At 36.3% G+C, this 67,375-nt stretch overlaps 11 protein-coding genes and 1 pseudogene across 21 annotated transcripts in view; 8 read left to right on the top strand and 4 right to left on the bottom strand.

The window, feature by feature from the left end:
• Positions 1-947, top strand: part of LOC104699905 (E3 ubiquitin-protein ligase RDUF1) — a 1,589-nt gene extending 642 nt beyond the window's left edge. Inside the window, exon 1 of the mRNA XM_010415303.3 lies at positions 1-947. This exon is cut by the window's left edge and continues 642 nt beyond it. Coding sequence (XP_010413605.2) covers positions 1-658 — 658 coding nt within the window. The 3' untranslated portion in view covers positions 659-947.
• A 3,211-nt stretch (positions 948-4,158) lies between these two features.
• Positions 4,159-5,176, top strand: LOC104699904 (VQ motif-containing protein 18). Its single transcript, XM_010415302.2, has one exon. The coding sequence runs from the start codon at positions 4,220-4,222 to the stop codon at positions 4,691-4,693; it is 474 nt and encodes a 157-aa protein (XP_010413604.2). The 5' UTR covers positions 4,159-4,219; the 3' UTR covers positions 4,694-5,176.
• Positions 5,177-6,464: 1,288 nt separating this feature from the next.
• Positions 6,465-14,777, top strand: LOC104699903 (citrate synthase 5, mitochondrial-like). 2 transcript variants are annotated; one of them, XM_087459173.1, is made up of 19 exons: positions 6,465-6,526; positions 6,607-6,672; positions 6,753-6,794; positions 6,949-7,014; positions 7,112-7,177; positions 7,284-7,397; positions 12,425-12,488; positions 12,655-12,722; positions 12,817-12,869; positions 12,950-13,027; positions 13,115-13,243; positions 13,348-13,390; positions 13,528-13,614; positions 13,796-13,897; positions 14,050-14,157; positions 14,233-14,283; positions 14,359-14,432; positions 14,531-14,582; positions 14,685-14,777. In XM_087459173.1, the coding sequence occupies exons 1-19, from the start codon at positions 6,476-6,478 to the stop codon at positions 14,775-14,777; spliced, it is 1,407 nt and encodes a 468-aa protein (XP_087315299.1). In that variant the 5' UTR covers positions 6,465-6,475. The 2 variants fall into 2 exon arrangements, with proteins under 2 accessions (XP_087315299.1, XP_019082508.1); XM_019226963.2 differs by having other exon boundaries at positions 12,640-12,722.
• A 1,195-nt stretch (positions 14,778-15,972) lies between these two features.
• LOC104699902 (uncharacterized) lies at positions 15,973-19,900 on the top strand. The gene is made up of 3 exons (XM_010415300.3): positions 15,973-16,819; positions 16,930-17,443; positions 18,659-19,900. The coding sequence occupies exons 1-3, from the start codon at positions 16,386-16,388 to the stop codon at positions 19,610-19,612; spliced, it is 1,902 nt and encodes a 633-aa protein (XP_010413602.2). The 5' UTR covers positions 15,973-16,385; the 3' UTR covers positions 19,613-19,900.
• Positions 19,901-22,685: 2,785 nt separating this feature from the next.
• Positions 22,686-25,982, top strand: LOC104699901 (beta-glucosidase 27-like). Its single transcript, XM_010415299.3, has 12 exons — positions 22,686-22,868; positions 22,969-23,026; positions 23,109-23,269; positions 23,350-23,481; positions 23,608-23,685; positions 23,788-23,875; positions 23,984-24,239; positions 24,333-24,448; positions 24,557-24,774; positions 24,896-25,033; positions 25,106-25,214; positions 25,355-25,982. Exons 2-12 carry the CDS (start codon positions 23,019-23,021, stop codon positions 25,707-25,709), a joined length of 1,659 nt encoding a protein of 552 aa, XP_010413601.2. The 5' UTR covers positions 22,686-22,868; positions 22,969-23,018; the 3' UTR covers positions 25,710-25,982.
• Positions 25,983-26,550: 568 nt separating this feature from the next.
• LOC104699900 (beta-glucosidase 16) lies at positions 26,551-30,453 on the top strand. 3 transcript variants are annotated; one of them, XM_087456558.1, is made up of 13 exons: positions 26,551-26,731; positions 26,891-27,039; positions 27,112-27,181; positions 27,387-27,445; positions 27,540-27,615; positions 27,707-27,784; positions 27,921-28,008; positions 28,125-28,380; positions 28,627-28,960; positions 29,076-29,107; positions 29,270-29,372; positions 29,483-29,579; positions 30,114-30,453. In XM_087456558.1, exons 1-13 carry the CDS (start codon positions 26,638-26,640, stop codon positions 30,316-30,318), a joined length of 1,641 nt encoding a protein of 546 aa, XP_087312684.1. In that variant the 5' UTR covers positions 26,551-26,637; the 3' UTR covers positions 30,319-30,453. The 3 variants fall into 3 exon arrangements, with proteins under 3 accessions (XP_087312684.1, XP_087312685.1, XP_087312686.1); XM_087456559.1 differs by lacking the exon at positions 26,551-26,731 and having other exon boundaries at positions 26,734-27,039; XM_087456560.1 differs by lacking the exons at positions 26,551-26,731; positions 27,387-27,445 and having other exon boundaries at positions 26,850-27,039.
• A 2,805-nt stretch (positions 30,454-33,258) lies between these two features.
• On the top strand, positions 33,259-37,185 carry LOC104699898 (beta-glucosidase 30-like; annotated as a pseudogene). Its single transcript, XR_015560800.1, has 12 exons — positions 33,259-33,476; positions 34,331-34,400; positions 34,538-34,593; positions 34,935-35,010; positions 35,119-35,196; positions 35,295-35,382; positions 35,488-35,639; positions 35,725-35,943; positions 36,036-36,070; positions 36,174-36,276; positions 36,474-36,582; positions 36,669-37,185. The product of XR_015560800.1 is annotated as a beta-glucosidase 30-like (transcript).
• Positions 37,186-38,731: 1,546 nt separating this feature from the next.
• Positions 38,732-39,930, top strand: LOC104699897 (uncharacterized). Its single transcript, XM_010415297.3, has 5 exons — positions 38,732-38,913; positions 39,027-39,143; positions 39,236-39,270; positions 39,468-39,568; positions 39,671-39,930. The coding sequence occupies exons 1-5, from the start codon at positions 38,774-38,776 to the stop codon at positions 39,755-39,757; spliced, it is 480 nt and encodes a 159-aa protein (XP_010413599.1). The 5' UTR covers positions 38,732-38,773; the 3' UTR covers positions 39,758-39,930.
• Positions 39,931-39,947: 17 nt separating this feature from the next.
• On the bottom strand, positions 39,948-45,914 carry LOC104704192 (ABC transporter C family member 9). 2 transcript variants are annotated; one of them, XM_087456555.1, is made up of 11 exons: positions 45,685-45,914; positions 43,185-45,541; positions 43,005-43,091; positions 42,286-42,921; positions 42,028-42,192; positions 41,664-41,958; positions 41,367-41,581; positions 40,955-41,260; positions 40,812-40,875; positions 40,484-40,723; positions 39,948-40,405 (listed from the first exon to the last, which is right to left on the bottom strand). In XM_087456555.1, exons 1-11 carry the CDS (start codon positions 45,707-45,709, stop codon positions 40,278-40,280), a joined length of 4,518 nt encoding a protein of 1,505 aa, XP_087312681.1. In that variant the 5' UTR covers positions 45,710-45,914; the 3' UTR covers positions 39,948-40,277. The 2 variants fall into 2 exon arrangements, with proteins under 2 accessions (XP_087312681.1, XP_087312682.1); XM_087456556.1 differs by having other exon boundaries at positions 43,185-45,538; positions 45,685-45,894.
• Positions 45,915-52,125: 6,211 nt separating this feature from the next.
• LOC104699896 (putative RING-H2 finger protein ATL36) lies at positions 52,126-52,737 on the bottom strand. Its single transcript, XM_010415296.2, has one exon. The coding sequence runs from the start codon at positions 52,647-52,649 to the stop codon at positions 52,218-52,220; it is 432 nt and encodes a 143-aa protein (XP_010413598.1). The 5' UTR covers positions 52,650-52,737; the 3' UTR covers positions 52,126-52,217.
• Positions 52,738-52,955: 218 nt separating this feature from the next.
• LOC104699894 (putative UMP-CMP kinase 1) lies at positions 52,956-54,712 on the bottom strand. Of its 6 annotated transcripts, none has more exons than XR_015560799.1 (8): positions 54,499-54,712; positions 54,352-54,403; positions 54,120-54,237; positions 53,886-53,974; positions 53,603-53,683; positions 53,423-53,530; positions 53,262-53,334; positions 52,956-53,148 (listed from the first exon to the last, which is right to left on the bottom strand). XR_015560799.1 is itself a non-coding variant. In XM_087456550.1 (8 exons), exons 1-7 carry the CDS (start codon positions 54,526-54,528, stop codon positions 53,272-53,274), a joined length of 633 nt encoding a protein of 210 aa, XP_087312676.1. In that variant the 5' UTR covers positions 54,529-54,712; the 3' UTR covers positions 52,956-53,148; positions 53,262-53,271. The 6 variants fall into 6 exon arrangements, 5 of the variants coding, with proteins under 5 accessions (XP_087312676.1, XP_010413597.1, XP_087312677.1 ...); XM_087456550.1 differs by having other exon boundaries at positions 53,818-53,974; positions 54,328-54,403; XM_010415295.3 differs by having other exon boundaries at positions 53,818-53,974.
• An 84-nt stretch (positions 54,713-54,796) lies between these two features.
• Positions 54,797-58,770, bottom strand: LOC104699893 (phragmoplastin DRP1E). The gene is made up of 15 exons (XM_010415294.3): positions 58,238-58,770; positions 58,063-58,126; positions 57,863-57,970; positions 57,637-57,738; positions 57,472-57,522; positions 57,321-57,382; positions 57,079-57,169; positions 56,929-56,993; positions 56,547-56,741; positions 56,338-56,457; positions 56,184-56,254; positions 55,865-56,090; positions 55,728-55,778; positions 55,241-55,633; positions 54,797-55,145 (listed from the first exon to the last, which is right to left on the bottom strand). The coding sequence occupies exons 1-15, from the start codon at positions 58,382-58,384 to the stop codon at positions 55,017-55,019; spliced, it is 1,875 nt and encodes a 624-aa protein (XP_010413596.2). The 5' UTR covers positions 58,385-58,770; the 3' UTR covers positions 54,797-55,016.
• Positions 58,771-67,375: the final 8,605 nt, after the last annotated feature.

Below are 67,375 nucleotides of genomic sequence, written 5' to 3'. Positions count from 1 at the left end.
CGTCGATCCAACTGTTAACTCCGATGACAATTTCCTCCTCGATAGTCCTTACCTTCACCGTCTCCTCCGTCACCTCGCTTCCGATAACTCCGGATCATCATCCTCCTCATCCTCATCTTCTTCTACCTCTTCGTTGCTGAGATCTTCAGATATCGATTCGATTCCTACGATTCAGATCTCGTCTTCTATGCTCTGTTCCACCGACGGTTCAGATCCCGATCCTGATTCCGGTTTACTCTGCGCCGTCTGCAAGGATGATTTCGTCGTCGGTGAATCTGCTCGGAGGTTGCCGTGTAGCCATATTTATCACTCTGGCTGCATCGTTCCTTGGCTCTCGGATCATAACTCGTGCCCGCTTTGCCGGTTCGAGCTTCCTACGGCTACCAAGGTTGGTTCAGAGAGGATCAGGTTGTCGGATCTGGCTACGATTACAGCTGATGGTGATGATGTGGAAGACGATTGGCTTGGGATTAGAAACGCGTTGAGGAGACTGGCTCGTCGTCATGAGCAGATGAGATTGGGAGTAGGGGAGATGGAGAGGAATCTGGCTCGGACTGTTTCAGGTCTTGGGATTGGTATGAGAAGAGAAGAGATTCTCCAACTCCAAGGTGGTGATGAGAGAAGCAACTCCACCACGACGACGACGACGCCATTGTAAGAACAGAACCTACTTTTGCAAAAAGGTTTCAGACATCAAAAATAAAACGAATTGTGTTTTTTTTTTTTTTTTTTAATTCTCAGCTCTTTGTTTATTTTACTAACAGTTACAGATTCGGCTTTTTAAAATCGATTCTTGATTTATATCACAGAAACAAGAGTTGTTGCTTCTTTTTTTTATTTTTAATGTTTGATGCTTTTAGTCAAATCGTACATCTTTTTGTTTTGATCTTAGATGAATCATCATCTACTTGGATGCAATAATAAATTGATGAAACGTTACACTGTAATGATTGTTCAACGTTTTCATTTCTCGAATGGAATATTATTTAACCGCCGAGGTTATGACTAATTTCAGATTAAACAAGAGCAGAAAAAACAAATTTGGGAACTGTCAATAAAATCCTTGTATCAGTGGAGAACATCTAATTGTACGAATTACGAAATGAATAACATAAGTAAATTATAAGCAATTTTCTGATCTTTTAATTTAGGCTTATGATCAAATGATATTATGATTTGATCTTCATCTTAATAATTAGGTAGCCACAACAATCACACCAACTTACACAGCGAAAAGGATTCGTACTGAAAGTTAAGGATTCGAGTGAGACTCAAATGCATCCAAAGAATTTGGATCAACGGTTGTACGTTGTAGTGTATGTGATTCATTATATGTACTATTGTATTATAGGACTTTTTTTTTTTTTTTTTTTGGACAAACCCAAACTTACATTTACTCAAATAGAAACATTACAGGACCGAAACAAATCCCAAAGGTTTAAAAGGTTACAAACAAAGACTTTCCCAAAAGCCATAAACAAAGAAACAGATAAAATCAAGCACAATTCCGAGAGAGCTATGAAGCAAACGCTAAGAAGCAGTTTGAGCCATGTAAGGTCACGGTTGATAGATTGGTCAACATCGAAGGATTCGACAGAAGACAAGGTGGTCACAGTCTTAAGGCATTGTGAAGTTTGTAGAGGAATCAAAGCCAAGGGTCTCACCGGAGCAAGGAGCATTAGCAGGAGCAATGCAATGGCAGGGATTCGGTAGGCTGAAGCCCGGATGATGGTGATGGTGCTGAGAGTGGTTTGCTGAAGATTGTCGGATGTCAACATTGAGGTACAAGGCACTGGACCATAGAGCAGCAGAACTTCACAAGAAGCACAAACAAGGGAGGTAAAGACCAGAACAAGCCATAAGGATATGTCAAAACGAAGCAATACAGGTGGGTTCTCTCTCATATGGCGCCCTTTGCCAAAGAGATCAAGAAGTCCACACAAAGTATGCAAGCGGTTTGACAATGATAAAAGTGAATGAGGTTTGGTCTGTTGGGTGGATGTTAGCACCAAACTGGTGCGGTTGGTGGGATGATGTTGAGAACTAGAAACGTTAGTTAGCATAGGGGTACAAGGGATTTGGTTCTTCCAGTTAACAAACAAATTCAACACATGAGCAAGTACCAGGTATCGACCATACACTTTATTACTACCAAACATCTTAGGTAAGTGGATTCTCAGATGCAGTCTTCGGACACCGAGTTCAACCAACAAACAAGAGAATTGTTTACTAGATAACATAAGGATAGATAGAATAGACCTGGGGTTTCAGAGGTTTGGCGAGACCAATTGGGATGATAGCAAACCAATTTCAAGTCCTGAGCTCATCCACAAAGATCCAATAGACTTTGGGGATGGCCAGGGGAGTTGACATGGGTCTGTCGAGCTCACAGTGTGACAGATCTTAGGGACGGGAGTCCATAAACAGAGACGGTTCGCAACATTGAAAGATTTCTCGCCACATAACGATACATGTACCGTTGAGGCAGAGGAGGCTTCAATGGCGAAACCCAATCCGGATTGGGGAAAAGAGAAGCACAGAGACTTTGGTACTGTCGACGTAAGGTTGGGCGAGAAAAGATGAGGATGGGGTTTGCCGGACTCCAGATCCTTCTATAGAATCACACAAACAGGCCTTCGTCTAGCTTTAGGATGGGTGGCGAAATTTGGTTGGGAAACAAAAGGGAACAACAAAAGAAGAAAAAAGCTTAAAATATGAAACTAAGAGAATAGACTAAGCAGTAAAGAAGCGGAAAGATCGAGAGATCCCGACGTCGGCGAGCCGGAACTCTACCGGCGTCGGAGGAATATGATGATAGCGGTGTTTCGATTATCGTGTTTGAGAAAGAATTAGGGCGAATTCCCTTCTTTCGTTTTTGCTTTTCCTATTGTACTATAGGACTATAGCGAGATTTGTTTCTCTGGTATAAGAAGATATAAGTCAACAATCCCGCGTATCAACTTTAATTTAATGGCTGAAACAATATGACTTTTGTTTTTACAAAATAAGTATCTTTACAGCTAACACGCTTACAAATGTCACAACCGTTTAAACTTTTTATATAATAATCGAAACACGAGAATGTCAATCTATGTTCTATTTTTAGGAATTAAAATAGTTACATTTGACCTTTAAATCGGTTGATGCAACATTCAAGTAGTGAACAAACAAACTAAAAAAACTCGAATTGATGTAGGTATAATAATTCTTTTACTATAGTTTGGATAACCAAACTGTTTGACCTCTCCGTATGATTAGTGGCCACTGTTTCGGATAATTAAATCTAATCAGTAATTAAAACAGACAAAAAAGCCTTCCACGTGCGCTGTTGTATCACATATCACGTGCGACGAGTTTCTGTCGTGTCTGTTAAGTTTACTAGTAGGTCACATAGAATTTAATTCTTTTTTTTTCTTGGTTGTATTGTATGATTTGTATCTAATCTCTATGTAAACTTCTAATATCAACCAAAGACTGTTATATATAATTAATAATAAACGATGTTTTTTTTTTAAGGTAAATAAACGATGTTTTAGTGTAGACAAGAAACAATTACATATTTACCTTAACCAAGAAGAATGTTTTTATTTATTTAACATCTTCTATGTATAAAACTAGAAGAAACCCAATTTTCAGAAGCCATGTAAAGATTAAATATGCCGACAATTTAACAAATTTGTAAATAAACACAAAGTCAAATTCGCATCCAAAGGTTAAGTCGACGAGCTAAAGTCAACCCCACATAGTCATTAAATAAAACATTGCTCATGCCAGCTGCTCGTATGTATTTTTTTTACTTTTTTTTTATATATATAGCTAAATGATTTTATATATATCAGTTGGAAAATTAGAAAGAAAAAAAAACATTTCATTCCGATAGCGTAAAAGAAACAGATCATTCTCTTGGAAATTTACAGTTTATTTAAATCAAGTTGTTTGTTATGTGTGTAATGGAGGGCAGGTACAAAGCTATTTCGTCCTATATTTCTTATTATTTTCGTATTCAGTTTGTCCTTGAACAAATGCTTTTTTACTAATATTTTTGACCAACCAACAATAATATTGTATTTAATTACATACTTTATTATTTTATTTTATTTTGTCTATATATAGAGACATATAATCCACAACATACGCATATTATTTCTTGAAACAAAGCAAGAAACCTCAATCCAAAAACAACAACAAAAAACTAAATCTTCTTTCCTTTTTCGATTAAATGGTGAGAAATTCAATGAAGCCTGAGTACGATCTCGACCATCTTCCCCATCAAAGCTTTTACGGAGATTATTCAAAAACTTTGGTTCCCATGAACAAGAATTCCCAAATAATAACCAAGATCAAGCCTAAGATCCGTATCATCCATATATTTGCACCAGAGATCATCAACACCGATGTCAAGAACTTCCGTACACTCGTCCAAAGTCTGACCGGCAAACCGGAGATTACCAAAACCCGTTCTAAGAAAAAGATAAGCAAACCAAATTTCCAACCACCACCGCCCCTGCCTCAAGAATCCGACCAACAACATACGGTGGAGCTGGTCAACAGAATAATAGGGAGCAACGTAGTGAAGGAAGAATGGGGATCAAGTTCGAACGCCAATACTTACTTTGATTTAGATGGTCTGATCGATCTTGATGAAGACGACAACATATTCTCAAGTCGATGGTTTGATCTTCAACAACAATAAATAGCTCGGTCACACCTTACCCTAATATGTAAGGCTTCTATAAATCGTGAGTCCTATATGGGTTTTGATGATCTGATTATTTCTTCCATATGGGACATAACAAGGCAACATGGTTGACGAGGCATATATACATGGTTGAGACGACGATCGTCAATTCATCATATAGGTAGGAACATACGCATAACTTGTACATATACACATGTTTGGTTTTTTTCTTTGGAGCCCTTTGATTTAATTTGGTAGACTGACTTAATTTGCCAAAAAAAAAAGAGTGTAGTGATGAGTTTAACTTGGTAGACTGATTTTGCCAAGAGAAAGTAGGTTTGAGTTTTGATCTACGATCATGTAATAGCTCTACTCAAAATTGGTGTAACACGTTGTACTCACGCGTGCGTGTATTAATAATTCTTTGATGTATTTGTGATCGACTCTGGCGCTGCGCAAGTTTATATATAAAAACGCGAGAATGATAATTATCATTTTCTTTTGTTTGTTTGTTCATAAGTCATAATTTATAGATGAATAAACGAAATAGTAAAAAGATAAGTGATTCTTACATGACTCTAAAAGAGTATAGATTCTAATATACAAAATGAATTAAAGTTTTAATTACTTTAGAGATTAGTTCAAGGTTTCACACAAAACTTCGAGTACCAAAAATATGTATTTATATATACAACGTACGCTATTACGTTAAGAAAGGTAAAGCATCTCAATGAAAAAAAAAGGGTAAGCATCTATAAACCCATTTATCCTTCAGCATTTATATTAAAATTTGGAGGGAAATGTTAATCTTTTCCTTAAGCTTTTAATACGTTATGGTAACACGATTATAATGAGTTGTAGCGTTGCCAAAAAATAATTTTGGATGTCATATTTTACCATAACGTATTAAAAGCTTGGAGGGAAATGTTAATCTTTTCCTTAAGCTACATCCAAAAATTGTCATACGTAGCGTTGCCAAAAAATAATTTTGGATGTCATATTTTTCCAATCTTAATCATTGATATATTAGTTTATATTTGGATGACATAATGATAAATAGTGTCATATAATATGTAATGTTTTAGTAAGAACTATAGTAGTTACATTTATTATTGTTAACAGTTGTATTACATCATTCAACAGTATTTTCAAAGAATGGAAAAGGTTACTAATGAAGAATATCGAACCGCCCATTCGATCGACCAAAATATTATAATAACGAAGTTTATTTTTCTTGAATAATTTTATCCGATTGACAATTTTTAACATCGTTCAAAAAAATAAAATTATGTAAACCAAAAATATACGTATTATACAACCAATAATACTTTCATTTTTTTTTTTATTGAAGCAACAGACATATAATTTTTTTACCATGACCTTGTTTTTAGGCTTTAGAATCGTTACGGCTGCTTCGAATCTTGCGAGCCACGGACTTAACCGTATATAACCCGATCGGTTTTTGTGCACTGTAATCAATTGGTTTACTATTACGGTTTAGTAGAAAAAATGGGTGTTTTGGTTTACTTAAGTAGTATTTTGTAGTCTCTCTGATGAACACAGTCAGAGTCAGAGACGCTTGTTCATCACGTTGCAGTTGCAGATATATCTCAACATCTCTAAATATTTCGCTGAACGTTGAAAATTTCGAATCTCTGGTAAATTTATCTCCGCGCTCTTTCTCGTTCCTGTGTATCTCCTCTCTAATTTGGCCAATCTCGATCGCTTGGATATAGACCTAATTAACGAATCAATGTTTATGTGAAAAAACTGGTGACAGGTGTGAGTTTTAAAAGGATGGTGTTTTATCGCGGCGTATCAGCCATTTCAAGGCTTCGGTCACGAGCCGTGAGTAGATTTAGCTTCACCCTTTTTGTTTATGTTTTGTTTGATGTGAATCGATTGGTGATCAGATCTAGTATAAACAGGTGCAACAATCTTCACTTATTAGCAACTCCGTCAGATGGCTCCAGATGCAGAGCTCTTCTGAATTGGTTAGTTTTTAGGTTTTCACGTTCTCGTGTGTAGCATTTCAATATTTGGTGTTGATGTTGTTTAAATGATGGCAATGCAGGACTTGAAGTCGCAGATGCGAGAGCTAATTCCAGAACAACAGGTTAGCTTCTACATCATTGTCTTTAAAATTGAACTTGTATACTTCTGGTTCTAGTGAATGACATTGTTTCTAAGTTTAGGACATATTAAAGGCAGTGAAGTTCTTCTCTCTGTTCTAGTTATTGTCCTTTCTAATAAACAACTTGCAATTTCAGGACCGTTTGAAGAAACTGAAATCAGAACATGGAAAGGTTCAACTGGGGAACATCACTGTTGATAAGGTATGGATACTAATGTTTTTTATCCGCTCTGTTTGATTGTAAAGGCTTTCTCTTATAAAATATTTTGTACTCCCTTTTTCTTGTGGTATTTGTGAAGGTGCTTGGTGGAATGAGAGGGATGACTGGATTACTCTGGGAAACCTCATTGCTTGATGCTGATGAGGTATGGATATACTTTTTTTTGTTCATAAAGCTAACTGTTTGGTCAGTATCTTAACTAATGCTCTTCATGTTAAGAGTAATTGGAATGATCTTATCTTTTTTCACAGGGAATACGCTTTAGGGGCATGTCGATTCCTGAATGCCAGAAAGTATTACCTTCAGCTCAATCTGGAGAAGAGCCTTTGCCTGAGGGTCTTCTGTGGCTTCTGTTAACTGGAAAGGTTGAATCATCTCAACATTTTAGTATGGTTTACGGTTATGTACCATATGATTAAGTTTCTCTTTATGCATGAATGATCCTGAAATATAAATTTTCCTTCTTTTCGATATAGGTGCTGATGTGTCTGCATTTTATAGGGTTTTAACTATATTTTTTAGGATTGTTTTGAGTCTTTTCCTAGGTCCAAGTGTGCTTTTAGAGTCCTTTTAGTCTTTTGTGAGTCTTTACAGGTCCTAGGTGACTTTGGAAGGAATCTGAGCGTTTTGGGGATGAAAATATGCATCTGGAGCTTAATTGGTTGAAGACTGATCGAGCTAGAAGGCAGATGGAGTAAGAGCAGAAATACATTCCGGATCGACTGATCCTCGCGAGATCGACCAATCCCGTCCCCGACGCAATCTTTCCTTTTCTGATTTAAACCGACTTTTTAGGGATTTATTCTACTATTTAACCACGGGGCTCGACCCCTAGAAAGACAACTTTTACTCTACGCCGTTTTTGAGCACTTGTAAGTTTGGGAGAAGATCTCTTACCCTTTCTAACCTTTTGGAGAAGAATTCTGAACCCTTTTTACTTCTTTTGCAATTCAAACATGTTCTCTTCATATTTGATTTGTGATTGTTTCTGTTCGATGTCTGAGTAGTCTCTCTGTTGGGTTTCGGGTTTCAAAAGGGGGTTTTATGATTTATTGATTTAGGTTGTTAGATTTGGGATTGATCTCTTGTGTTCTTCATCTATTGTTGTTTTTATTGCTTAAACTAGATTAGCTACCTAGTTTATGATCTTAGGTTTAATTCATCTAGGCATCAAAAGTGTTGTTGAATTACTTGAAAGAACATAGGTGAGCAAGGTGATCCTCAGCCAACGACAGTTGAAGTTGGGGCACCTTGTGAACAAATCAAACTTGAACTTATTGCTTGCTAGGATTGTTTAGATTCAAACGACGGTTTAGGATTCATTCAATTTCTTGCATAGAAAACTAATGTTGCGACAGTAGGTTAGTTTTATATTTGAGATTTGAGTTCAAGAGCGGTTCCTAAAGCTATCCTAATCCATCACCCAATTTCGTGATCATAACCCTTGATTGATTCTCTGCGCCCAATACTTTCTCTTAAATTTACAAACTCTTATTTATTTTCTGTTTTAATTCTGTTATTTGCAAAACAAACTTCCTCTTTGCTTTAGCTATACTCGGTCTATATAATTTCATAGTGTATCGTTTGGTCTCTGTGGATTCGACCCTGAAGTGCTACGACGACACCACTAGATCGTGGTTGAGTGTGCTTTGGGTTATTGATTTAACTCTAGATCAATTTGGCGCCGTTGCCGGGGACCAAAACGATTGCCTTTGAGATTTTAGAATTGAGTATAGTCTAAGATTTATTTTTGTTTTTACTAATTATTTTTATTTTCTTTTTTTTTGTAGATAAAAAAAATGAAAAAAGTCTTTGGGGCCATGGATTACGATGACTGGCAGCAGGAAGAGGAGACCACATTTGATGAAGACATTCTAGATGAGCATTATGTGGAGCCACCGTTCGATGAGAGTGTTCTTACACCGGATCAAAAAGTTAAGTTGGATGAGCTTTACATGGAGCATCCAACAACGACAAGGAGGAACTTAGCAGCAATGATCCGGTTGAATCTCATCTCACATCGAGCAATACTTGAAGGGAGGGAGCCCACTTTCACAGAGATTAGGGAAGCCCATGCTTGCGAAAAGGTAATATATTGGGTTCCACCAAGCCAAATAGAAGGTACATGCGTTTCCACCCTTGAAATTCATGATTTTGAGGATATTCACATGCCATGCATTGAAGATGTGACTTCTAGTTTGGATACTCCATTGCTCATTGATGAATGCTATGATTTGATATGTGAGTCTCAACGGCTAGACATCTTAAGAGCAGAAAAACTTCCTAGGGATTATCATGAAATATGTTTTGATATTGAATATCATTATGCTTTGAATTCTCATGATCTCGAGTTTAAGTTTTCAATGCCTGATGTATCTAGCTCTCTTCTTGAAGAATCTTACCTAGGGTGTGTTCTTGATATTGATACAATTTTGCATGAAACAAAAGACCCTGAGGTTGATTATATGAATGAGGATATTGTGTTTTATGAAGTTAATGGTGATGAAGTTAATTATTTTGTGAAAACCTCGTTTGAACCTGAAATTGACTTTATTTTTCCATTAAATGCATTTGATCCTCATGAGCATCCAACCATCAAGGAATATTTCAAAGTATATGCTACATTTGTAGTAAACTTCCTAGATGTGAATTTTATTGTTTTGCCATGGATAATTGTGTGTTGCTTGACACATATTGTTTATTGCATTAACAAGAGAAGAACTAAAGGTCCATTGTCTCAGCCTTTTGATACTCATGATTAACATTTTGTGTTGAGCGGTCAAGCTATAGACCTTAAACAAGCGCTTATGGGAGGCAACCCATGGGGTTTGTGCTGGCTTACCTTTTTCTTTTTATTTGTCTTAGGATTTTGGTTTTGTTTTTAGGATTTAATACGGTGAAATCACATCTGGTGTTAAGTGTTTTCAGGAACAGGTTCCAAACGCAGAAGATGCGAATTTTTTTGTTCCAGGAGCTTCGGATCGATCGATCCTCCTTAAAGATTGACCGATCCCGTTGGTTTGCTGTGGGTATCTCCAAGTTCAATAATGTTGCAGATCGGTCGATCCCACCCTGAGATTGGTCGATTCCATCACAAACCTTGCCAACACCACTCCAACACCAGATGCGAGATCACCGGTTTTTGTTTCTTTTCCTTTCTTTTTCTTTTTCATTTTTCTTATTTTCTTTGTCGGAGGTCTCTTTTCCTTAGCTTTGCTTTCACACCGGGACGGTGTGAAGTAAGTCTGGGGGAGGGATGTCTCCAAGTTACTAATATCGTTTTCTTTGGCTGTTTCTTTTGATTTTTCTTTTGTTTGAGTCAGTTTGTCGTGTCTAAAAAAAAAAATTGGGAAACTATGATCATTTCTAGGAACCTTTTGCTTTGAACTAACACTCTTATGATTACTTTTGTACCTCTGATTTGGAATGAAGCTTGGAATGAACATGAGCAGTCTCAACACACCCCAAAAGACACTCGCCAAGGAGAACACTAAGTTGAACCAGAAGTTGTCTCTAGCTTTGACATGACTTAACCGGATTTAAATTCTTACCTTGGGGCTTGGTATACATTGGACATGACTCCTCCCTTCAAGCCTTACAGGACGTGCATCTCCTCACAAAGTATGCTTCCCCTCTTTCTTCCCTTCAGTACTCAGTAAAAAAAAAAAGAAAGAAGAAAAGGATATAGGTAATAAAAGAAGTGAACCGAGGGTTGTGCGTAAACCCGTGCATCTTTCGGAACCCATGGAAACCTGTCCACAAGAAAAGAGCAAAGGATTGATAAAAAAAAATAAAATGATACCCTAGAAAATTAGGGAGAAATCAATCCTTTGGAAGTGAGAAAAGAGAGAGGAAAGGGAGCATGAGAGGAGGTCTTGGGTGATAAGAGGTTGAAGGACTCAACAGTTCAATGATCGATACTCCCATGGTAAGACCGCACCTTTTTACTAATCTGATGTAGAGAGACAACGATGGGGAGACTGAAGGTTCTATAAGGCTGTGGAGATCAGAGTAGGGAGTGTTGATCCTAACCATGGGCAGAGTACAGTAAGTAGTTCTCGATTTGATGTTATGAAGAGTGTAGAGAAGAGGTTCCCAAGAATAATGTGAGTTTCCACTTTCAAACCTTTTCTCTGTTCTTGAGTTTCTGTCTGTTCTTGCTTGAGGACAAGCAAAGATTCAAGTCCGGGGGAATTGATGTGTCTGCATTTTATAGGGTTTTAACTATAGTTTTTAGGATTGTTTTGAGTCTTTTCCTAGGTCCAAGTGTGCTTTTAGAGTCCTTTTAGTCTTTTGTGAGTCTTTACAGGTCCTAGGTGACTTTGGAAGGAATCTGAGCGTTTTGGGGATGAAAATATGCATCTGGAGCTTAATTGGTTGAAGACTGATCGAGCTAGAAGGCAGATGGAGTAAGAGCAGAAATACATTCCGGATCGACTGATCCTCGCGAGATCGACCAATCCCGTCCCCGACGCAATCTTTCCTTTTCTGATTTAAACCGACTTTTTAGGGATTTATTCTACTATTTAACCACGGGGCTCGACCCCTAGAAAGACAACTTTTACTCTACGCCGTTTTTGAGCACTTGTAAGCTTGGGAGAAGATCTCTTACCCTTTCTAACCTTTTGGAGAAGAATTCTGAACCCTTTTTACTTCTTTTGCAATTCAAACATGTTCTCTTCATATTTGATTTGTGATTGTTTCTGTTCGATGTCTGAGTAGTCTCTCTGTTGGGTTTCGGGTTTCAAAAGGGGGTTTTATGATTTATTGATTTAGGTTGTTAGATTTGGGATTGATCTCTTGTGTTCTTCATCTATTGTTGTTTTTATTGCTTAAACTAGATTAGCTACCTAGTTTATGATCTTAGGTTTAATTCATCTAGGCATCAAAAGTGTTGTTGAATTACTTGAAAGAACATAGGTGAGCAAGGTGATCCTCAGCCAACGACAGTTGAAGTTGGGGCACCTTGTGAACAAATCAAACTTGAACTTATTGCTTGCTAGGATTGTTTAGATTCAAACGACGGTTTAGGATTCATTCAATTTCTTGCATAGAAAACTAATGTTGCGACAGTAGGTTAGTTTTATATTTGAGATTTGAGTTCAAGAGCGGTTCCTAAAGCTATCCTAATCCATCACCCAATTTCGTGATCATAACCCTTGATTGATTCTCTGCGCCCAATACTTTCTCTTAAATTTACAAACTCTTATTTATTTTCTGTTTTAATTCTGTTACTTGCAAAACAAACTTCCTCTTTGCTTTAGCTATACTCGGTCTATATAATTTCATAGTGTATCGTTTGGTCTCTGTGGATTCGACCCTGAAGTGCTATGACGACACCACTAGATCGTGGTTGAGTGTGCTTTGGGTTATTGATTTAACTCTAGATCAGGTGCCAAGTAAAGAGCAAGTTAATGCTTTGTCAAAAGAGTTGGCTCATCGTGCTGCTGTTCCAGGTTTGTAGTTCACCTCTAGGCTCTGTTTGTTTGTGATCTCAATTCATGAATCATAAATACTTAGCAACATACAAGCTGATGATAATTATAAACTGAAAGTTATGATTGTTGCAAACATAACTCTAGTTTATACTTGACTTTTACATTGCAGATTATGTTTACAAAGCTATAGATGCTCTGCCTTCGACATCTCATCCAATGACTCAATTTGCTAGCGGTGTTATGGCCCTTCAGGTGGGATGGCTCTGTTCTATACTAGATTGGTCTATGTAACTCTTAAAATTTACTAATTTTTGCGATGATCTTATCTTGTTGAATTGTTATTCAGGTTGAAAGTGAGTTTCAGAAAGCATATGAGCAGGGTGATGTTCATAAGTCAAAGTATAAATTTTCATGTTTCAGTTTGTTTCTTGATTGCCTTTTAGTAGCAGGCATCAGATAAACTGAGTTTTTCTTTGCAGGTTCTGGGAGCCAACCTATGAGGATGCCCTAAACTTGATTGCTCGTGTCCCTGTTGTAGCTTCATACGTTTATCGGAGGTAAGCTTTTATCTCCTTTCCCAATGCCTTCTTCGAGACTTGTTACTTATTACTCTTCTTGAATTAGCATTCTAATTAGCATTGTAGGATGTACAAGGATGGTAGCATCATTCCATTAGATGATTCTTTGGATTATGGTGCAAATTTTTCACACATGCTGGGATATGATAGTCCTCAGATGAAAGAGCTCATGAGGCTTTCTGTCACTATCCACAGGTTTCTTCTGGTTCTCTCTGTTTCAACATGTCTCAAAACATAATCAATAAGCTATAAGTTTTAATGTGTATTATGGTTTTTTTGTTCTACTTTTGTTGGTTTAGTGATCATGAAGGTGGAAATGTTAGTGCTCACGCTGGTCACCTGGTATGCCATCAAGTGAATATTATTTTGGTCTTGATGCATAATAGTGTTCCACTTTTAGTTTGTACATATATCAAATGTTTTGAATTTAATACATTTCTGATGGTTCTGTTTTTGGCTTTTGATGTTTCTTTATTAAGGTTGGGAGTGCACTTTCAGATCCATATCTTTCATTTGCAGCTGCGTTAAATGGTTTAGCTGGGCCACTCCATGGTTTGGCTAATCAGGTACCCATCTTAATATCTTATATATCTCCTAAATGATAATTCTCTTGTTCAAACCAACAAGTGTACGTAGCAGGGTTCCAAGAATGACTCTTGTAAGCAGCTAAATCTATAATGTTCAACTAAGAATTTTGAAATCTTAGTCTGTTTTGTTTTCTTTTTTTTTCCCATGGTCTTGTTGTAGGAAGTTTTGTTGTGGATCAAATCAGTTGTCGAGGAATGTGGAGAAAATATATCAAAGGAACAGCTGAAAGATTATGTTTGGAAAACGTTAAACAGTGGCAAGGTAAACAAATTCTGCTCTGCTTAGCCTTTTGAAGCTATTGTTTAGCTAACATGCTCTGACTTGAAAGCTAAGAGAATTAGACTATTTGTTTTGATTTTGTTGTTTTCCTGTGAATGTTGCCAGGAAACTTTAAATAAACATAAATCTTGCAGGTTGTTCCAGGATATGGCCATGGTGTTTTGCGTAAAACGGATCCAAGATATGTATGTCAAAGAGAGTTTGCCTTGAAGCATTTACCTGATGATCCTCTTTTTCAGCTGGTAACTTATTTAACCCCTTAAGCTTTGGTCATGCTCTTAAATTTTTACTGGCTCACATATTATTCAACTCGTTAGGTCTCAAAGCTTTATGAAGTGGTGCCTCCTATTCTAACTGAGCTGGGAAAGGTACTATTAACATTATCATTTTTGTGTGCTACCAGATTTCTGATTTTCTTATGGATCTTGAAATCGCTGTTACAGGTCAAGAATCCCTGGCCTAACGTTGATGCTCATAGCGGAGTGCTACTGAACTATTATGGTCTAACCGAAGCAAGGTAGGAACTGCATCGTTATCACTTAAGTGTGACTAACATTGGACCTTCTTCTGCTGAATCAATTGGTTGTAATAGAGTGACATTTCTTTCAAATATAGATATTACACTGTGCTTTTTGGCGTCTCAAGGAGTCTCGGCATCTGCTCACAGGTACATACATTCGCGCTATCGACAGTTCTCTCTTAATACAGATATCCATGGAAATAAACTCACACTCATCTTTATGATGCTGTCTTCTCTTTCTCGTTTCAGCTGATATGGGACCGGGCTCTTGGACTACCACTAGAGCGGCCAAAGAGCGTAAACATGGAGTGGCTCGATAACTTCATGCGCTCGAAACGCTAAGTTGATCCCTGAGTGTGGTTGGTCAAGGTTCTCTCTTTTATGAAACCAGCATTTGCTTCCATTTGAATGGGGTAGCTTTTGGCACTTTTAGAGAAACAAACGATTTTGAGTCTAAACTTTTTTCTTTAGAGTTTTCATTTTGGTTCTTCCGCTAAAAACAATAATGTCATAGAAGTGAAAGAAACGGTCTTTCTCAAATTGAGACACCACCGTAATATTTATCCTTGACTTTTATGTAGACAAGTCAACCTACTGGTCCGTCCAAGCCATCCATTGATTTGTTTTGATTGGTCCTCAATGAACTATCGCATAGTAAACTGAAAAGGCTTATAGAAGTCGCTGGATTCTGTTACCGACTTGTTAGAAACCAAGAGAAAAGGTTATTTAATTACGACGTAGAACTGATTGTTGGAACAGATCCTAGTCCTCTTCGTCATGGTCAGTCCAGTGGGCAGTGGTTCAAGACTAACATACAATTCCAACTCAGGTAGCTAACTGATGGTCATCCTTAAACAATCAAAATCATGTCGAGAAAGGAACTTTACTTCCTTGACGCTTACGGCATGCTCTTCTCTCGAAGACACAGAGTCTTGACATGACCGTGCAAGGATGACTAGTCTTGACACCTCCTAGTAAAAGCAACACGAGATTCTTGGTTTCAATATGAGTTCCATGTTAAGGCTCAGGACTTGATTCGTCATCGTTTGCGCTGGAGTCAATCTGTCCACGTTTTCTAGACTTCTTTGACCCGTCTCGCCTTGCAAGGGTTGGTCTCACGAGTTTCTTATTCTTGTAAAGTTTATCAAAAATAATCTTCTTTTATACCCTTTATCCTTTGCGTGTGAATGTGAACTATAAAGTATTTGATTAATTTAATGATAGGTTTAACTTTAAAAGTTTTAAAAAATCATGTCATCAACCCCATCAAGACCTGTCTGTAACTCTGTATCACACAAACAAACGTTCGTGTATGTATGTACTAAATGCGAATATTTTATTCATAGACCTTTTTAATAATATATTTTACTATTATTTTTGTAGGTGACCTCACCTGGGTCCAATCTCCCTCCAAATAAGGCCCATGTATGACTCATAAGATGAGGCCCATATCTTATTGAAACGGATAAATTCCATGCCCAAACCTCACACTTACAAACATCGATATAAAACGAACATTCCATTTCCAGTAACCCATGAAGGTCATTTCTGTAATATATTTTCGACCTTGCTCCCCTCCGTAGCCGGTTGTTGCACACGAAGCGAGGTTTGGGTTGACCCGACCCGTAAATATAAATATAAACACACGGAATGGGTAAAAAAGCAAAGGCGAAAAATCTAGTACGTAGGTCTATATCATGATTCATTTCCATATGAAGTGGAGAAATATAAGCTAACAAGACCTAAAACAACTTAATCATATAGTTTTTCATATTTTCAAAAAGGCTTCAAAATACGAATCAAAAGTGATAAGAGAAAAAAGAAAAAATTAAAAAAAAATTAAAAAAATAAAAGAAAATCCCTAAAAACTGCGAGCGAGCGTGTTGTTGTTATAGAGAGGAGGAAGAAGAAGAACAAGAACAAGAACAAGAAACAGTGATATCGAACGGCATGAACGACGACGACGATACTAACAATATTAACAGTTGTAGTGGATTTGATAACAATCGTATCGGAGACGGAGACGGAGACGGAGACTGTAATATCAATCAGATCAGTCAAGTATGGGGAACGTGGGAGGAGTTGGTGTTAACATGCGCCGTTAAGCGTCATGCTTTTACCGATTGGGACTCCGTCGCTAAAGATGTTCAGTCTCGTTCCCGGAGTTCTCTCATCGCCTCCGCCGTCAATTGCAGGCTTAAGTATCAAGATCTCAAACGTAGGTTCGAAGATTCCGTCGACGGCGGAGAAGGAAACAGAGAAGCAGCGGTGGCGGCGGCGGAGGAGGATGATGAAGTCGGTGAAATCCCTTGGCTCGACCAGTTACGGAGTCTTCATGTTGCAGAGCTCCGGCGAGAGGTTCAACGACGTGACGACTCTATATTGTACGGAGACGTCTCTATTTCTCCGCCGCTGGATCTGATTTTTTTTTTTCTTTTTAAATATTTTACGATTTAAATTTTTTTTTTTCTGCTGTTGTTATTATTTTGATTAGGTCGCTTCAGTTAAAAGTTAAGAAATTAGAGGAGGAGGAGGAGAAAGACGGAGATGATGGAGACAATAAACCAGATCTGGGAAACGACGAAACTAAACCGGCGAAGCTTAACCGGGAAACGACGGAGTCTGACCGGGACGACAATAGGTCGATGAACGAGTCCAACTCTACGGCCTCCGTCGATAAAGTCGCCGATCACGACGGAGATAAAATGGTTGAGGCTTATTCAGATCCCGATCCGGTTAACAAGGCGGCGGCGCCGAAGGAGGAGGAGAAGGAAGAAGAAGAAAAAACGGTTAGTAAAAGATCGGAAATGAGCAACTCGGGAGAGTTGGATGAATCGGGAACGTCCACTGGTCATGGAAATAGGAAAGGACAGAAGAAATACAGAAGCGGCGGAGGTGGCGGTGAGATCAAATCGGCCGGCTATAAATCACAGCCGTTGATAGATATCATTAAGCTGATCCGGTCTCATCCTCGTGGTTCCGTGTTCGAATCCCGTCTTAGGAGCCAGGTTAGCATTTTCTTATTTTCCTCCATTTTTTTAAAAATATATATATTTTGGTAATAAGGATTACAAGTTAAAACACATAATTACATTTTTTTTCTTATAATTAAACGTATAATTACAAATTTTTATCTTGTTTTCCAACGTTTTGTTTGTTTGTCGTCGTTTTCCAACGTTATGGTAATCTAATTTGAAACATTGCGTAATAACTATAAAACATTGCTTTTTTTTACAACATTTAATCTAAAAAAAAAATCCACATTAAAATGTTATGGATTGCATATTATTAATACTATAATATTGTTTTCTTAATAAGACTTATAATAGAGTATTTAGAAGATAATTTTACTCTAAAAGAAGTATCTACGTTATATATACTTAGGCATATATTCAGGCCTATATATAGTCAAACGACTCAAACCTAATGTGTATTTTTATACTGCAGCTAAAATAAATATGTTTCTTTTAGTAGGAACTTATTAACTTATTTCTCGCCAATTAAATAGAAAACTTATTTTGTTTCAAGTAAGAAAGAATGATAGGCTATGCATTCGTTTTAAACTCTCATTATATCTCTTTATGTTTTTTATCTTTTGGCAGCATTATTATATGTTTTTAATGTGAAGAATTTTTTTTTAAAAAAATAAGAAAATTAGAAAAAAATTCTTCTCCTTCTTCCCCCTAAAGAATTTTCAAGGACGACCAATAATATTTTGTGAAATTTATCCACTCATTTGGTAGGGACCACTCCGGTTTACAAAAAAAAAAAAAAATTTGATAAGAACTTTCACATTTTTTTTTCGATCATCACCTTTTCCAAATTTTCTAATTACGCTTTATTGGTTCTTATTGTTATAGTATGAAATAATTCTTCATATGGTAGTAAATATCTCGTTAATATATAGGTCGTATCGATGTTTTCGTGTGTATTTATTTTGACTATATTCGTTGTTACAAAAAACACTGAAAATTTTCGTCCAACAGAGAAATTTGGTATTGTTTGTTTCCCCCTTTCTCACCCATTTACCATTTTGGACACCTGGCAGCTTCCCGTTGAAGCATGGCTTTGTCGTGTCTTTCAAGATATGGTCAACATATTGACTTTTCAGCCGTGTTTTTTTAAGCTAGACAGTTTTTGGGCTTTAGTTGGCTTTCTGGAAGCCCATTGAGAAAGGACGTTTTTGTAGGTCTCAATACTTATTCATCTCTGTTATGTCGCAGGAGACAAAGGATTACAAGAGGATTATAAGGCAGCATTTGGACATGAAGACAATAGAGAAGAAGTTGGAGAAAGGATCTTACGCTTCTTCAAGTCTCTCATTCTACAGAGACCTCAAGCTTCTCTACACAAATGCCATTGTCTTCTTTCCTCCATCTTCCTCCGAATCCTTGGCTGCACAAGAGCTAAGATCCCTCGTCTCTAACGAAATTAAGAAACGAACCGGAATATTGGGTCACGGTGTCATCAAATCCGAGGCTGGATCGTCGGTTTCTAGACAAAAATCCTCTGTTCTTCCTCTGGTTGCCTGTAAGAAGAACAGCTCATTTTCGAAAAAGACGTCTCCTTCTTCTAGCTTTAAACAAAAAGATGAGAAGAAATCTCAGGAAGTTTCAGAGGAGAAGACTGTGACTACTACAACTAGTGCAAGAAGCTCTAGGAGAACGAGCAAAGAGGTCGCTGTTGTTGCCAAAGATACTAAAATAGGAAGAGCCAAGAATAATAATAAGAAACAAAAGGCTACGAAAACAGATTCATCTAGTGATGATGATGATGATGAGAAAGAAGAGACTCCTAAAACAGCGAAGAAGACAGTAGCGATACCATCGGATAAGAAGAAGAGTGTGGCTGATTTCTTGAAGAGAATAAAGAAGAACTCTCCACAGAAAGGAAAAGAAACAGCAAGTAAAAATCAGAAGAAGAGCGATGGAAACATTAAGAAAGAAAACGATCATCCGAAGAAGAGCGACGGAAATGTTAAGAAAGAGAACAGTAAAGCAAAACCAAGGGAGTTGAGGAGTAACAGTACGGGTAAAAAGAAGGCTGAGGTAGAGAACAATAATAGTAAGAGTTCGTCGAAACGAAAACAACCGAAAGAAACAGCAGAGCCTACAGGAAAACGAGGTAGGGAGTCTGGAAAAGACAGTAAACAGCCAAAGAAAAGAACCAGAAGATGAAACTGAATTCGTATGTGGTTAGGTATTTGTACATTTGATGTGCCAGAAGTATTCATCATTAATCTTTAATTAACATGAGTGTTTTGGAAGGAATCATAGGTCTTGTTAGGTTTTTATTCTCATAGTTACCAGTTTAGTTTTCATTTAACATGTGGTTTCGTTAGCGGGTATTATGGCTATAGACATGGTGTTGTCTTCATTTTTTTGTTTGTTGTTTGATCAATATGTAGGTTCACAAAACCTGAAACCCGGTTTAAACTTTGAAATAAAATTCTCGAAAATTAAACCTTCGTAATACAGAGCACTTAAGGCCCATAAAGATAATATTTATAATTGTTATTACCCTTTTCCAATACGGCCCCTAATAAGTTTAGGCCAGAGGTCATCTTTTGCCAGAGAATTATATACAATCAAATGCAAATACTCAATTACTCTGACTTTGGACCTTAACAGTGCTTTTTAGTTAAGACTTAAGACCACTCAAGGATAGATACATGATACTAGACTTATTATTAGCTCCAACGAGCTTACATTTAGCAACTTGAGTTCTCGCACCAAAAATAATCGTACTTCCTTTGTTATTCCACCAAGTCTATCAATATATTTTCAGATGACAAAAAAAAAGAAAAAAAAAAAAAAAAGACGATTATCTTGATGTAGCGTAGAACTAGTTTAGGGTTTGCAAAGTTCTGGTGTATTAACGCTATCAACGCCGTGGATTACATTTAAATACGTAACACTCGTGTTTCAGGAATTTCTGATATGAGAAGTTTTGTTTGTCTTCTCTTTTTATATGCTCACATAGAAATAGCTAGTATATCAAATTGAAGATTGTTCAAATTCTTTGAGTAGACCTACGTATAATTAGGACATTTTTTATTAATAGTGTTCGATGATCAGTAGCCCTTCTTCATTTTTGTTGACCAATAATCTTGAAGATTGTTTCTCTTTGTCGACAATATTATTGTCCATGACCTTGTCTGTTTATAAGTTATAACTTATAACTTATAACTATATGGTCCATATCGATGGAATTAAGGCATATTTGGTGAAGCGAGTGACTGGTTTGAGGCTTAAGAAGCACAAACTGCATGCATATTGACCTGACTGCTTTGCTCCCCTAATAACAACAATTAACCTGAGAATTAAGTTAGCCGAATACGAATTTATCAGAATTGGAGGACCCTTTAATTACCACAAAAACGAAAGTAGCAGAAAAGTAGAAAATTCCACTTCTGGGCGGTCCAAAAAGATTGCATGTTATGTGTTTAAATATGTATAACCACCGCCAACAAATATTATTATTAGGTAGAATACAAAAGTTTTGGGGATAAAATATGTAAAATATCCCATTTTATTGGGCATACACTCACGAAATATCTCAACTTCTGCGGTTTATTAGGTATAAGACAAGAGGTTAATTGACAGTGTTCAAAGTTGCTCCACTCGGACTTAGTACCACTTTTCTTGACTGTTTCGAGTTTACTATTCAACCACGATATATATTTCCATATTTATACATTGTTAAAGAAATCTGTATATATCACTCCTAATCAATGCTCACATATCACAATCTTTTTTGCTATTTTGATGTGTTACTCGCTCTTAATAGTTTATACTGTAGATTAAATAAGAATCGACATATTTCCTTTTCTGAAATAAAATCTTTCAGTTTTTTTTTCAAAAAGATCTGCTAACTATTTCAAAATATTACACTAGTTAGATCTAATATCATATTCAAATCTCTCTTATCCATGATAATTAATGAGCCGCCTGATGTGTTTATCATTATAAATTTCAGTCGTTATTCATTTCTTCGTAATTTCCTTTAAATTATATCGATCAATTTTCTAATAATATGCTCAAAACTCCTTTTAACGTTTTCTCTACTTAAGTACTACCTAACCCTGCATGCTTACGCAATTAGAACAACTATCAAAAATGAGTTATTTCTTTTGATACATATACCCTATATAATTTATATAGCTTACCTATACGACCGCTAATTTAACCTACCCTGCATGCTTAAGCAAGTGAGATTATGAAAACAACAAATGAGTTATTTGTTTTTTCCTAAACTAAGATATATTTATATATATAGATACATAATAGTTTTTTATCCGATCGTTCTAAAATGTTATAATTGTTTTTTTTCAGAAAAATTGCAGGCCCCCTTTTTCCGAAATAATTACATAGCCTTTTTACAAAATAAAATATAATTACATGCCCTTATGTGTACGTTTCTTTTTTGTTAAATTGATGTCCTTTAAGTTGGTTGATTAAGGATGTCCTAGTGATGATTAAAGTTTAATATAGTACTGTATAACTAATCATAGGAGTTAATATATACATGCATAAATATTGTACTAATTATAAAAAGGTACGGAGACTTTCGAAACAGAAGAGTGCATATACTTTTCCGTTTCCCTTCTCGTAGACTTTGGGGAATTATAAAAGTTCTCGTTACTTACGATTTACTAGGGAGGTGAAAAGATTAATCATGCAATCACAATATTTTTGTTCGGTAAGCCGTATAGCACTTGAAGATGAATACAATGGATTTCTAAGCGAAAAAGTTGTGTAAGTAACGTGATTTTTTAACTATCAATATACTAGTTTGACTCTAATTTTCGGATCAATGAATCAGCTAACATATGTGCTTAGGTAATTATCATTTTTGGAAAAATATTATTCTTAAATAGTTGCTTTGAAATCAGTATTATAATGAAACCAAAAAAAACCATATTATACATGTACGTGTAGTTGCTTAGGTAATTATTATTTTTTCTAAAAGAAAACGAAAAGTGATTTTTTTTATGAGAGTAGGAGTCAACATATATAGGATAGGAAGTTGGTTCAACATCACACATCGCAAGACCACAAAGTGACTATTATTTAGTATATTCCATTCTTTTTGCATTGTTGCGATCAGATTATTTGACCGAAAAGAGATGATGAGATAAACGGTCAGGATACCTAGTTGGACTAGATAGTGTATAGATTTTCCACGTTTCTTCGCATAATTAAATCCATTTGCCTGCCTATATATACCTTCACATGTCTCATCACTTCTCTCACAACTCAGCATTAATCTTTACATTCTTTCATCAAGAACGGAAAATTAGATTTCTTCCTTCATTTATTTTGCAAGAAAAAAAAAAAAAAGTCATTTCATTCTCTCGTATATGAAAAATTAACCAGCTTCATTCGATATTAAGAAAAAAAAAAAAAAAAACACAACAGAACTTCAAATTGGGTATACTATTTTTCCTCTTATATATCAAAGTTGTGTTACTGATTTTTTTTCTTTTTATAATGATCCGTTGGCTCATAATCTTGTGTCTATTTGTATGCAGATTTAGAGAGTTTCTACAAAAGATAGAAAAGCTTTAAATCATTTACCACAATGACACAGTAAGTAATCAAACTTCAATAAAACGACAAGGTTCCGCAAACATGTTTTAATAATTTCGTGTGCTATAATTAATATAAACAGAAGTATGCATATTTACTCAAAGGAAAACTCGTTCGGCCGATCTGATTTTCCGGAGGGATTCCTCTTCGGTACGGCCTCATCAGCTTACCAATATGAAGGAGCCATAAACGAAGCTTCTCGAGGAGAAAGTGTTTGGGACACATTTGTTCGCAAGTATCCAGGTATATATATATAGACGTACCTTTTTCTGATATTTAGGTGTAATCATCGAAATAACTTTAATTAAATGAAAATATTGTAGAGAGAAATTGCTACTCTAACGCTGATCAAGCAATCGATTTCTATAACCATTACAAGGAAGATATCCAAAGAATGAAGGATATTAACATGGATGCTTTCAGATTCTCCATCTCTTGGCCTCGGATTTTTCCCCGCAAGTCCTCAACTCATAAATATAAACCACTATTTAATTTTCTTGATAACAATATATTATTCAATGATCTTTGAAACTATTCAATAGATTTAATTCTTTTTTTTGTTCATATTTACAAAAATATAGACGGAAAGAAAAGCAAAGGAGTGAACAAAGAAGGAATCAAATTCTATAACGATCTTATTGACGAACTCCTCGCTAACGGTAGTTAACTAATCTATCTTATATATAAGACCAAATCTTTTTTGTTTACATGCATATTCTAACATATTTCATATATATATATATATATATATATATGAACAGGAATCACACCTCTAGCTACTTTATTTCATTGGGATACTCCTCAAGCACTTGAAGATGAATACAATGGATTTCTAAGCGAAAAAGCTGTGTAAGTAACTTGATTTTTAACTATCATATATATATATATATATTAGTTTGACTCTAATTAATTTTCGGATCAATGAATCTAACATATGCATGCATAACCATCTTTCAGTGATGATTTCAAAGATTTTGCGGCCTTGTGTTTCGAAGAATTTGGGGACCGTGTAAAATTGTGGGTCACACTAAACGAGCCATGGGTCTATAGTATTGGTGGTTACGACACGGGAAAAAAAGCTCCCGGACGTGCCTCCAAATACATGAACGACGCAGCGGTTGCTGGAGAATCTGGCCTCGAGGTTTACACTGTTAGTCACAATCTACTTCTGGCTCACGCAGAAGCCGTTGAAGTCTTCAGGAACAATTCAAAAGTACGGAAACAAAAAAAGTTGATTTCTTTTTGATAAGCACCTCATAACTCTTTGTGGACATATTTATTGATAACGTTTTTGTTTGAATCACAGTGTAAAGATGGCAAGATTGGTATCGCTCATTGTCCCATATGGTTTGAGCCTTATGATTCGAGCGACCCTGATGATAAAGAAGCATGTGACCGAGCTATGGAGTTTATGTTTGGCTGGTGATCAGTAGTTTTTAATTTATTTCTTTATATTATATAAAGAAAACCACACATATATTTTGTCGAGTTAATTTCTAACAATTTGTTGGGTGTATTTTAAATGAACAGGCAAATGGATCCTACGGTGTACGGAGATTACCCTGAAGTCATGAAAAAATCGATTGGAAAAAGATTACCCACATTCACCGCAACCCAATCCAAGAAGCTACGAGGATCGTTTGACTTCGTTGGAGTGAATTATTATAGTGCTTTCTACGTCAAAAGTATTGCTGAAGTGAACCCTGACACGCCCAACTGGAGATCAGACGCACGCATTGAATGGAGAAGTAAGTGGAATCCCATAATATATATACTCATATCATATTAGGGTTTGTATTCGTTCTTTTGGTTCCAAGCTTTTTGTTACCGGTTTCTTTTCTCACAAGTTTTCAATTTCTATTGCTACAGAACAAAACAAAGCAGGAGAGACATTGGGTGCTAAAGGTGGCTCAGAATGGGACTTTCTATACCCACAAGGACTTCGAAAGTTTCTAAGTTATGCCAAGAAAAAATATGAAAGCCCAAAATTTATGATCACTGAAAACGGTAATAATTCTATCACCATGCCTTTCAAAAAAGTCTAATTCTCTAACTTTTTTTTATGTTAAAATTGTTCAGGACACTGTGATGTAGATTACGGGAAAACTCCGAAACTTTCTAATTTGATGGATCTCGAAAGGACAGAGTACCACAAGAAACATCTCCAAAGCATCCAACAAGCCATCCAGTAAGTGAATTCTCTAGTTACACCATTCAGTTTCTTGGCTCAAAAGAAACTGCATGCATTGTGTTGAAAGTTTCAACTTGAAACCCTAGCTACTTAGTTGCTAACTGATAAATGATGATGATAATTGTTTTGTTACTCAGGGAGGATGAGGTTGAAGTTGAAGGATACTTTGCATGGTCGTTATTAGACAACTGTGAATGGAACGCAGGTTATGGAGTCCGATACGGGCTGATCTACGTCGATTACGATGACGGACTAAAACGTTTTCCGAAAATGTCGGCGATGTGGTTCAAAGAATTCTTGAAGAGAGAAGAAGAAGTTGAAGATTCAGAGGAAGAAGAGTACGTGTTGAAATCTGCAATGAACAAGAAGAGATTCTTATTAGCAAATGGTTCAGCTTCAAATCAAACTATTCCTAAGATGTCTGATGAATCTTCTAAACCCCTCGAACTTTTGATAAAGCAAAGCAAAGTATCTTCAGTAAAGAGGGATTAAAGGGTTCTTTGCGGCTTTAAACTTCCTTCCACTTTTGGTCTCCTTTGTTCACATCTTGGATTCAATTCAATTAAAAGATATAAAGGGTTAAGTGTATCAAACAGAAAAAAAAAAAAAAGGTTCAATTTTTGCGTTCGCTGGTTTATAAAAGACATCGTGGTATGCAAACTAATTTGTGATCATGAATTGATTCATGACAGCGGCATGATGAGGAGCAATGTATCATTTTTTCAGTTAAAAGAATGAATTTAAATTAAATATATTTCAGTAGTATTTCTATTTTCTATAGATTTTATTCCTCAAATAATATGCTTCGCACGCGGGCTTTATATTATCAGTAGAGTGTATGCTCTATATTTTAGGTAAGAGACCAAGGACATATATTTGGACTTTTAATGGACCCAATCCCAGAGCCCATAACCCCATGATGGACTCTATAAGGAAATGTTTTGGGCCTTATTTCGATATTTTAAAGGTCATGCCACAATGGATTATATTAATAGGAGTGTTATTTGTTTTTATTTTTAAATTAAATAATTTCCACGTTGGGGGTTATTTATCCTTTTTTCTTCTTTTCTTTACGTTGACCAAAATAATCGTGTCCACCTGTTTCACGCAACAAGTTTTATACACGATATACATTTCAATTAATAGACTAAACCAAAATCAAAGCATAGAAAATTCTAAAATAATGCACATATGTTAAAAATTCTATAATTTTATTGACAATTTCGTCTTTTTTTTTTCGTGTTAATGGTGTGAAACAAAAATATTGTTATCGTCATCAGAGACTTATTTTCAGGGCAATATATATATATATGTTTTCTGAATTCTCACTTTTGTATTTGCTTTCGAATATTTTTCTTAATGTGATGAGTCAGCTTTTGATTAACTAATAGTCTTATTCCTTTTTCACAATAAAGTTTACATGATAAGATTTTTTGCAACAATTAGAAAATTGATTATTATAAGAAATCAATTACTACTATTAAATAAGGGCATGGATGTTGCTAGGTGGCTAGGTGCTACACTCTCTCTCTCTCCCTCCAACAACTCTATTTATAGATAGGAGAGATAATCAAAATCTAAACATTTCCCTTTCTTCTATAAAGTTTGGTCTCACAACCAAATATCATTTATAAACAAAACTAAACATTGAATTAGTCTTCTTTTTTTCACAGCAATGGGAAGTAAATTTATCAGTTTACTGTTGCTCATTACCCTGACCTGCATTGGAGTTTCCGCTAAGAAGCATTCCTCAAGGCCTATATTAAGCAGAAATGATTTCCCTGAAGATTTCATTTTTGGATCTGCAACTTCTGCCTATCAGGTTTGCTTCTTATTTACTTCTTCTTCTTCTTCTTCTTTTGTATCTTTTTGTTGAAGTTTTTCGATTTTGCAGTGTGAAGGTGCTGCTCATGAAGATGGTAGAGGTCCAAGTATCTGGGACTCCTTCTCTGAAAATTTACCAGGTTTTTTTTTCCTAACTAGAAACTTTTTTTTTGGGATCTCTTTAATCATTCAAGACTTAAAATGTTGGAGTCTTTTTTTGGTTTATATGTATGAATCTGCTTTTATCATTGTGTTCATAGCAAAAATAGATTGATGATGACCTCTTCTTGATACTTCTTTCTTTTTCTTGATATTGAAATTTTCCGTTTAATAAATATTTTGAAGATAAGATATTGGATGGTAGTAACGGGTCCATTGCGGATGATTCGTACAACCTTTACAAGGTATTTTTCTTCTACACTCAAAAAAGCAAAAAAAAAAAAAAAAAGTCAGTTAACACATCCAACATGCATTACATTTTTTCTTCATGGAAACCAGGAAGATGTGAGTTTGCTGCAACAAATTGGCTTTGATGCTTACCGGTTCTCGATCTCATGGTCACGGATTTTGCCTCGTAAGATATCGATCCGATCAAATCTTTGTAAGAGTTGTTATAGTTCTTCATGAGGATATTAGTAAAATGTTCTCATTTTGTATTTTATTAGGTGGGACTCTAAAGGGAGGAATCAACCAGGCTGGAATTGATTATTACAACAACTTGATTAATCAACTTCTTTCTAAAGGTAATGCTTCTCTGCTTCTCAGTCTATTGTAAAGATTAGTACTAGTAGAGAGGCCTTTTGCTTTTAATACAAGTTGAGGGGGGTAGTTTAACATTTGTCAAGAAGGCAACATTTAATGTTATTGTACATGTGTTAGGTGTGAAGCCATATGTCACACTCTTTCACTGGGATTTACCCCAGACACTCGAAGATGCTTACGGTGGCTTCCTAGGAGCCGAGATTGTGTAAGTTTCCATTTATTTAAGATCTCTATATATGATAAGATTACGACATGCAAAAGTATTATTAAGAAAGAGTTTTTGTTGTTGTTGTTGTTGATCTTTTGGTAATGATGAAACAGAGATGATTTCCGAGACTATGCAGAACTTTGTTTCCAGAAGTTTGGAGATAGAGTGAAGCAGTGGATGACACTGAACGAGCCTTATACAGTTGTACATGAAGGTTATATAACAGGTCAAAAGGCACCTGGTAGATGTTCCAATTTCACTAAACCTGATTGCACCGGGGGTGATGCAGCCACCGAGCCTTACATTGTCGGCCATAACCTCCTCCTCTCTCATGGAGCTGCCGTCAAAATTTACAGAGAAAAGTACCAGGTACGTTTGCTCTATTCATGATCTATACTTTAATTCTTTACGTGTTTGTTTTTGTGTTTGTGGCCCCTGCTCTGTTTTACTCTGTTTCCGATCTGCTCTGTTTTTACTCTGTTCTTGGTCTGCTCTGTTTCAGCAATGATTATTTATGCTTGAGTTTGTTTCTCTACCGTCACAGTACTAGAAAACGGCTGTTTCAGCATATGAATCATGATGTAGCTCCTAATATTATGTATATCCATTCCACAGGCAACTCAGAAAGGTGAAATCGGTATAGCAATAAACACAGTGTGGCACTACCCTTACTCAGACTCATATGCTGACCAGTTAGCTGCGACTCGAGCCACGGCCTTCACATTCGACTACTTCATGGAGCCAATTGTATACGGTAGATACCCTATCGAAATGGTCAGCCACGTTAAAGACGGTCGTCTTCCTACATTCACACCAGAAGAGTCCGAAATGCTCAAAGGATCATACGATTTTATAGGACTTAACTATTACTCATCTCTTTACGCACAAGATGTGCCGTGTGCGACTGAAAACATCACCATGACCACCGATGCTTGCGTCAGCGTCGTAGGTCCGTGAACTATATGGCTTTCTTTTTAACCCTACCTAATAAATTGACCTTTTCTCGAATTAAAAACTTTTACATTTTCATATAAATTAATTATTATTTTGTATATTTGTATTAGGTGAGCGAAATGGCGTGCCTATCGGACCAACGGTACGATTATTCTATTCAGCTTTGTTTAGTCGTCAGTCTCCCTATTAAAATCGAGATTTTCATGATAGTTTTAGTTAAATATTTCAAAAATCTATATACAAGTTATAACTACATATTTTATCTACTAATGTGTGACGTATATAAATTTATGATTCATTTCAGGCTGGGTCGGATTGGCTTTTCATTTATCCCGAGGGTATTCGTAATCTCCTACTACATGCGAAAACCAAATACAATGATCCCATCTTGTACATTACAGAAAACGGTAAATCATAGTATTTAATAGATCTTTTTAAAATAAACATTTTCTAAGACAAAAAAAAACTAATGCAGACTAATAATTTTATTGCGCGTATCTTTCTTAAAATCACGCAGGAGTAGATGAAAGAAATATTGGCAAAATATTTCTTGACGACGATTTGAGAATTGATTACTATGCTCATCATCTTAAGATGGTTAGCGATGCTATCTCGTAAGTACTCTTCTCCGATCACATCTATAAACATATCGTATTATTGGTAGTTTTCATTATTAGTTTCTGTATATCCTAAACTGCAACGTTCGAACCCAAAACTAGATAGGATACCCTCTAGAATATTAATTGATTACTATGCTCTGATACCAAATATATTGTAAACAAAGATTTAAAGAACACAAGAATTTAAAAGAATCACTCTCTTTTATTGATCTTTAGGAAACTCTCTCAAAACCTAAAGCTTATTCTTGTTCTCTCTCAAACTACTTAAGTTATGCCACACATTGGCATCTCCTTATATAGAGAACTCCAAACACCAAAGCCTATTCCTATTAGACTTTGTATATATTCAGATAACTCCTAAATATAACTTGTCATTATCCTAATCCTTTAGAACCACAACTTGGTAGGATTAGGATTCCGTATGACTCAAGCTTTCTTCAAGCTTAAGTCAACATATAATGTATGTATTTAAGGCGCAAGCAGATGCTAATAACGTTTTTGAAAATAATATTACACATAAAAATGTAGGATCGGGGTGAATGTGAAAGGATATTTCGCGTGGTCGTTGATGGATAATTTTGAATGGTCGGAAGGATACACGGTCCGGTTCGGACTAGTATTTGTGGACTTTGAAGATGGACGTAAGAGGTATACGAAGAAATCAGCGAAGTGGTTTAGAAAATTGTTGAAAGGAGAGCCTAATGGGACGAAGCAGCAGGTGGCTAGTATTTGATTCGATAAATCACACGAGCCATTTGGTTTATCTAGTCTACTACTATTCGGTGTCTATACAATACGTACTGTTTCTTTTCGATGTACAGAAAATAAACGTTTTAAATAAGAGGTGGCAACTTTCTTTGGTACGTAATTTTGGGCGTTCGTTAGTTTCCAATCCAAACATTAATAATACAAACTTTGAGGTGTATATAGACAACTATACAGTATACGTTTTCAGCTTAATTAAAATGGAAAGTTGGGGGCGAAAGTACTAAAACGGAAAAATACCAATTATGTGATATATACAATACAATTTTGGTCTCGCCTGGCTTGACCCTCTCCGGTGTAGGATTTGGCGAGACTCTCACCGCAAGTTGGAAATGGTTTTGCCTCTTGCTCGAAACACCAGCAATTATTCTTCATCATCTAGAACTTCTGCTGCTTCCACTTCAATTTTAACTAGGAAACCACGACCTCTGCGGAGCCTGAGCAAACTCACTTCTTCGAATAGTTCCCAAAAGATGTGTCTTCGGATCGAGAAGTGGATCTCTACCTGGGACAACACCCAAAACACATATCTAGTGCATCGTTCTTCTACGGCAAGGTATTGCTTTTTCCTCGACTCCCTTATCGAAAAGGATATTGAAGATTTGGAATCGTCGAGGTACGTTGTAGATCCGTAGTACTTCACCTTCTATGAGATCGGCGGCCCTTTCCTCCGCAAGTCCTCCTCTCTCTTCTTCAACATCAATTCCCGCTCCCGTCTCCGGAGAGCTTTTTTCCACAGCTTTAGCAGCAGACACCTTACGCTTGTGGATTTTCTGTAGTTGTGGATGAGCCAAAAATATGGTCCAAGAAAATTCTCCTCTGGAGCCAAAAACATGATAATGGGTTAATATTTAGAGCCCACCAGAAAAACAAAAGTTTTAGGTTTGATAATTAAGACGACGTACGTACATACATGATACATGATACATGTGTACTTTAGTGTGAAAGTGCCATAGTTTATATTTAAAAACGTAGATGTCTAAAACGTGTAAAACGTAATTAGGTCTGATTGTTTTGTAAGACTACACCTCTGATTTAACTGTTTCTGTTCATATTACATGCAATATATATAATGATATATATTTTAGAGGTAAAACATCCGTGTTGACAAACGACAAAAAGGAAAGTCAGACATGCATAAGTCAATTTTTAGTAGTTGTTCTCATCTCGTCCTTTACAACTGGACGTGTCATAAAATTTGTCGAAAGACTTTTTCCTTTCTTTCTTAGTCATAATATACTATTTCGACAGGGCAATTAATTTAGCGTTCGTGAATAAAAAATTCGCTTCAACTTACTATATTATATATACATATTTTCTTTTCCAAAACAGTCGTGTTTTCATGCAGTATAAAATTACATTTCTTGCGCTTCTGCTACTAGACTTTGCTTAGGATGCTTGATGCATTGATCTGTTTTGTGTAGTAGACTTTGTTTTGGGTGTTTCGTGCAACTTGGGATTAAGTAAATTCACTAATGCCAAAAGAATAACAATCATATATACCCTACATCTATGGCCTAAAAAGACATGGTGTAAAACGAAGTTTTAAACACAATACATATATGATATATGATATATATAGATTTGAATAATGATATATATATATACACTCTTTTTATATAACATACACAACTTTTCACCTAATTTCTCTTTTTGTGTTAAATTTAACTATTTGTTCCATGAATATATAACATATAATTTACTTACGTACGTCATCTAAAGAAAGTATATATAAGATAAAATAATAAGGATAAATGGATAAGAGACAAGAGAAGAAGATATAATTCCATCTCCTTATGTTGGAAATTTAGTTGCTCATAGCCTCATATACATATATATAATATCTTAATATGAAAACATGTCACTGCCAATTAATTGTTCTCGTCTATTTTTCTCGTTAGTGGAATGTGATAAGGACAATTGCTCATATCTCTTTTTTTTGTTTTTGTTTTTGGTGAACATTATTTTTCCCTTCTGTAATGATTCTCGAGGGCAACTAAGTAAGAAGGAAATCTGTGTTGCTATTTTAATATCACTCTTACCAATTACATTCTTAAATTCAGTGCATTTTGTAAACCAGTGAAACTTTAAAAAATTCTCTTTAGAATTCTGATTTTTTGGGTTTATGATCTAAAATGTTAATAAAATGATGAAATTTGTATCAAAAAGATTATTTTCTTTTGTTTAAATTCGATGATTGATAATTGTCTTTGTCATTACCATTAAACTTCTCTCTTTTTTTTTTCGTAGATGAGTCTATAACATTCAAAAATAATAATAGCATTTTAAATCTTGATTTAGGGCACACTCACAAACGTTGAACCGGTTCTATAATCAAAACTGGAACACTAATAACAGAAAATATTACACATGACTTAGCAGTTAGCACACAATGAATATTCTAAAAATCTAAACTCGGTCTTTTATTTACGTTACACTTGTCATGCTGTAACCGTACCACGACGTACATGCACTCTTCGCAGAATATGTTTTCAGTGAACATATCCGTGATGTTGACCACATTCAACACCAACATTTGTTTACACTATATTTATATATATGTATATATATTACACATACATGTAACTATGTAAGTGAATCTGAGCAATAATAATGGGAATATTCAAAGAAGACGATGATGGTGAATGGGAGCATGCAGTGATAACGGGCAAATTCAGAGATGACGATGGAAAAAACAAGCTCCTGAGCTTTAGTTGGCAATATCGAGACTTATATATGCATTAATCTTAAACTTGGAAGGAAATATCCGGTGAAATTAAAAAAAAAAAAACTATAAGTTCTATCTATATACTATATCTAGATATATGTGTCCAAACATTTCCACGCAGATGACGTATATCACCTACGAAAATCCTCTATATAAGGAAGAGAATATCGAGTAAAATCTAATCACTTGGGAATCTCAAAAAGACCACACACACACAAAATAAAATAAAATAAAAAAGAGAGAGACAGAGAGAAAAAAATATGGCTAGGGAGAGATGGAGTTTCCTCATCATCCTTTCGATAATCTCATTGTTAGCAAATACGATTAATTCTCGACAACTAGATCGGCACAGTTTTCCTCATGGTTTCATTTTTGGAACAGCTGCTTCAGCGTTTCAGGTAATATTTATGATTAGCAATCTGTGACATAGCAAATGGCTATGTGATTATCTGTCGCAAAGTTAACATCACGATTCAAATTTCTATTATTCTATTCTTTCTTTTCATTCTGTTATGTGATTATCGTGCATTTGTTGTTTCTTTATGCAATTTTACCATTTTGCATGCAGTATTATGGTCATATTCTATGAGTCATAGTAGAATAAAACATACAGTACGGTTTTAAAACACAATGCGAAAGATTTTGGTGTGCTTTTCTAATCATACAATTTTGCTTACGGGTTCTCTATTAAGTGAACTGAAAAAAAAAGCTGTTATATATTATATTTATTACAAAACATGCTCTTTTGGGGATTTTTTTTGTTGGCTCTATGCCCTTTCTTTGGTTTTAAACCAAACAAAAAAAAAATCGAAAAAAGATGAACCGTAAACTTAATTGTAACACATATCTGGGCAGCTGGATTTGAAAGTGAAAACACTGCTAGAGTTTCAACTTCAACTACGAGAAAAATCAAAATATTATTTGCTGACGTCTAATTGATCCTGACGTTCTGTATTTAATTCGTTCTTGTTTTCTTCTTCTCAAAATGTTTTCTTCTCATATCAAGTAAAGATATAAATTATCTTGCATCATCCTATAAGAGTTATAATGTTTGATTAGAGAATATGTTACATAAATTTACGAAAATCATAGTTTATAACAAAATTATCTAGTTAATTAAAGTTTACTACGTTCCAAGTTACAATCATATACATATCACGATCTTCCGTATAAATTTGCTCATGTTTTGTCTCATTCTTATTTGTCACTCTAATATTAGCCTTGCGATAAAAAAATAAAAATGTTTATGCAGTACGAAGGTGCAACAAACGAAGGCGGCAAATCTCCAACAATATGGGACCACTTCAGCCGCACTTATCCAGGTATTATCCGGTTACAGCAAAATCTACGGACGGATTCAATGGACCATTGTCGATTCGATGGACCATATATAGTTCTGCTGAATTATTTATGAGCTGTGACTGATTTTTTTTTTTTTGTTATATATCGTTGTTTGCAGAAAGGACCAATATGCATAACGCAGATGTAGCAATTGATTTTTATCATCGTTACAAGGTACAATCTATAATCAAGCTATTTATTACAAAACATGCATCTATATTCTGTAACCAATCATATGATATTCAAAATAATATTTAAATCAAACTATCATATTAATTAATGAAAATCAGGTTATCTCTAAATCTCGTAATTAATCATCAAAATGAAAACAGCTTTCGAAAAAGTCAATATACTTTCTTGCAAAGTTAACACGTTATCCTTTTTTGTTTTGGTTAGTCAATATAATATGGGTTTTTTTTTTTTTTTGGTTTTAATGTGAAAACAATATAATATGGTATTACTTATTTATCCTTTGATTAATCAAATATGTTTTGTGATACGACAAAAAAAATCAGGATGACATCAAATTGATGAAGGAGCTAAACATGGATGCTTTCCGATTCTCAATCTCGTGGTCCAGATTAATTCCCAGTAAGTTTGGACTTTTTATTTTCTTCTTTTCGATGATTAGAATTTTTCTTACAAATAACTATTTATACAAGTTATAGATAAAGTGTTTTTTTTTTTAATTATTTATAGGCGGAAAACTAAAAGATGGAGTAAATAAAGAAGGTGTACAATTTTACAAGGATCTCATCGACGAACTTCTTGCTAATGGTACAATCATTAACCTATGTGCTAAAGTCTTTATTAAAATTAAACATGTGGTTATAACTTAAATAATCAAATTTAATCATGGTTTGATAAACATGCAGATAGACAACCTTCAATGACGCTTTATCATTGGGACCATCCACAATCTTTGGAGGACGAGTACGGTGGCTTTTAAAGCCCTAAAATCGTGTAAGCAGAACTGGAAATGCATATCATATATCCAAGATACAAAAACATAGTTAATGTGAAATGATTAATTAATTTAGTTAATTTATATGACTCTGATCAAAATAGAAAAGATTTCCGAGATTTCGGAAGAATTTGTTTGGAACCTTATCATTCTGACTGTTGCGGGTATTGTCCCCACGATGGTTTGAGCCTTATCATTCTGATTCTGCTGATGATAAAGAAGCAGCTGAACGAGCTCTTGCTTTTGAAATTGGATGGTAAGTTATCTTTAACCAAATAATTTAATGATTTTAATGTTAGCTTCTATTGTAACTTTTTTTTTTTTTTTTTATGTATATATAGGCATCTCGATCCAGTGATTTATGGAGATTATCCAAATATCGTGAAAAAATATGCAGGACATAAATTACCTTCATTTACTGCAGAACAATCAAATATGTTAAAAAAATTCATCTGATTTTGTTGGAGTAAATTATTATACGGCAAGCTTTGCTGTTCACACACCTCAGATCGATCCTGAAAAGCCTCGTTTCAAAACTGATCATCAAGTCGAATGGAAAAGTACGTACTACTAATTACCAAAGATTGGTCCATATATATAAAAAGGCTTAGATGATAAAACTAAACACTATTTGTAAATTGCTTTGAAACAGGTACCAACCACAGTGGCCACATTATTGGACTTGGGGTACGTAACTTAATTCGTTTTTCGTAAATACTAATTTCTAAATGTTCATGACGAATAATATTATCCTTAGGTATTTAAAATTAATAGATCATTTTGTTTTCAGGAAGAAAGGGGTTTATTGTTGTCATATCCGGAAGGCTTGCGAAAAGTTCTAAACTATATCAAAGACAAATACAATAACATGCCAGTCTACATCAAAGAAAATGGTTAGCAACATTATTTGTAATCTCTTTAACTCGTCTAAAAACAAAATAATGTCTTATCCCTGAATTCTAACTTGAGATTGATATGTTCTAAACAAGCTAAATAAACTGAGTTTTTGAATAGTTTTCATTGTTTCGTGTTTTTCTTCTTTTTCTTGATGCGGCTAATTATGTTTTATATATTGATTACTACATTGCAGGAATCAATGATCACGACGATGGTACACAACCAAGAGAAGAGATTCTTAAGGACACATTTAGGATTGAATACCATAAGACACATTTCGCAGAACTTCACAAAGCTATAGTGTTAGTTCTTGATTTTCTTACAATATTTATATTTTCTGTTGAAATCGATCAAATTTATGATAATGTTTTTTTTCTGATGTTTATAGGGAAGATGGGTATGACGTAAGAGGATATTATGCATGGTCATTGATGGACAATTTTGAATGGGAACATGGATACACAGCTAGATTTGGTCTTTATTATGTTGACTTTGTCAATGGTCTTAAACGTTATCCAAAAGATTCGATCAGATGGTTTAAACGGTTCCTTAAGAGATCGGTCGGAGAGACTAAAAAAGAAGAAGTGATCAAGGAGACGACGTCATGTAAGAAGTCACGTGAGGAGGGGAATAAGACACTGTATGAACAAGAGGTGCAATCTGCGGGCTTCTTTGTATCTTTCATGGCGGCGAACCAATCGAGGAGAGACGAGGAGGAGAAAAATCGTTGCTCGTTTGATTATCCTTACAATCATTTGGTGTTTTGCAAGTAATAGAGAATCCATCGTCATTTTATTGATTTCATATCCCCTTATGGTTTATTTTATTTTTTTCATCCCTTATTGTCATATATGTAGTTGTTGAAAATTTTCGTTTGTTATATATGAGAAGTATTTTATTAGAAAGAGAGGGTAGTGGAGCTGCACCTGCACATAGTTTAGCTAAATTTTGGCTGTTGTAATTCAACCTTTTATTCTGATTCTGTGTTTATGCCTCTGTGGCTACAAGATCAACTTTGTAAGGATATTGTTACTTCAATATATATATATATATATATATATATATAAGTTTATGTTTTGGAGGAAAAAAAAAACATAGAGGTCATGATCAGATGGTGTTATTTTACAGTTTGTGTTATAGGCTACTACGTTTTTTGTCTCTTTTTTTATTATAGTAAAAGTCAGTATTAGGCTACTAAGTGGGACGGTTAAAATGGTTAATCAGACGTTTTGGATGAGGTAAATAGCGGATTGACAAAATCAGAATCAAAATAATAATAAAAAAATCATAGTTTACTACTATGACGTTTTGTTTGTTTTGGTCGTCTTTGTGTTAATTGTATCAATTATTGATTTTTGATAAGATTGAGTTGTCTTAATCTATCACTCTCTCTGATTGCTAACAAATTTATCGTACATACGTAACGTCATACCACATCTTTTTCATCACATCAACACCATTCACCACGAGATGCTGGATATATCCCTATCTACAAGTGTCTAGTTGTGGCTTTCTTAAACAGCCGTAAGAGAGAATGCTTTTACTAGATTTATTCTACTATCTTTATTCGTCAACGATACTTATCGCTTACATAAAACATTGCATCAAAGTCAGAAACGTAACAAGCAGTCCGAGGTAAGAAAAACAACTGTAATTACACCAGAAAACCTTAGATTGTACTACATGTAATGTAATACCCGTCAAGCCCCTCTCCTTGTCAGTAGATTTTTGTTCTGTTCTGTAAGATAGAGCCAAACTCACTGTTTCTCCAAGAAGCAAATTGGTCATGCGTCATACTAGTCGTGGTGAATTGTCTCTTCTTCGAATTAATCTTAGACTAAGATTGGATTCCAGTTTTTACAATTTGGCCAAATTATATTATGTCGTATTTTAGACAATCTCCGTGTGTATGTTTTTTAGTGTACACACAACAGAAAAAATTCAGAAGATTGCCTAAGTAAGACCCCTTGTTCTCTCCCGGTTTTGAACTTTTGATTTGTGAGTTCCGGTTTGCATTTTAGTGAATAATAAAAATACAAAAAAAATTTATTGTATTTAATTATTAGTTTTTTTTTGACAGCCATAGTATTGAATTGTTGGCTCATGGAACTCTATAATATTTAAGATTTGATTCTGCTTGTTGTATATGGGTTATGTTCTAATCCATGAGTTAAAAAAACTGGTTTACATTCCTAAAATTGTATTAAACCAATCTATATAATACATTCGGGTTTATATTGGTAAACATAAAAAGAAACAATAACCGAAACCGAGTTTAGATCCGAATAAAACATTTTTCTATTGCCAATTTACTAATTAAGCTGGTATACCAGAATTGTTGCAGTTGATTAGGGTGAACCGATTAGAATCAGTGGTTCAAAACCATCAACCAAATAAACCGGTTTGGTTAAGTATAAACCGGCTGCGAGAGACTCCGACTAAAAATACTACTAGTTTACAAGACGACGGAGATGGCGGGTGAGACAGAAAGCTATGGCGACGTTGCCGACATTGATTCGAAGCCTGAGGAAGGAGCAAAATATTATTTTGCCATCTCTCAGACGAGCTTTCTCTCTATGCGATCAGATCAATCTCATCGATAACGTTCCTGAGGATCAGCTCCGATTTCAGGAGTATGTGAATCATATCAAATCCCCCTTTCCTAATTTGAATTTTTGAGCAAGAAAGTTTGGATTTTTGGGTACGCAAATGTATTCGATTAGTGATTGCTTTTTTTTTTTGGCAGGTTTGATGAGACGAGTTTCACGGTGAATGGGGTTAGATACGAAGGTAGCTTGCTCTGTGTTGGGAATTTGCTTATGTCATGGAGCCCTCGTAACTTCTCCGAGATCACAACCGATAGGTATCAATGTGATAGTCTTTAAACTGCGTAAAGTTTTAATCTTTCATTGTTTTTATAGCAAGTTTACATAATCTCTATTTCATTGGATGCAGCTTGTCAATCTTTCAGACAGTTCGACCAATTCCAGGTACTAATACATTTAACATTCGTTATGTTTGCCACTCCTTAACCAATTTTACTGTGGTTGATTTGGATCTTTAAGAGACCATATGTTATGTATGCTTACACCATATTGCTAGTGGCTAGAAAAGTTAAAACCCTTTACACATATTGGAACTGTATTTGACTCTTTCTTTTATGATGGTTTTTGACTACAATCTCTAGAGCTCTTGATTGTTGGGTGTGGAAGATACAACCACCCGCTGAAACCGCAAGTCCGTCAGTTTGTAAAGTCAATTGGCATGAAGCTAGAAACAGTTGATTGTGTATGTCTACATCCTCTTGCTTTGTTTTTTACTCATGTCCTTGTTCTGTTTGTTTTGGAGTATCTGTCTGTGGTTATTGATTAACAAATCTGTTCTATCCAGAGAAATGCTGGATCAACTTACAACGTTCTGAATGAGGAAGGCAGGATTGTGGCTGCTGCTTTGCTTCCTTATGGAGTTACATCGTAAGAAACTCAACAACTCTTATTGTAGAACAATCTTCGAACCACTCGAGTCGATCTTCATAGTTGAAACACCAATACGGTCTTGTTTACTGTAAATAAATATGTTTCACTCGAAACTTTTGTAAAGAGAATCAAAATTTCCATCCTTATATGCTCAAGAGAACCACATTATTGCAATATTGAAATTGTCCTTGTTCACAGCTTAAACTAGATTGAGTATTATTTGATAAATAGAAGATACTCTCCTGCTTTATTCCATTGTTTACATGAATTGTTCTCCAAGAACACACTGAAAACCTGGTAAAGAACCTAAACCACAAGTACTTCTGTGATTAAAGCATAAAAGATACTGAAAGTAAATGTTGAAATTTCTTCGATACGCCTTGCTCTTAACCATGGTACTCTCTCCATACCTTTGTTCAACTTATGTACTAAATAGCTAGTAAGACTTTCAACTTAAGCATAACTGTTGAAATGATCTTTCGTTTTCTCGGCAAAAGATTATCATCATCTTTCAGTGATACTCAGCTGAGGAGATCATTCGAGCCTGTAAAGTGATTAGAACTTAGCGAATACTCTTTTATGAGTTTGGAGAAGAAAGAATCTTCTCTCTGTAGCAGTTTTGCAGGTGAGTCGAACTCTGCGATTCGCCCTGCTCATGAAAAAGTGATTTTAGAACTCATTGCTATGTGTGTAAATGTATGTGAAAACACATGTATATTGTTCTTACCATCACTCAGAACAAGAACAAGATCACTCTCGATCACTGTGTGGATTCTGTGTGCTATAGTCACCACTGTTCGATCTTTAAACTCTTGACTGATGATCTTTTGTATCACACCATCTGTTGCAGAATCAACTGAAGCAGTGGCTTCATCAAGCACCAGTATGTTGCTTTTCTTCAACAACACCCTTCCAAGACAGACCAACTGTCTTTGCCCTACGCTCCAGTTTTCTCCATTTTCAACCACTGTTACATTCATTTATAATTCTTAGTTTTCATTGTCCTGAAACCATTAATTTAAATATTCTTCTCATAAAGATTTCAGAACACTCACCTGTAGCATCCAGCTTCTTATCCTTTGCACGAATGATTTCTCCCAATTGGCATTTATCAAGAGCCTAAATATCACCTTGTATTAGAATATATGTCAAAGTAAAGCAGAGAAGAATTACAGAGAGTGTTTTGCAGGTTTGTTACCTCCCATATTTCACGATCAGTGTACTGAGCTAGAGGGTCTAGATTCAATCTGATTGTTCCATCAAATAGTGCTGGATCTTGAGGAATAATCCCAAGCCTTGATCTCAAGTCATGTAGACCTATCTTGGTTATATCCACATTATCAATAACTATGGTTCCTTGACTTGGCTCTACAATCCTAAATAATGCCTGAATTAGAGTTGATTTGCCGCTTCCTGTTCTTCCTACAACTCCAATCTTTTTTCCTCCTGGAAACTCACAGGTGATGTTCTTCAAGACAGCTGGGAAATGTTCTGCATAGCGGACCTGGAACAAAGACATCTCAGTATTGAGAATCTTGATTTACATCTGTTTCTGTGAACTTGGTTCTTCATTTCACAATCATATTTTTAACATCTACTTTGTTATTTACCTGTAGGTCTCTGAAGACGATTGATCCTACATTTGGCCAGTTATCAAGAGGTCTGTGATCATCAATTACTAGAGGTGCTTCACTGGGGATTTTGGAGTACTGAAGAATTCTTTCTACAGAAATCATCTTGTTTTCTGCGTTGCATATGTTCCATATTACTGTGGCTTGTAGAACATTCAAACTTAAGCCATATGTGACCCCAAGACCAGCAATACCTGTAAGGAAAGGTGAACAAGAAGTTTGAGTTCTGATCCCATTAGAAGGAGTAGTTACTGATTTATGATGTATGAAACTTACTTGGATTTATGACACCTTCAGGGAGAGTCACAAGTAACACCAAGGAAAAAGCAAAGACAAAATGAGACAGCAAATTCAACCGGAAAGAAAGCCACTCCATTGCGGATGCAACATGGAACCAAGGCCTTGAATGGCTATCAATTAGAATAAGGTTTGATCTAATGAAGCGCTCTCGTTTATCAAAAGCACGTATTGTTGTTGCACCAGCAAGCGATTCAGCGAAATGGTGGAGGATTGGAGCTCTTTCTACTCCCGACATGCGTGACAGTTCTCTTGCTGTTGGTGTGTAATATCTCTGAAGAAAACACGAGCATAAAAAAAAAGAATTGTTGTATCAAGAAAATGGATTTGTTTTCTCTCTTACCTGGTAAAACACGCAGGCTATTGCTACTGGAAGGAAGATGACACAAACTTGCCAAGCCACTTGCGACATGACAAAGATGGTTCCAACAATTTGAATGATCGAAAAAGCACACCAACCTAGTCTGACTGCCATTTCCAAATCCAGGACACTTTGATCTGTGGATGCCTATTATAAAACATGAAAAAACCAAGGTATATTTTTCAGTCTAGATTATTAATAAAAATATGTTTTTTTGTTAGATTGATTCTGGTACTTTACCCTGTTCAAGATTCTTCCTGTTGGAGTTGAATCGAAAAATGACATGGGAGCTCTGAAAATGCTGCAGAGCATCCTTGAGAAGAACGTCTCTGCTGTTAGAAGTCCACCTATCGCGACTAGAATAGTCCTTGCTAAAACACAAAGTGAACTTCCTGCAGCAAGAAGTGCGTAAACAAGTAAAATCCGATCCATTCTTAACTTTGGTGTGGATTCAGCAGTTGGAGGAGCAGTCCATGCCATCCAGTAATTGCTAGCGATCTGTAGCATTTGAAAGCAAGACTGAGCCAATATTATGAGTGGCACAAGCAATCCGCCTTTTACAGTTGTTAAATATGCCATGTAAACTTCTTTGCCAATTACTCCTTTCTCTATTTCTTCATCTTGCACTAGCTTTGCTTCTTTCTTTTTATTCTCTGTTGAAATGTTATGCTCTGAGTAACACTGTGTCTGTAGACTCTCTGAAATTGATGCTGTGTCATCTTTTGATTTCTCTTTGAAGTTTCTGCTTGATTTTTCAATTGATAGGATTGATTCTAGTGCTACGTTATGAGATCCTACAAGAACTTCAAAACCTATGTTTTGTTTTAGAAGCTCTTCGAACTTGCCTGCTTGCATCACTCTTCCGTTTTGCATCACCTGTTTTAGAGTACAAACACTAATGTTAATGGAAACTACAGCTTCTTTTGCATTTGCTTACTACCAATGATGGTTTCTCTTACCAGGATTAGATCTGCTGCTGGAAGAAACTCGACTTGATGGGTAACGTAAAGTACAGTCTTTTCTTTCAGTATCCCCATTAAGCAGTCCTGCAAAACCAGGTAAAAAAAAGAACATTGTCAATTGTCGAGTTCTGAGAGATTAAGTACAAAGATTACAAATTTCCATGAACATTATTATACTTCAAAGAGTTGTCTTCCTGTATGAGCGTCAACAGCACTAAAAGGATCATCCAGTAGATATATATCAGCATTCTGATATACCGCTCGAGCAATCTGTATCCTTTGCTTCTGACCTCCACTCATGTTTATCCCTCTCTCTCCAATCTCTGTCAGGTCTCCATTAGAGAAAAGCTCAAAGTCCTTAATCAAAGCACATGCTTTAACAGTTCTCTCATACTTCTCGCTTTCATAAATGCTTCCAAACAAAATGTTATCTCTTATAGTCCCGCTTAGTATCCATGGCGATTGAGGAACATAAGCTTGTTTACCACTAACTCTAACTGTTCCCTTCAGCTTCTGAATCTCCCCTAAGATTGATGAGAGTAAACTTGATTTTCCTGATCCTACAGCTCCACAAACCGCCACTTTCATTCCTCTTTTTACTTTCAGTTCTATCTCATCAAGAGTCGGTCTGCTTGGCTCAGGTTCCCAACTGAATGCTCCATTTTCTATTTCAATACTTAACTCTGCATGATCATTTGAGGAATACTCAACTGCATCCTTCTGAGTCTCGCTTTGTTGAAGGTAAGAAGCTATTCTATCTGCAGAAACCTTGCACTGAACAAGCGCTGAGAGAAGATCAGGTAAACCAAAAATAGGACTTTGTAACATTTGAAACGTTGCAAGAGCAGACAAGACTGCTCCAGCTGTTAGCTTCACTCCCAGTAACATACAGGTAACAAAAGTCACCACAGAGATCAGTGAAGGAGCTCCCCAAAGGATGAAAGTAGTGAAGGCTTGTAACCTCAAAGACTTCCATAAACAATCGTACTCTTTTTTTCGTAACGTTTTAACCTTGTTGAGAAATTGGTTATCCCATGCTTGAAGCTTCAGAATCTTCATGTTTTTAAGAATCTCTGAAGTTGCTTTCATTCTATCATCTTTAGCATTCATGATATCTGATTGGTAGTTTCTCTGCAGCTTCGTCAGGGGGTAATTGCACGCCATCACCATGAAAGTTGTGACCAATGCAGCTAAAGCTCCAAGTCCCAGATGTTTTTGCAAGATATAAATCGCCGAGAAGATCTGTATAGGTAACATCCATATGGTGTTTACATAATAAATGAAATCAGTGATCCTCTGAACATCTACACTCATGTAGTTGATGATCTCTCCGCTCGTGTGGCTTTGCCGTGATTGACTTGACAAAAGTAAACCTTTTTGGTATATATGCGATATCAAAGCTGCTCGAAGGCGCATTCCTAGCTGACGAGCTCCAAAGATCCATTGTCTTTGAGTAACTGTCTCGACGATTTTGGCACTTAGAAACCCGAGTGCAAGAAGGTAACCATGGTTTAAGCTCTGGGATTGTTTCTCACCTAGAAACACTACAAAGTCATTGATGAGATATGGTCCGATGTAAGCTGTGCTCGCGTTTACAACTGCGAATACCGCGTTGATCGCGGCTTTCCTCCAGACATATCGAAGAACCGTCTTATAAAAGAAAGCATTTCCAGGTCCTTCTTCTTCTTTGGTGGTTTTCAGTTTCTGGTCAAAGGCATGAGAGCAAAAACGAGCAGAGTCTTTCACATCTATGTCTGGTACATCTTCTTTGCCGAGAGGTCTCTTGTACCCGAGGGAGAACAAAGGGTTTATCCATGAGAAAGTGACGCGTTGGAAGAGAGTAGCGTTCCCATATGGAGAAGTAGAAGAAGAAGAATCTTTCTTGTCTTGCTCAGTTTCTCCACCAAGTAGTAGTGGCTCTGTGATTCCGTTGGCTTCAAGAAGACGGAAACCGGTTTGCCCTCTGATTGAAACAGCCAGCAAGAACAAGGATGCAAGAAGACCAGTCAAGTCGGCATAATCCTGAAATCCGAGAGGCTTGTGTTTCGAGGTTACGAAGTGAGCATCAAAGGCAGAGGATAAGATGAAACTACAGAGCCACCATGTCCTTAACATCCAAGGAAACTTAACAAGCCTCTTTTCTCTGATCTTCACCACAGCAACAGAAACAATCAACCAAGAGAAAGCCTGTGAAACCTCAGCGGAGAAGACAGAAACAGAGGAACCACATCGTGACACCACGCTGTCCCGAAACAGCAAAAGCAAGATAAAGCAATGAGTCCCGAAGATCGACACAGAGCAGATAAGAGATATGTTGTAAGAGAAGCTCTGCTTCACGGTTATGCTCTGCTTCTTCAAGTCTTCTTCTACATCATTATATCCTCTGTTTCTCACTACACCAAACCATTTTAGTGCCAAATGAGTAACATAGAAAGCAAGGAAGGCCACTTGCATACCCATGCTTGTACGTTCTTTCAAGCAAAGCGAGTTTTGTTGCAACCATTGCGTTCTCATGAGATGAAAACACGTTTCTGCTGCTCATATTAAAGCAAGCACAATCAGGTAAAAGGACGAAAAATATTGAATACATAAACAAGTTTCTCGATTATAATAATATTTTTAGTTTCATGATCAGATAAAAGTAGAAACTTATCAAGTGAGAGATTATCAACTTTACCTGCGGAACCAAAGAGCTTGAACATAGCTTCTTCTTGGTTTGAGAAACACTAGAGATGATTGGAGATGATCAGATGATAAAGTTCATGTTTTGTCTTCAGATAAGAGTTGCAAAGGCCGGAGAGAGAGAGAGAGAGAGAGAGAGAGAGCTAGAGAGTGTTGTGTGTGTGAGACAAGTTTTGAGTTTATAGTGAAAAGTGACGCCAGCTACAAAAATACGTATGGCCGACCAAAATTAAATTTTTATAAAAAGACTTTTATATCTCTAAAAGACTAAACGATTATCTTTACAGAATTAATTTCTTTGTTTACAGTATGCGTTTGAAAACGTGACTTTTCATATCAATTTTTTTTTCTTTTTTAATTATCAAAAAATGAGTAATTATTTTTCCATCAGTGACATGCACTAAAACTAAAACTATTAATTTAAACAAATTTTACTAACACTAAAACTAAAACTATTTATGGTGAGGGTGTGACGGTACTAACACTAAAACTTTTTTTTTTTATCATTCCCTTATAATAAAATGGAATTACACAAACTTTTTCGTACAATATATAATTTTTATAAATTAGTTACAAAATAGATTATACATTAAATATAGGTTTGTTAAAAAAAACGTTATAGATTAATTGGTCAATTCGTGGGCTATATAAATTCACTTAAAAATATCCCAAAAAATCTTCTTAAAAAGTATATGCCAATGATTTATACAATTTCCTAAGTAAAATCTTTAGTATTCCATGTATTGTTACAAAATATATACTGCTAGGCATAAAAATATATTCTTAGGCGTAAAAAAGAATAAAATCTTGGCAATTTATCACACTTAATCGTGATTTCTGAGATCTTATTGTGCAACTGAAAGAAAATCTTACCTAAGCACATGTCATATTAAAAAACTTTCATCAAACATGCTCAAAAATTAAAATAAAAACAAACAACAAAAATAACTATTTTTCATACATAAAATTACAAAATTAACAAATATGTGTTTTTTAAGTCATTATATTTAGCATATGATTTTATTGCATAATATTTTATCCAAAAAACTTTTAAAAATAGTCATATAAATTATATTTTATTCTAAAATTATAATATAAATAAAAGGAATTTCAATCTGTGTTCTATCACGGTCCTAATCTAGTTACTATATATAACTAATGACATAATAAGCATAAGAATATGAGTAAGAATATTAGATAAAACCTGTGAAGTTGTTTTGGGAAAATATATTTGGAATCTATTAAAAATGGAGAAACTCTCAAAAATGATGAGCTGAATTCTAAATGAGTTGAACAAAAGTAAGCAATATCACTCTTACTATTGTGCTATGATGTGGTCACTATACTATTAATTAATGATGTGTCAACATTGATGAAGTCTAACGAATTTGTTTTCCGGCCATACGCAAGTGCCGGCCATGCAAGTTATTATGATAAAGGGTTTCATTTCATGCAAGTTATGTTACTTTGCATACGTTACACCAATGCTCTTTCAATTTGTAGTTGAAACCTTAGATCCGGCTTTACACCAATACTTTTTTTGTCGATATAAACTTTATTCTTTATGGAAATATTACCGTGACCGACGATCGCTGGGGTGTACTTGGATATATTTTTGTTTTGTAAAGGAAGTAAGAACACAGTACAATTTCATAGTGTAAACTCACGTGTAAGTGTAAGTATTGTAAAATTGATGAAAAGTATATACGAAATAATCAATATTAATGAAATATAGTAGAATCGTTGAACGTAAGGGATGTACCAATATATACCAAGGCAAAAACTTTAATTTAGACTTGGTACGTTGTACGTTACACATGTTTCGTCGAATTTTGATTTGACTTGGTATTACTGAAAGTTTTGCTGTTTAGCGTAAGGATGTACTTACGTGTCAGAATCGTACGTAGAACTGGCTTCCGTGTATGAAAGTTAGGCTCGACGCTTTTGGAAAAGAGTGAGTGAGAGAGATTCCAATTCGATTTGATTCCCAATGCTTGCTGTCCTTTTCCACTAAACTGCAGGTGATTGGGACCATATATGAGCGACGGCGATATTACACAATCCTCCACTGTATAATACCAATATATTAGTATATGATAGATTTGATCTGGCAGTATCCTCAAATCATAATCAACGTCACCATAAAACCCAGTTAGGGTTCGAGCTCCTTTATAAGTTCAAATAAAAAGTGGTATACGACCACAAAACTAGATGACTGGCGAAGAAAAGAAAAAAAAAACTATTGTAACTTTTTCTTCTAATAATTATTACGTGATTAGTTATCCCTTTTTATGATTTTTGGTTGTATATTCTACTTGCCATAATATTTTCTTAAATTGCTATTTTCAGTTATTTTTAGCTTTGATCGAAGTGATATATATTTGACAATTTAAAGCAAAAGAAAAAGAAAAAGAAAAAAAAACAAAAAGACAGAAAATGATATCCATTAATCTTCGCCGCGAGTCCCACACCGTCACTCCCACTAATTGTTGCATTTGCATGTAAGCGTGGGAAGTATGGAGTCTAGTAATATTTTGACTTCCTAGATGTCATTGTTATATATATATCGTTAGAGGGTTGTTAAATAAAGAAGTATAAGAATTAGAATACGCATGTGCGTATGCAAGATTCGTTACATAGCATAGAAACACAATAACGATGAAAGAACAAAAGGGTATGACTGCATGAGTCATTTATTTAATCATTACATAAGTCGATGTCTTTTGGCCCATAATTTGAGTCGAGACGCCGCTGCTGACCCCAATATTCTTCCATCGAAATACGTACCGGCAAAGATTTTCTTGATAGATCAGCGTCAAGCGTCTCCAATATCGATGTGCCGGGTTTAACCGGTCTTACTAGGGCCGTATGGAACCGGTTTTGGTAGAACCGATTGAAAATACGCTGTGATTTGTCCAGAAGTTCGAATCTAGTTCAACTCAGTTCTTGCATAGGCGAAATTATAAGGACTAGTGTACGATTATCCACTAAATTTTAAATAATGTCTATATAATATACCTGCTTGCTCCGGCCCAGCGTTGCCAACGTTTGGTTGTAAGGGCAGGTTCGGAAATAGTTTATGATTTGTCAAGGTTTAACTACCAAAATTTTGAATCTTTAAAGGCTGACACGGAGAATCTATGATAAACAAGTTTATAAATCATGTCCGAAAAAAATACCTAGACCAAATAACTTAAATTAAAGGAGAACTAAAACCAGGCCGGTTCACAAATTATGTGTCATCTTAACATGTACTAGTCTTTTTTTTCGTTGTTAAATTATATATATATATATATACATATGTAATTATAATGTTTTCATATTATAATATTTTCATGTGAAACATCTTGTCCTCAAACAATATGCATGTACGTACGGGTATGTTAGTGATTTCCATGTGAGTTTCTTGGTGGTTTCTGTCATTTTTCTTCTTATGTTTAGATGCGTAAGCAACTTGCTTTTTTCTTAACTTTGCAAAAATACAAAAACAAAAATTAAAGTATATATAAAAAAAGACCCACCTCAATTCAAATGATGAAGTTCGTAAGCATACCATAAGAATGATTCATGGTACTATAAGTCTATAATTTATTGTCCACATTCGTTGCACATATTACAAAGTCACATGGATTTAAGGTTATATTAAACCTGAATATACTGTAATCTTAAAAGCATATTATTAGTAGTCTATGAACGTGTGGATAACAAACAAAACTATCATCTGACTGTTACGTACGCGCGTGTGAGGGTTTGTGTTTGGGCCAGGCTGGTGTAAGCGAAACTTGGACACATAAATCATATGAAAGCGCATGAACTTTGTGATACATTTGCTATTAAAGATTTTTCCTTTTTTTGTAAGGTGAAAACAAGATGTCGATTTACATTTTGAAAACAAGGCTTCTTGCAATTTGCAAACATAGACTTGTCGAGGAAAGAAAAAATCTGATTTATTTTGTAGTCTTAATTAATCCATACTTTTAGTGATTAATATATAGCACAAACTTCTGGATCAGATTAGTAAAAAACTAAAAACTATAGAACCACTGTAGTAGAAAAACGACATATTATAAAAATATAAGAATTATCACAAAGAAAAACTATCAAGAGAATTATAAGCTTACGTAAAGAGAAATGTTGCATTGAGGGTAGATCTTACTTTCGAACTTGATGGGCATTGTTTTGACTTTTGACGGATTGATGGAGAATATTAGAGACAAAGACGTACGGCAGAAGACAAGACCAATTGAGGAAAGGATCCTAGTTTAACCTAGAATTATATCGCTAACATGTCACGCTAACTTACGCCCACCGGACTATCAAAGCTGGGCCTTTTAACTTTTGATATTTATCAGGCCCAATGCAACTAGGATCTATACTCCTTTGTAATTTCGTTTTTCAAGTAAAAAAAATTTATACTTGGTAAATTACTAAATTCCTTCGAAAAAGTTTGAATTCCCAATTCTTAGGAAGGACTTTTTTTTTTTTTTTTTTTTTTTGTCAAATTCAAACTTTTTATTTCTTGCTCTAAATCTATTTCTTGTAATCTGTTTTTTTTTAATGTTATACACAAAATTAAGGAAGACTAATTCTTAAGTTTGGTAATTGGTGTATTGAATTTGATATTTTAGAAGATTTGGTTGGATTTTAATATTTAGAATTTTAAGAGATTTGAGTGTAAATTTGAGATGATTTGTTTATTGAATTTGATATTTTAGGATTTGCTGAGATTAGTTTTTGGAATTTGGGGAGATTTGGTTATTGAATTTTAGGTGATTTTAGGATATATATATATATATATATTTTAAAAAAAAAATATAGAGTGACTTAGAGTTCAACGCCGTGACTTGTATAATGTGTTATGAAAAAGCATGTGAAGAAGCTTCTCTCTTGTTTCAGTCACCATCACCTTCTACAAGCTCCTCCAACTGATCTTTCCACAAGACAGTGATAAGAGAGCTCATCTGCAAATGCAATTCCTCATGGGGCTTGCCCTCTACCATAGCCACTGCAAATGCTACCTTGAAACTATCCCCAACTCATGTAGTATATATCGACCACTTGTGCAGCCAGTATTATAGACTGTTGGATTGGTTTTGCTCATTTTATATATATCTAATCCAAAAGCTGGCATCGTTGTAACTTGTGAAGACACAATTAGCATCATTTCAACATAACTTCTCTAATACTATTACACCCAACATCACCCAACACCTCGACAATAAAAAGGATAAATCAAATTGTGAGAACATACAAAGTGGTGTGAAGTTGAATGAGATGATCAAATTTTTAGCAAAACTTCTTGTAGCCAGAAGGCAGTGGTGTTTTAGAATGTTCTCCATCAAGGTGATCTGAAGATTTTGACAGTCGTCGTTGGTGGAAGCTCCGCCGCGGAGGTGGCCGAGACATATGGATTTGATAAAACAACGGGGGAGGGCAAGCCGTATAGCTTTGATTAGATGGTGAATGTTTAGGTTGATCGAAAATTGTTGCCACTGACCTCAAGATAGCGGTCTGTAATTCAGATTGAATGGTGGTTACTCCCACAACCACCAGAGGCGGCGCGTCGGAGTGGAATTTAAGAGTAAAGAGAGAGAACTGCAGAGATGGAGGTATTTTATATAAAAAGTTGTAATATTGGCATCAGACTCTTTTAATAAAAAAAAATCTTTTAAAGTTTCACTTTTAAGGTGTGATTTGGAAGTCATATTTTTGAACTAAAAAATGTTAGAAAAATCTCCTAGAATCACATTCAGTACGATTTTAAAAATCATTATGGTATTTTGAATAACAATCAATTCGAGGTGAAATTTATAAATCATTGATTGAATAACAAGTGATTTTAAATGAATTTTATAACACATTCAATAACATATGATTTCAGATGATTTTTAAAAATCTCTTATTAAATAACAAGAGATTTTGAGAATCCTCCAAAATCTTCTATAATATCAAGTTCAATACACCTCATAAATTCCTTCCAAAAAGTTTGAATTCCCAATTTTTAGGAAGGACTTTTTTTTTGTTTTTGTTTTTGTTTTTTTTGTCAAATTCAAACTTTTTATTTCTTGCTCTAAATCTATTTCTTGTAATCTGTTTTTTTTTTAATGTTATACACAAAATTAAGGAAGACTAATTCTTAAGTTTGGTAATTGGTGTATTATAACCTTTTCTTCCTTTTTTTTCTTTGTATTCTTTAAACCAAGAATCTCGAGTTAATGTTAAAACATTCGACACTACTACCTGAAGCCGAAAGTAACTACCTATTTTCTTTCCTAATTTGTCCTACTTCAGTCTAACTAGGAACTAGGGTGCTTGCATGAGGGAGCTACATTTGGAACGGGAGTAAGCTTATGTTTTAATATTAAAGTTAGCGTAATATAAAAGCAACACATTATAAAAGCAATTACGTAAAGAGAAAAATGAGCATGGACACATATTAGTTAAGCTTATGTTTTAATATTTGTTAAACACTTAGTCATTGACAGGTCAGAGCATTAAGAAAACATGGAATCCGAAATTAATATAGAGCTACGCTACGCGTCGAGATTCTTTGTTGGTGAACAAATCGATCACACCGGCCGGAAAAAACAGTGAGAGCAGAGGATTCGCCGGCGGTAACGGCGGAATCTCAGCTCTACACAACGGACACTTGGACATTACACTGAGCCATGTATCTATGCAATCCGCGTGGAAACAGTGACGACAAATCGTCAATCGTCTCATCTTCTCACCTTCCTCTGCCTCTCGCAGACAGACGACACAGTACGGCGGAGACGAATGATCTTTCGCCGCCATTCTCCACCGGCGGAACGTGAATGTGCGGTGGCGACGCCATGGACGTGTGACGAGGAAAACGGCAAATCTTAAGAAGAGACGTGTAGAGAAGATAGAGACGGAGGCAACCAAAACAGAAACGGTGATGAATTCGCTAAATCTAAACACAGATTGAGCCAACATCATTCAGCACAAAAGTAGAAGTTTTTTTAATAAGTACGTAATTAAAGAATGAACCACAGACTCTGGATGTGGTGTGTGTGTATATATGCTTTGTAAGCTGGATGAGATGGACGATCATGATTTGATATTAAAATGCATGGACGATAGTTAACGGCAAGTTCGTTATACGTTGACCTCTAAATACGTACTAATCCAATTTAATGAAACTGGTTTTCAAGCAGACGCATGTTCATAGAAATTTACAAGTCTTTGTATAATATCAATGGACTTGTAACCAGACTTGGTTAATAAGTCAAGCCTACCAAGATATTGACTAAAAAGTGGTTATTACCACGAAACTATGGATATATCATCATAATGACTAATGAGAAAATGTTAGATGTAGAGTTATTTACATAAACATAAGCACAAATCTGTAAACTTAGTTACGTATACGACACGGCACATAGACTTGGAAGTCTTTGTTTTGTTTTGTTCGGTGATTCCCCCTAGTCCTTGCATGCTGGTACAGAGTCGACAGACAACGACAAATCAAACAATAATACACAGAATATCTACAAGGACTAGGGTAGGCAACAAACAAAATTGTATGGTTTGGATGATCACGAACTCTACCTTCTCAAGTTTAAGATGCAAATAAAACTTTGACTGCCTCGAAAACCTCCTCGCTGGGTTTTGCAGCATTGATCTGGTGGAGGAATCAGAAACAAAAGAATCAGGAACAGCATATGATAGTAATAACCATGGAAGAGAACTGGAAAACCAAATCCTGAAACCTTTCGAAGTTTCCCTCTAGATTCGTAGTAGTTAACAATAGGGAGGGTAGATTCAACAAATACTTTAAACCGCTTCTTTATCGTCTCTATGTTATCGTCTTCTCTTCCCTTCAAATCCAAGAAACAACTGGTAACAAACAAGATCCGAACTAGATATCATTTTTCAGAGAAAATACCAACCTGGTTCCTGTTCATAATGCGTCTTTCAAGTTCTTCTTCAGGACAATCAAAGAACAGAACAAAAGCAGGCTCGATTTTAGCCTGTCAAGATCCAGAAAATATTAAACCAAGGCTTCAACGAGACAAGTATAGGACTCGATTAGACTCTAGAATAGGCATCAAAGAGAAGACAGTTGATAGGTTAGTTTAAAGAGATGGAACATGATGACCCTTACAACATTTTCGAATACGATTCGATTTTCTTCATTGCGAGGAAAACCATCAACGAGGAACTTATCATTACCACTTTCCTCCATAGCTTTACATAAAAGCTTCACTGTTATCTCAGACGGCACAATTCTCCCCTCTGCAATCATACTTCGGATCATGGCTCTGAAAAAAAAAACAGAAACCGGAAACTTCACCAACTGTTGGGTTTTTATCATACAAAATCATCATAACCTAGAACAAGATTCACTTCACACACAGGCACAGAGCAATTAGCTTAAGACATGAGATTCACTGAAGCAGAACTTACCCAAATTCAGAACCAGACTTAATTTCTGCTCGAAGAAGATCACCAGCACTGAAATGAGTATAGCTAAAGTGCTTCACAACATTAGCACACTGAGTACCTTTGCCACTTCCAGGACCACCTAGAACCAATCAAACCATTCAACACCACCACAAAAAAAAAAAATTTAACCTTTACGCATGATCAGCAAGAGTAAAGCATAATTACATACATAAAGTGGAATTATTGATATTACCCAACACAAAAACCACGGTTGACTTCTTCCACCTAGGGCTTTCATGTTCGCCCTGTAACCAAATAACATCATTGAATTTAGGGCAAAATCCAGATTCTATTAGTTGCAGGAAAACTGAAACTGGGTACAGCAGGAGGAAATCGATACCTTAATCGAAGCATCCACAGGAGTTTCCATGATCAAAGACGATGTAACGGTGAATCAAACACAGAAGTATGACAAATACAGGCGACGATGATGATTCAGGCCTCAGTGGAAGATAGAAGAAACTAAGGAAGAAGAACAGCGTGTAGTCTGCTAACGGGTACGATTAAACGGCGCCCAGTCAATTCACTGTACACTATCTCCAAATTGAGACGACACGGCGTTTCAAAGGCATTCAAAATAATATCTCACAGATAGTTCGATTAAAACGGCATGCAGTCTGCGTCCGCTCTACTATTCATGAAGTAAACGCCATGGCGTTTTTAAATAGCAGTGAAAAAGTTATTACAAAACGTCTCAAGACTCCCCCAAGCCAACAGGGTCAGATGATCACATACATACAAAGACATAGCCGATGGAAATATATTACAAGCCGACGAACGTGTTATATCAACACACAAATGTATTGTTCTCTACTTATAAAAACCATCACCAGAAAAACACACAGAGTTTTGGCTTTATCATCGTACCCAAGCAACAGCATCAATCTCGTCTCTGGCTTTCTTATATAACTCGAGCCTCTTCGCGCACTCTAGTCTCCTATCCATCAATGCCGGATCTTCATCTAGTAACTGTCCCAACTGTTTCCCCTGTGAAATTTCCCAACCAAATATAAGTTTTGACACGCATTAGCACAGAATGCAAATGATTTGAGACATTGTTTGTTGTTTTGAGTTCAGTTTACCTCTCTCTTACTGATCTGTGAGTAGAAGTAATTGAGCAACGCGAGCTTGGCTTTTCTAACCTGACAATAAACACAAGCTTTTGGAATTGTGTTGCGAAGTGTGTCCGAAACCATGTTGACATACGCGGATACATTTGATGCTATCCTTCTGAAGTGTCCATCTCCATACTGGTCTAACGTTGCAGGCGAAGGAGAAGCGGTTTGGTTTTTCTGGTTGCTTAATGGTCTTTCCATTTCTTGAGGAAGTTTCCGGAAGAAGTCAGCCGTTAGATATGCAGATTCCATGTCAACAAGTCGAATAACTGACTTCTTGCTTTCTTCCCTGAATTTCTCCAAGGAGCTGTTGGCTGCTGCAGCAAGCTCGACTTGCAGCGAAGGGAAACGCTTTAGCTCCTGCATTTTTGCCATCAGGGAGATCCAGTAAAAATCCTTGTATTACATTTTTACCAGTCATAAGAAAATCATTAGTTTGAAAAGAAAGTCTCACCTGAGTTTCTGATATTGACTTCCTCACAAGCTCTTTCAAGACAAAGTGAACCTGTTGCATATGCCCCAAACTCATTACGCTCTTTTATATATACAAAAAACAAAAGAGAAGTGAAGGGACACTGTAGAAGAACTTACAGCATCTACAGAAGCTTCGGCTGGACCTCTAAAGTAGCCCAGCGACCCTTCAATAAGACGGCGATAACCCTGTTCAGGTGCAATCAAGTGAGGTTGATAGCCATCTGCCTCAGACACGATTCTCTTAACGCTTTGTAGAGAAAGATGGCGATCAAAAGGAAGCTTTTTGAGTGCAGCTGGAAGTTGGTTGTCGAAAACTCCATAGATACGGTCACCTCCAGGACGCCTTAAAATGTAAATAATATGAGGAGGTTAACCAAAGAAAAACCAATAACTTAAGCCTAAAGATTTCCACAGGAAGATGAGTAACGATGTTTACCCGCCATCCAGATGTTCCTTGAATATCTTATCGAATGCACGGCACATCTCCAATATAGTGTATAGTTGAGCCTGAGAATGCAACCAATAGATTTAGCCAATAGTAAAAAATGTAAAACTTCATCGAAGAGAATCACATAAATGTACTCTCTCACCCCAGCATCGACTGCGATAGGCCGACCCATGCGGTCTAACTCCCTTTCAAGTTCCTCAATGCTTTTGTTTATTAAGGACAGGATGCTAGGAATACGGGTCCTGATAACAGACTCCAAGTGCTGCGAAAAAAAAAACATACAGCAATTGAAGAACAATGTATAAAACAATACAATAAAAGTCGCAAGCAAATCAGGTTTTGAATGAACACCTTAGAGAGCAGCTTTGCCAGATATTCAGAACCCATTTTGCTGGCTAAGTGACCATAGTCAGGACTGGTGTCAAAATATTCTCGTTCCTTGCGTCTCGCAAGCATCATATCGACATTCTTATTGATGTCTGCTTGTGAACGGTTCACTATCCCAACCCAAGGATGTTGCAGCTTGTATGATCTTCCTTCAAGAACCTTATTAAGGCAAGCAGTTTTGTACGTCAGATAAATATTTCTAAATTAAAAATGTAATATCAGTTCTGTATATTTAATTACTTGCATCATCCCTAGATGGGCTTACCAACTATGATATCAGTCATGTCTAATAATCATCACAGTAGATCGTGATACATGAACCAAAAAGAGATAAAAAGGTCCTTACTGCTAATGCATTAGTTCCTTTGTCCATCAAGTCTAGCTTGGTAAGAACACCAAATGTCCTCTCACCTGCATCACAAACATAATTTTATCGTCAGAAGACAATAGCTCTTGCTAAATACTTTAATCATTCGCAACAGAACAGCAAACAAACCTGTTGGATCGACATCTTTGGCGAGCTTAATTGCATCCGATGTGGCTATGTCTTGGTTAGCAGGGGATATAGCTAATATGATACAATTGGGCTGGAAACAAACAGAACTAACCAATTTAGAACTAGAAGACGCATCCAAAGAATTATAAACAGAAAGCTTAAGGTTTTAACAAAAGCAAATAGAGCCTTTGCGTATATACAGCTTAACAGTCTTGATAACACTCAAAAGTAGTAAATCTCACCTTATCAACATAAGTGCGAACCATGGTTTCGATATCCTCAACGATGGTTTCAGGCTGTCCCTCTGGAAATTAACGACGATATCAATAACCTTCATAGAGCCATCAGAGAATAAATAAAAGGAAACCAAACGAAGAGGTAAAAGAATCATACCAACAGCAACCTTGGTCAAACCGGGTAAATCAACGAGGGTCAGATTCACAACTGTTTCCATAGAAGACAACATAAAAAAGGAGCAAAGATCAATGTTAGTTGCAAAAAAGAAACAAGTTTACTACGGGAAGTAAATAAAACCCACAGACTGTGATGAAAGCTGACCATTTGGAGAGAAGATACTGAGGTGAATAGGAACTGGAGATATCTGTTTGCTCTTTCCTGTGATTCTATCAGTCTCATCCTCAATCTCCTTGCGGACCATAGCTGCAACATCAAAGAAATTCAATGAACACTTTCAACTACAGTTCTTAACCAGAGAAATGATGAATTCAAACAACAGAGAAACCAAAACACACACAAAGTAACTAAGAAAACAGAGCAAACATACCGAAATCTGTGAATTGCCTCTTGGGAAGATGGAGGAACTCAGCATACTCCTCTGTTCCATCATCCGTCTTATGAAGCTGCAACACCAAAGGCCGTCTCGTAACGATACCTGCAGACACAATACTCCTTCTTCAAAACCAAAGCTACTTGCTTTGATTAACAAAACCACATAAGAAGAGAAGGTTTTAAAAATTAACAAACCAGATCCTCTAGGAAGAAAATCTCTCCCAACAATGCTCTCAAGAACAGAAGATTTCCCAGAACTCTGCATACACCCAAATTAAAAAATAAAATAAAATAAGCATAAGTGTGAAAGAGTCAACAGAGAAAAACCTAGGAACAAGAAGTCAAAAGCTAATTAAACCGGAGAAATCACCTGACCACCAACGACGGCGACGGTTGGAAGAGCTTCCCAGAGAGAATTGAAAGCGTTATTTCCAGTTCCACCACCATAGTCACCAAGCACGGTACATGCTCTCTGTATCCTATTAACTAACCCAATCAAACTCTCCATAGTATTCATCTTCCCTTCTCCTTCAGTTTCAGATGAGAGAATTCAAAGTTCCAAAGACGACAATTCAGTACACAAAATAGGAAAGCTGCTTGAAAATTCGCCAACAGACCAAAAGACTTGAAAGAGAGCTTTAGAGAGACGAAGAAGATGACAAATTTTAGGGGCAAAATAGGGAAATGAGTTTACAGAATAAAATGTCGTCTCTCTCTCTATGGTTCTGGAAGGTTTTGATTGGTGTGCCTTTGTGGTTCGGTCGGTTTACAGAGATAGCTTAGCCGTCGTCACGGAGTCGCTTGACTTTGGTTCGGTATGGTCTGGTTTATCAAAAACGGTCAAATCTAAAATAATGAAATGGATAAGATTTGTGTGCCTTTTTTTTTAATTTGAGCACTTTTCACACCATTTATATAAAAAATCCTTTTGTAAATTTTGAAAGATTGTCGAATCCCTTGTTTGGGCTCAGGACTCTCTTATTCACAAAGAGGTTTCATTTCTTTGAGAATATAAAGCTTTGTTTGGAAAAACACTTTTCCACTTGCTATTTTCATCCGAATTATCTCCTTTTGGTGACTTATTTTCGCGAATCCATTACAAACGATAGGTTTGCTTGAGGTTTTCTTGGTGTGAACAGTAATTCTGGGTTTTAAAGTTTCAGGGTTTCCTTTTGGCTTTTGAGACGTATGTGTGCAGATCTATCTTGTCCAGGGGTTTTCAAGGGCTTTTATTAGAGATTTATAGTTGGGGAAGATGTCAGCAGCGATGGATCAAGCGTTGATGGCGATGTCCTTAGAAGAGGAGGATATACCGTTTACTCTCCCAGATCTGCCAGAGTTCAGCTCTTGTGAAAGGAATTATCTTAGTCTCATCGGAAGAATTTTAAATCCGAAGTGCCAATCAGTATCTGGAGTAGTATTCGATATGCCAAGAAAATGGCAGAAGGGTGATAGAATTAGAGGAATAGCGCTGTCAAAGGAAAGATTTCAGTTTATCTTCCAGAATGAACATGATCTAGAAGATGTTTTGAATAAGGGATTTCAGACATATAACGACTGGGGTCTGATAATGGAGAGATGGACTGAACATCCTGCAGCAGATTCACTTCAGTTTACTACTCTTTGGGTGCAGATCCGGAATATCCCCATTAACCATTATACGGCTCCTGCGATTACGGCAATTGGAGAGTTAGCTGGTCAAGTACTTCACGTAGCATTTGATCCGTCGCGAGCTCAAGGCAAAGAGTATGTTAGAGTTCAAATTCGTTTTGATGTCTCCAAGCCTCTAAGGAAATCAAAGGTGATAGGTCTTCCCAACAATAAATCAGTAGAAATCTTCTTTAACTACGAGAAAGTTCAAAAGAGATGTTTTAAGTGCCAACGCTTATCTCATGAAGTTGATTTCTGTCCTATTCTGATAAAGAACCGAGAAGACACTTTGTTGGCTAGAAGAATGGGACTGGCCACTCCAAAGGCAAATCCCCTTACCATTCTTAAAGAAGCAGACCCTCTGTTCAGTGTCTTAAGAGAAGATCAAGTGGGTATAAACCCCCTTTCTGGACGTCCCAGGATTGCCCCAGAAGTGCTGGAAGGCATGAGGCAATATCTCCTCTCTGCTAATGGAGAAGTAAGATCAGTTAAGGAAGATAGAGTCAGGAAAACGGTTGGTGAAGCAGAAAAATCCCCTTTTACCCATAAATCTACTCTCAGTCTTGAACCAATTCCAATTATCTCCCATAATGTGGATATTGGTAAAGGTAGAACCTTTGGATATGATTCTGCTGAATATTCATCAAAAACAATGCTGATACATGAAGATGAGTCACCTACAGAGGTGTCGGCTCATAGGATTGTTGGTTTTTCAGGAAGGAATGCTTACTCTGTTTCAGATTCTATTGATTATTATAATCAGGATGCTACTGGTGTTTCTGTTCCCTTCTTGGCTAGTTCTTCGGTGAATAGGATAGGTTTCTCTGAAACTAGTCCTTCCGGCTCTAGCCAAAAGAAACAGAAACCAAGAAAGAGGCAGCAAAAAAGAGCAAGATTACTAAAAGGCAAAGATCTGTCAAAATCGATTGGGGAGGGCGTGAAGTCCATTGGTCTGACTATTGGAAAAGTGGAAAAGAGGAAAGCAAGGGAGGATTTGGATGGTGAACCCAGTGCTGTTAAGGCAAAATCACTAATGGTAGTCCCAAAGGAGGGACTGTCCACCATTTGATGAGCATTCTAAGCTGGAATTGCCAGGGATTGGGGCGGCCTCAAGATCTGACAATTCCTCGTCTCATGGAATTGCGTAAAAAACACTTCCCTGAGGTAATGTTCTTGATGGAAACGATGAACTGTAAGGATGTTATTGTAGATATTCAAGTCTGGCTTGGTTATGAGAATGTATATACTGTGGACCCTGTTGGAACCTGTGGTGGGTTAGCTTTGTTTTGGAAAAAGAGTGTAGATATATCGATGAACTATGAGGATAAGAATCTACTAGACTTAGCTGTACAGTTTGGAGAGTATAGTTTTTTCCTTACCTGCGTTTATGGGAATACCAATTTCTGCTATAGACACCAAGTTTGGGAAAGACTGACAAGATTTGGGTTATCTAGAAAAGGAAACTGGTGTATGATTGGGGATTTCAACGAGATTTTAAACAATGAAGAAAAACTCGGTGGTCCAAGAAGAAGTGATAACTCTTTTCTACCATTCTCTACCATGCTTAAAGACTGTGGAATGTTGGAGCTTCCTAGTTCTGGCAATGGATTCACTTGGGGAGGGCGTAGGGGAACCCACTGGATACAAAGTAAGTTGGATAGATGCTTTGCTAATAAGGACTGGGTGTCGTGTTTCCCTGCGGCTAATCAAGCTTTTCTCCCCAAAAGAGGATCTGACCACAGACCAGTATTGGTAAGTCTTGTCTCTTCGCAAGATTTATACAGAGGATCTTTTAGATTTGACAAGAGATTGCTACACAAGCCAGGAGTTAAAGAAGCGATAAGCATGGTATGGAGGCAATCTGCTATTTCGGCTCCAGCTCCAGTTTCGCAGAGAATTAGAGACTGTAGAAGAGTGCTTAGTAAGTGGAAGAAGGAGAATGAGATGAACTCAAAAGTTAAAATCATTGCCATCCAAAACGAATTGGAATTGGTTCAGTCTTCTTCAGATCCTTCTGCATCCAGATTAAGATCTTTGAAAAACAAGTTGGTTGAAGCGAATAAGGAAGAGGAATCTCACTGGCAACAAAAGAGTAGAGACAAATGGATGCTTGAAGGAGACAGAAACACCAAATTCTTCCATGCTTCAGTTAAAAACTTGAGATCTAAGAATGGTTTGGATAAGCTCCAAGATCCAAATGGCATAGTGCACAGATCAGAAGCCTCCAAAGGTGAAGTGGCGGCCAGTTATTTTCAGAACCTCTTCTCCACTTCTTCTCCGGTCGATATTCAAGCAATGCTAGAAGGTGTTACTCCCAGAGTTACTGATGTGATGAATCAATCGTTACTAGCTAAAGTATCCAAAGAGGAAGTTAAAAATGCAGTTTTCTCTATCAATCCATCTAAAGCTCCTGGGGCTGATGGGATGACTGGTATGTTTTTTCAACAATACTGGGATATTGTCGGTCATCAAGTCACTTCTGAGGTGTTGGCTTTCTTTGATTCGGGTATCTTTCCAAAAGAATGGAACTTCACTCAGTTGTGCCTCATACCAAAAAAGGTAAACTCTTCTCTAATGAGTGATCTAAGACCAATTAGCCTCTGTTCTGTACTGTATAAAGTGGTGGCCAAGATTATCATGTCAAGACTCCAACCCCTTCTTTCTGAGATAGTGTCGCCTAATCAGTCTGCTTTTATCCCGGAAAGGCTCATCTCAGATAATATTCTTATTGCTCATGAAGCCATTCATGGATTGAGGACAGACAAAGTTATCGCGAAGGAGTTTATGGCTGTCAAAACCGATATGTCCAAAGCATATGATAGAATGGAGTGGAGTTACTTAGAAGCTTTGATGTTGGGTCTCGGGTTTCATCAACGGTGGGTGCAATTGGTTATGTTCTGTGTGACTTCAGTCACTTATACTGTTTTGATAAATGGACAGCCTTTTGGTATTATCAATCCTCAGAGAGGACTTAGACAGGGGGATCCCTTATCCCCTGCCCTGTTTGTGTTGTGTGCAGAAGGACTTACTCATCTTCTCAACAAAGCGGAATCAGAGGGTAAGATTAATGGTATCCAATTTTCGACAGAAGGTCCGGCTATCCATCACTTGCTATTCGCAGACGACAGTCTGTTTATGATCAAAGCTTCAGAGGATCAAGGTTGTGCCCTTCAAAAGATCCTTTCTGATTATGGGGAGGTAACAGGACAATTGATTAATCTGGAAAAGTCATCAATCTCTTTTGGAGCCCAGGTAGAGCAGTCTTTAAAGACAATAATTGCAACTAGGTTGGGGATTTTTAAAGAAGGAGGAGCAGGTACCTATCTTGGCCTACCTGAGTGCTTTAGTGGATCCAAAGTGGAGATGTTAAGCTACATTCATGATAGAATGAAAGGTAGAATGTTCGGTTGGTTTGCAAGGACCTTGTCCCAAGGAGGAAAAGAGATTCTGCTCAAGTCGGTGGCTATGGCAATGCCAGTGTTCGCTATGACCTGCTTCAAGCTCCCAAAGAAAACTTGTGAGAATTTATCTTCAGCTATGTCAGCATTCTGGTGGGATTCAACAGAAAATAAAAAGAAAATGCATTGGATTTCATGGGAAAAGCTTTGCTTACCAAAACATGCGGGCGGACTGGGGTTCAAAGATATCCAAATATTCAATCAGGCTCTTTTGTCTAAACAAGCTTGGAGAGTGCTGCAAGACAAGGATTGCTTATTTGCACGTTTTTTCAAAAGCAGGTATTTTCCTGATAGCGATTTCCTTAGTGCAACTCTTGGCTATAGACCCTCCTATGCATGGAGAAGTATCCTTCATGGAAGGGATCTTCTAAAAAGAGGGCTCAGACAGATGATAGGAGATGGAGCCTCAACCTTTGTATGGTCATCTAGGTGGGTGCTAGATGGGATCATGAGAGCCCCTCTTATGAAAAACATTCTGTTTGATCTGGATCTTATGGTGAAGGATTTACTGGATACCACTACTCAATCTTGGGACTTGGCTAAGTTGCAATATCACTTTTACCCTAGGGATGTGGAGCTAATTCTCAAGATCAAACCTGTTATGTCTTCAGAGGATTATCTGATTTGGGAACACACTAAGAGTGGTGCGTATTCTGTCAAGTCTGGTTACTGGGCAGCTTATCAGAGAGAAAAGATTGATCTACTAACAGAAGCTTTGATGCAACCCTCAGTTTTACCCATCAAGAATCAGATTTGGAAGATCAGCACTGCTACCAAAATCCGTAATTTCTTGTGGAAAGTAGTGAGTGGAGCTATTCCTGTTGCTGATAAAATGTTATCGAGAGGGATGAAGGTTGACTCTAGATGTCAAAGCTGCGGTTTGGAAGGGGAATCAGTCAATCATGTACTATTTTCTTGCACAGTTGCTAGACAGGTTTGGGCTATGTTTAATTTTCCTGTCCCATGCAATGGGTTTGATTCTGAATCAGTTTTCCAAAACATCTATTATCTACTGTTGGTGAGCAAAAATTCGAAATATCCTGTGGAAGTTAGAACAGCCTTCCCATGGGTTGTATGGCAGCTCTGGAAAAACAGGAACTTATTCTCGTTTGAAGGCAGAAGTTTTTGTGCTTCTAGAACAGTAGCCAAGATTAGAGATAATGCTTCACAGTGGTTTCATGCGCAGTCCTTAACCGTTGCAGATGCGATAGTTGAGAGGTCGAAAGCGGATTTGGGGAAAAAAGGTTGGTATCCTCCGGTCCAAGGATGGAAAAAATGCAACCTAGGATCTTCATGGGATAAAGAAACGAGTACAGGAGGAGCTGCTTGGGTTTTAAGAAACGAGAAAGGGGAAACTCTTATGCATAGTCGAAGATCCTTTGCTTCAGTTTTTAGCAAGATGGATGCTAGTCTTCTATGTTGGTTATGGGCAATTGAAAGTATGAAAAGCCTAAACTTTGATAAGATTGTTTTTGCTTCTGAGGATTCGGCTCTTATGGGAGCTGTTCAAAGACCTCCAGCTTGGCCTTCTTTCAAGTTTCAGTCACGCTCTATAGGTAATGCCCTGGGAAGTTTTTTGCAGTGGAAATTGTGGTTAGAAGAAAGAAGCTCTAACCTTGTCGCTCATTTAATCGCAAAGAGTGTTACAAGAGAGGATCGCCGTCAATCTTATGTAGCAATCGGATATCCTTTTTGGCTTCATAACCTTTTTGTCTCTGATTGTGCTTCTATTCGTTTAGAGAGCTCTTCAGGATGGCAATTCCTGTACTTTTTGGTATGCTGGTTAGTGGGTGCTTTTGTAAAGATAAAACAGCTAATATCCTTTCTAATATATATTATTCAGTGAAAAAAAAAAAAGTTTGATTATTCGAATTTTGAATTTACACGTGGGGGACCCCCACCCACCACCGTATACAGATACTATCGGGAGCATTTCTGGAAAGCCCATTAAACAAAGAAGAACCTTTGAGGTACATTAGCATTTTCTAAAGGCCCAATATTGGTAAGTATCTTTGAATTGTAAACTAGTATAATAAAAACAAAAAAAAAAATAGAATAGTTCCAGTCCAGTTATATTTTTAAGAATTTTATAATACTTGTAATTTTTTTGATATATGTAGCAGTAATTAACATCATCAGATTTATTTTATGTAGTAAATAAATAACAGAATTGATAAAAAAAAATAATAAAATTTCATCTTAACATTTTGGTCTTGGTATATTTGGTACCAAATAAAAGACAACCTATGATCATTAATTGTTGGGTGATTTACTGAAATGTTATCCAAATTAAGTAATATTACCAGAATCTACAAATAAAGATTTTATTACTAAAATATTTCGGGTATTTTCAAAATACCCAGCGTGTCCTTGTTTTATGTTACCGGAAAAAACATAATTATAAAAATGCCATTGCCACATCAGACACCACGTCAAAAACGATGACGTGTAACGATAACTCAGCCATAACGCGTTACAAAGGTATGTTGCGGCTGAGTTATAGGTATATTCCGGCTGAGTTATGGAAAAAAACATTTGAGTAAGAGCGGACGGCTGAGTTATGCTCTAACTCAGCCAAGCGTTACGGCTGACTTATCAAAATCTGGCTAAGTTAGAGCATAACTCAGCCAAGCGTTACGGCTGACTTATCAAAATCTGGCTGAGTTACGCTTTAACTCAGCCGTCCTTACGGCTGAGTTTTCATCCGATGGTTGAGTTGTTAAAATTTTGGCTGAGTTATCACTACGACACGGCTGAGTTATCATTTTCCGACTGGCTGACTTATCGTACAACTCAGCCGTGATAGGCTGACTTATCGTACAACTCAGCCGTGATAGGCTGACTTATCGTACAACTCAGCCGTCATAAGCTGACTTATCGTACAACTCAGCCATTCGACGGCTGACTTAGTTGCAAAAGATTAATTACTAGAATGTTATTCAGTTACGGCTGCCTTATTAAACGTTACGGCTGAGTTACATATTTTCAGTTGATGAAGCGGCTGAATTTGACAGCAATTTTTTTTGCTTTTTAATTACTGTAATGTTTTTCATGTTGTGACTGAGTTATAATTTGTTTGATGGCTGAGTTTTATATAGACTGAGATATTAATTGTTTGATGGCTGAGTTTTATATAGAATGAGTTATTAATGCCACGTCGGACGCAACATCCATGTCAACATTCTTTGTCATCTTTTTTTTTCCTATGGAAATACGAAACGTCGTTCGACTCTTGTTCTTCAACTGGTAAATAAGTGAACTATTTACCTTCTTCTTCCCCTTGTTCTTATACTTCTTCACTTTTATTTTTCACCTAGTTATTTCTACTTGTTCTTCATTTTCTTTCATGGATCCAGTTCTGGTACTAATTGTTTCCGGCAATTGGGTAAAGAAACAAAGATATGTATTTAACACCGACGATAGAGGGTGTATAATTGTGCAGATCGATGGTGGCACAACACACGACAAGCTTGTGGAGCTTGTTCTTGAAGACTACGAATTGGACGCGTTTAGCCATGAGCTAAAGCTGAGCTACATGTTCTCGAACAAGGCACTGAAACTAATGGCGCATGATACTCCACCAGTTTTTGTCTACAATGAGCGACATTGCAATATTTTTTGGGGCTATGGAAAACCGATCAGCTACGTCTCTATGTAGAGTTTTCGACGAAAGAGTCTACAGAAACTAGTGGAGCTAGAGGAAGCAGTGAATCGAAATTAGAATCTACATACGAAGTGTACGGTGGGGATTTGAAGGCACTTGTTTTGATTATGGTAAGATCGTTGACAAAGAAAACGAAGAAGAAGAAGAAGCATCTGACGAAGAAGAAGACGATGAATTTTCAAGCCGATTTGATTTTTTCGACGAATCCGATGGTGAGTCATCTGATGACGAGCAATTTTCTGTATTGGGCGAGCCTCAGAGTAAAGAAGAGGAAGACCCACCTACTCCGCCTCCTCAAAAGAAAGCTCATAAAGATGATAACTTTGCCGGATCGAAGATGGATCCGGAGGCTATTAGGTTGGAGGTGTCAACACTAAAAATTGCTGTAGGACAAAGATACATGAGCAAAAAGGAGTTCAGGAATCACGTGAAACTTATTTCGGTTAGGGATGGATTTTATTTTAATGTACCAGTATCAAATCCAAGACAGGTGGTTTTTAGGTGCTGGGTTAAAGGATGTCTTTGGAGAGTTCGTGCATCTGTACAAGGGGATGACCCGGATTTTCATGTTCGTCTATACGATTTGTAACACACATGTTCTGTGATGGAACGTTCTATTAGATCTCGCCAATCAACAGCTGATGTATTGGCAGGTCTATACAGGGACTATCTTGGTGATCTTGGTCCGAATGTTAAACCTAAAAGTGTCGGAGTCATTTTCAATAAGCAATTTAGT

This window comes from Camelina sativa, chromosome 7 (assembly GCF_030686135.1).
Source record: "Camelina sativa cultivar CO46 ecotype springtype chromosome 7, ASM3068613v1".
Lineage (NCBI taxonomy): Eukaryota > Viridiplantae > Streptophyta > Magnoliopsida > Brassicales > Brassicaceae > Camelina > Camelina sativa.
The sequence above is the reverse complement of the archived record's forward strand: the minus strand, read 5'-3'. Positions and strand labels throughout refer to the sequence as shown.

What these genes read in the sequence shown, in the direction of transcription:
- LOC104699900 (XM_087456558.1), top strand. Translation starts at nt 26,638, where the DNA reads ATGATAAGATTTTTTGCAACAATTAGAAAATTGATTATTATAAGAAAT. An exon ending in GGATGTTGCTAGGTGGCTAG is followed by an intron (nt 26,732 to 26,890) that starts GTGCTACACTCT and finishes TTTTTTTCACAG; the next exon opens with CAATGGGAAGTAAATTTATC. An exon ending in TTCCTAGGAGCCGAGATTGT is followed by an intron (nt 28,009 to 28,124) that starts GTAAGTTTCCAT and finishes ATGATGAAACAG; the next exon opens with AGATGATTTCCGAGACTATG.
- LOC104699893 (XM_010415294.3), bottom strand. Translation starts at nt 58,384, where the DNA reads ATGAATACTATGGAGAGTTTGATTGGGTTAGTTAATAGGATACAGAGA. An exon ending in TCGCCGTCGTTGGTGGTCAG is followed by an intron (nt 58,127 to 58,237) that starts GTGATTTCTCCG and finishes GGGTGTATGCAG; the next exon opens with AGTTCTGGGAAATCTTCTGT. An exon ending in TTCGCACTTATGTTGATAAG is followed by an intron (nt 57,170 to 57,320) that starts GTGAGATTTACT and finishes GTTTGTTTCCAG; the next exon opens with CCCAATTGTATCATATTAGC.
- LOC104704192 (XM_087456555.1), bottom strand. Translation starts at nt 45,709, where the DNA reads ATGTTCAAGCTCTTTGGTTCCGCAG. An exon ending in CAGCAGCAGATCTAATCCTG is followed by an intron (nt 42,922 to 43,004) that starts GTAAGAGAAACC and finishes ACTCTAAAACAG; the next exon opens with GTGATGCAAAACGGAAGAGT. An exon ending in TGTTCTTGTTCTGAGTGATG is followed by an intron (nt 40,406 to 40,483) that starts GTAAGAACAATA and finishes TTTCATGAGCAG; the next exon opens with GGCGAATCGCAGAGTTCGAC.
- LOC104699894 (XM_087456550.1), bottom strand. Translation starts at nt 54,528, where the DNA reads ATGGAAACTCCTGTGGATGCTTCGATTAAG. An exon ending in AAGTCTGGTTCTGAATTTGG is followed by an intron (nt 53,975 to 54,119) that starts GTAAGTTCTGCT and finishes TTTTTTTTTCAG; the next exon opens with AGCCATGATCCGAAGTATGA. An exon ending in GCATTATGAACAGGAACCAG is followed by an intron (nt 53,531 to 53,602) that starts GTTGGTATTTTC and finishes TTGGATTTGAAG; the next exon opens with GGAAGAGAAGACGATAACAT.
- LOC104699903 (XM_019226963.2), top strand. Translation starts at nt 6,476, where the DNA reads ATGGTGTTTTATCGCGGCGTATCAGCCATTTCAAGGCTTCGGTCACGA. An exon ending in CAAGGCTTCGGTCACGAGCC is followed by an intron (nt 6,527 to 6,606) that starts GTGAGTAGATTT and finishes TAGTATAAACAG; the next exon opens with GTGCAACAATCTTCACTTAT. An exon ending in CATTGCTTGATGCTGATGAG is followed by an intron (nt 7,178 to 7,283) that starts GTATGGATATAC and finishes CTTTTTTCACAG; the next exon opens with GGAATACGCTTTAGGGGCAT.
- LOC104699902 (XM_010415300.3), top strand. Translation starts at nt 16,386, where the DNA reads ATGAACGACGACGACGATACTAACAATATTAACAGTTGTAGTGGATTT. An exon ending in CGACGTGACGACTCTATATT is followed by an intron (nt 16,820 to 16,929) that starts GTACGGAGACGT and finishes TATTTTGATTAG; the next exon opens with GTCGCTTCAGTTAAAAGTTA. An exon ending in AATCCCGTCTTAGGAGCCAG is followed by an intron (nt 17,444 to 18,658) that starts GTTAGCATTTTC and finishes GTTATGTCGCAG; the next exon opens with GAGACAAAGGATTACAAGAG.
- LOC104699904 (XM_010415302.2), top strand. Translation starts at nt 4,220, where the DNA reads ATGGTGAGAAATTCAATGAAGCCTGAGTACGATCTCGACCATCTTCCC.
- LOC104699897 (XM_010415297.3), top strand. Translation starts at nt 38,774, where the DNA reads ATGGCGACGTTGCCGACATTGATTCGAAGCCTGAGGAAGGAGCAAAAT. An exon ending in GATCAGCTCCGATTTCAGGA is followed by an intron (nt 38,914 to 39,026) that starts GTATGTGAATCA and finishes TTTTTTTGGCAG; the next exon opens with GTTTGATGAGACGAGTTTCA. An exon ending in TCCGAGATCACAACCGATAG is followed by an intron (nt 39,144 to 39,235) that starts GTATCAATGTGA and finishes CATTGGATGCAG; the next exon opens with CTTGTCAATCTTTCAGACAG.
- LOC104699901 (XM_010415299.3), top strand. An exon ending in TTGGCCTCGGATTTTTCCCC is followed by an intron (nt 23,482 to 23,607) that starts GCAAGTCCTCAA and finishes ACAAAAATATAG; the next exon opens with ACGGAAAGAAAAGCAAAGGA. An exon ending in TCTTCAGGAACAATTCAAAA is followed by an intron (nt 24,240 to 24,332) that starts GTACGGAAACAA and finishes TTTGAATCACAG; the next exon opens with TGTAAAGATGGCAAGATTGG.
- LOC104699896 (XM_010415296.2), bottom strand. Translation starts at nt 52,649, where the DNA reads ATGATGTTGGCTCAATCTGTGTTTAGATTTAGCGAATTCATCACCGTT.